Genomic DNA, 72,089 nt, shown 5'->3' on the forward strand with positions numbered 1-72,089 from the left:
ATTCAGAGTTACGTCGGCGTATCTACTGATACGCCGGCGTAAAGCTACCTGAATCTAGCTATATGTAAATATTCTTAATATCTGGAGTCAGTGGCCGGGATTCACATACATTGGTGCATATTTATGCCGGCGTAGCGTATCTTTTTTACACTACGCCGGCGCAGCGCGGAGAGGCATGGGGCCGGATTCAAATACAATGGCGTATCTGTCCGGCCGGCGTAACGTATCTTAGATACGTTACGCCGCTCTAACTTTGGGCGCAAGTTCCATATTCATAAAGAACTTGCGTCCTAAATTATGGCGGCGTAACGTATGTGGGCCGGCGTAAGCCCGCCTAATTCAAATGGGGATGTTGGGGGTGTGTTTTATCAAAATTTGGATTGACCCTGCGTATTTTATGTTTTTTTTTAACATGCGCCGTTCGTGAAAACATCCCAGTGGGCATGCTCGAAAATCCGCCGCAAAACGTCATTGCTTTCGACGTGAGCGTAAATTACGTCCAGCCGTAAATTACGTCCAGCCCGAGAACGACTTACGCAAACGACGTAAAATGTCAAAACTCGGCGCGGGAACGACGGCCATATATCAGGGGTAACTATACGCTGGAAAAAGCCGAACGCAGACGACGTAAAAAAAAAGCGCCGGGCAGTCGTTCGTTTCTGAATCTACGTAAATATTAATTTGCATATTCCTCGCGTAAAAATACGGAAACGCGACCTAGCAGCCAGCCTCAAATTGCAGCCTAAGATACGACGGTGTAAGACACTTACACCTGTCGGATCTTAGGGATATCTATGCGTAACTGATTCTCTGAATCAGGAGAATAGATACGACCGAGCGCACTCAGAGATACGACGGTGTATCAGGAGATACGCCGTCGTATCTCTTTCTGAATCTGGCCCACGCACTGTATTCAGAAAGCCATTACTCACCAAGATGCTCCAGCGTAACGTATTTTCGAAGGCGTAGGGCAGCGTAAGTGTAAGTGGGCGTGACCCCATGCAAATGATGGTCCGAGTGCATCGCAGTGGTTTACGTCGGGCGTATCTTAAACGGCGCATGCACTGTGACGTGGACGTATGTCCCGCACCCCTCTGCGCATGCTCACAACTACGCCCAGTGCATAAATACGCCCAGACATGTGCCCGCCGAGCGCAAAAGTACACCAGCGGCTTTTGGTGTAGGTACTTTTGTTTTCTGTTTTCTGAGCCATGTCTGCTCCAGTGAGTGGGAAGGAGAGGAGGAAAAAAAAACTTTACACCTGAGGAGAAGGCAATCATCATCAATGCCATCACAAGGCACGACGTGTACCTCCAGGGGGCAGAGAGTGGCACGACCAGCAAGTTCCGGAAGGAGGAGATCCTACAGGAGATAACCATGCAGGTCAATGCCCTTGGCCATAAGGTTAGGTCCTCAAGGGACATAGCCAAAAAAATTAATGACCTGCGTCGTCTGGTCAAAGACAAGCTGGCCACGATGAGGAGGCACGCCAGAGGCACGGGAGGTGGACCAGCCAGGAAGATCAGGCTCACTCCTGATGAGGAGGTCATTGCCAGGTGCCTGGAGAGGAAGCAGGTAGAGGGCCTGGAGGGCTATGACTCCATTGATCAGCCCTTGAGGACAGGTAAGTGTGTTTTATCTCCTATCCAGGGTGTAGCATGTGTGGGGGTGCAAGGGAACATGTGACAAGTGTGTGGGTCCACCTACATGTGAATGCTTTGTGTCATCCACAGATGTGCTGAAGGGAGCTGGGCCGTCGTCGGCTGCTGGGCGACCCACGCCATCCCAGGAAGAGTGTGCCCACACCTCTCCTCTAGAGGAAGTTGAGGAGCACGGTACTCTAGAGGAAGGTGTATACCTCGTGGAGGAGATCCCCATCCCTGGACACTCCCAAACCTCCTCCCCATCAGGGATAGCCCCTCAAGGGCCTCTTCCATAAGGGAAAGCCCCTCAAGGGCCTCCTCCATAAGGGAAAGCCCCCCAAGGGCCTCCTCCATCAGGGGAAGCCCCTCATCCTCCTCCTCCATCAGGGAACTCCCCTCAAGGGCCTCCCGTACAGACAGCCCCAAGCCTCTCCTGCCACCAGGAAGGCTACGAGGAAGACCAAGGGTGATCCTGATGCCTTTGAGGAGAATCTGGCGAGGGTCCAAGCCCGGCAGATACGCCATTTGGGTTCTATAGCGGGTGACATGCGCCGTGTAGCAGAGAGCCTGGCCTCCTCGGCCCAGACTCAGGCTGCCTGCACATTGGCTGTCCAGCAGGCCCTCACACAGCAGGCTGATCAGAGTACCTCCATCTCTGACAGCCTGCAGGATGTGAGTGCCAACTGCACTGCTATAGTGACCTGCCTTGGGGAGCTGCAGGCCACAACATCAGGCCTTGTGGCAGAGGTCAGGAGCCTTGCAGTGGCTGTCCAGGCGAATACAGCTGCCATTGAGGTGGATTGGAGGAGCCTGGCAGTGGCCATACAGGCGAATACAGCTGCCATCGAGGTGGAGGGGAGGCAGATTAGGCGCCACCAGCGGCTCACCACCACCCACCAGCTGCGGATGCAGGCGGAGACAAATGCGGTCCTCACCCGCATTGCCCTGGCTTTGGAGGGCAGGCAGCCAGCCAGGGAGAGACCGGGGGATGATCCTCCTCCAGATGCCACCCCCCCTACCCGAGGCTCCCCCCAGGCAACTGAGGAGCAGGAGCCTTGGCACCAGGCGTAGCCCACGACAGGGAAAATGAGTGCCAGTTTTTTTCTTTTTATTTTATGCTCAGGTTATGAGTTTTTTTCTTTTTATTTTATGCTCAGGTTATGAGTTTTTTTCTTTTTGTAGTGTATGCACACGGTGAGGAGTGCAGGCTACAGTGTGACTGGTGTGTGAATGTGGGGGTGACATACCTGCCAGCAAGGCGTGTCACCCTGGGTCGTCGGGGAGAGGTTATCCCCACGACCATGTGAATGTGGTATGAATGGACAGCGACACCATTGGGGCCTTGGCGTGGCGTTGCTGCTCCCAAGTCCTGCATGGTGGACTTGGGCTAATCCAATGTGAGGTGGATGTGGTGTGTGTGAGCTAGGGACCACAGTGTTGGACATGCGTGCATTCTCCTTGTGCCATGATGAATGTGTGTGTTTAATGTGAAAAGATGCGTTCCACGAGGCAACTCCTGACTGCTGTACCTTCAGCAGACGGGGTAGCCTCGGGCAGGGGGGGGACTGTGTGGTTGGGGGGTCAGGTCATCACATATGTCAATCTCCAGGCCCTTTCTCATGGCGTAGTTGTGTAGCACGCAACATGCACTGATGATCTGGCACACAAAGTTTGGGGAATACAACAGGGTCCCCCCGGACTTATCCAGGCATCGGAAACGGGACTTCAGGATGCCAAATGTGCGTTCCACCACTGCATGGGTACGTATTTGTGCAGCATTGTATCTTCTCTCTCCTCTGGTTTGGGGATTCCGGTATGGAGTCATGAGATGGGGCCCAAGTGCATATGCAGAGTCACCTGGAAGGGAAAAGACAGGAGGATGTTAGTCGTGCATGTGCCCCTCGTGATGTCTGCATCATGGGGTCGGACAGTCATGCCTGACACCCATGTCACTCACCAACCAGCCAGCTGTCCCTGTACACGTTCTGTTCGAATTCTGTTGGGATGTTGCTTTGACGGAATATGTAGCTGTGGTGGCTGGCCCCTGGGTGTTTGGCACGGACGTGCCATATGAGGCATTGGGCATCGGCTATCACCTGTACGTTGATGGAATGCCACTTCTTACGATTGCGGTATATGTGCTCTGTGGCACGGGGGGGGGCGTAGTGCCACATGTGTGCAATCAATGGCCCCCACGGTGCGTGGGAAGCCCGCAATTCTGTAGAAATCATGCATTGCCTTCTGCCGCAGATGCTCATGGGTGGGTTTGATGATGTGGTGGGACATGCATGTGAGGATTGCAGGGACAACCTGGTGCACACATCTGCTCATACTGGATTGTGACATCCCAGACACGACTCCACTTGTACGCTGAAAACATCCACTGGCAAGGAAATGCAGTGTTGCCAGTACTTTGACCAGTGGCTGCACTGCATGTGCGCGTTGTGTCTGGCTGGTGATTTCATCATGCAGGGCTGTGGCTAATTCCAGGATGGCATCAGGGCTGAATCTGAAGATGCGATACACCTCCGATTCCCCCATGCCAAAGATGTTCATGCGTGTTCAGTATATCCTCTCCCGTGCCCTCCTACGTGCCTGTAGACGCAGTAGTGCTATGACCATGGCTGCCCCTGGCATGTTGGCAAACAGATGTGTTGTCCTGTAAGTGTGGTTGCTCAGCTCGTTCGTAACAGTGCTGCTGCAGCTGCAGTTCAGCTGACCTGTGCACGTCTGTTGCTGAGTTACCCCTGCTTTATGAGGGGTAACTTTAGGCCGGACGTACAACTTACGCACACCACGCGTAGCCTGCGTTGGGCGCACGTACATTCGTGAATCAGCGTATCTCCCTCATTTGCATATTTGAATAGGAAATCAATGGGAGCGCAAGATGCGTCCAGCGTAAATATGCGCCCACGATACGCCGGCATAGGAAAGTTACGTCGGTTGGAAGAAGCCGATTTTCAGGAGTATCTAGTTCTGTGGGTACGGCGCACAGATACGATGACGCAAATTTACACTTATACGGCGTATATCGAGATACGTCGGCGTAAGTGATTTCTGAATCCGGGCCCTCATGTCTATGATACCAGAGAGATATGATCATCAGATTATTTAAGCATACAAGTTTAAGGGGAACATTTTTTTTTTGCTTTAGGATAATTGAATCACAATGTCCATCCTCCTTCTGAGGTCTATGGGAACTTTAAACCATCCCACATAGAAACGCCTAATGCATTGCCAGTACATCATTATTACTAAGCTATATAATAAATCCAATGGAAAATGCAAAAGTTCTATTAAACCGATATTCTATTGATGGTCTTTAGATGGCGGAAAAAAAACCCATTAGTGTTGTGCACTAATTACACTAAAAGAGCTTGTGTAAGCAGCAGTGTTAAAAGCAGCAAACCAGATTCAGCTGTCAGGTTTTAGTAGAAAATTATTAATCCTGTTGGTACTGTGGGAAAATAGCTGTATTCCTTTTCTGTAGTATTGTAGAATAGATATGTTACAGGACACTAGCTGAAAATAAATGCAACTGAAAATGTCAAAAAGGTGAACGTAGGTCCTTTATATTTGGTACACCTTGGAGGTTGAATTTTTAGGTTTGCGCTTAATTTCTCTATAGCGGTAAAAGACTTTGCAAGACTGTGTGGTTGGCCCAGCACCCAAACCTGCTCATTTCTTAGCAAAGGCTTGCAACCATGCCAGAGAAAGAGAGAACTTTTCAGCGAAACCTTATGATTGTAAACCCATATTTTTTTAAACAAAGATGTCATACTTACCTTCGTGCAATGGCTTTGCACAGAGTAGTCCCGAACCTCCTCTTCTCAGGTCCCCCACCAGTGCTCCTGGCTCCTCCCCCCTGCCAAGTTCCCCCTATAGCAAGCTGCTTGCTACCGAGCCATTGACACACAGAACACGATTCAGCCCAGCCCCCCGCTTCCTCCTCACTAGCTGTGATTGACAGCAGTACGAGCACTTGGCTTGCACTGCTGTCTCAGAGTCTATAAGGAGTCAGAGAGCAGAGAGAGATGCTGTTTTCATGCACAGAGCTGGATCGAGACCAGCCTTAGGTAAGTATAAGAGCGGGGTGCTGCATTTAGAAGTTTTTTTACCTTAATGCCGATAACGGCCAATCCTGGCCAAAGCGGCTGAATTTTAATCCATGTATTGCCAGCTTTAGTTAATTATTCGGTGCATGCTAGCAAGTACAGCATGTTTGTTGCAACAGGAGGAAACGCGTGATCGTAAAGCTCCCCAAAAATAAAAAGCTTTTGGTTGCAACAACTGGCATAGTATCACTCTGTTTTCAGTACCAGGCAAAGTATTCAGTAGCCTCCGCCTCAACCACCAACAGGTAGGCAACCTTTGGGAGGTGGAGGTCTACCTGAACAACATGGACCAGGCCATTTTTTGCGATCTGCGATTTTTATCGGGACTGCGATATTGCGGGGAGATAGATCGGACACTTTTGACACATTTTTGGGACCATTGACAATTATACATCGATCAGCGCTATAAAAATGCATTGATTACTGTATAAATGTTAAGAGAGATTGCATCGGCTCTGGGTGCACGCTACGGGTGTGCACGCCACTAATGGCCAAAAGCAAAGCGACTTAAGGTAACGTTGTTTCGCCCAGCCGTGCCATTCTGCTGCAGTAAAACTGCGGCGGCTGGTCAGCAAGTGGTTAAAGGAATTACTTTAATTGGCAAGGCCCCGATCAAAAATAAGGACAATATGAAGAAAAAAGCAAAATAGAATAAAACAAAAGTCACTTTCATTCACAATTTGTTTATGTCTAAAGGGTAATTGCCACCTCCTATAAGTCTTATGCAGGAGTCTATCATGAAGGCAGAATAAGTGGTAGTAAAGGCTGACTTGCTTGAATATTCAAGCCTGGCTGACCTCAATTCTGGCCTGGCTGCCTGCTCTGAGCTCTGGCACAACTTGCTGAGCTGAGTTCTGGCCAGTGTAAGTAGTATTTAGGGCAGTGAACAGGGGTCAGTACTATGTAGGGTAATGTTCAGGGGTCAGTACCATGTAGGGCAGTGTACAGAGGTCAGAAGTATGCAGGGCAGTGTACAGAGGTCAGGAGTATGCATGGCAGTATACAGTTGTCAGCAGTATGTAGGGCAGTATACAGAAGTCAGTAGTATGAAGGGTAGTGTATGTAGGGAAGTGTACAGAGGTCGGTAGTATGTAGAGCAGTGTGCAGAGGTTAGTAGTAATTAGGGCAGTGTACAAGGATCAGTAGTGGGTAGGGCAGTGTGGAGAGGGCAGTAGGAAGATCACCCAAAAAATCACTCAAAAACAGAGCTCATTTCATTAACGATACCTCTCTATACACTATTATATCTCATCAACAAGGTTTTGAAGCAGTGGAATTTTATCTTCAACAAGATTTATCCTTGTCCCCTTTGCAGAGAGATTTCATTATGGAACTTTTACGCTTTGCAACAAGCCACAATTACTTCAGGTTTGGTGGTGATTTATTTTTGCAAACTTGTGGTGTAGCAATGGGAGCCAAGTTTGCTCTGAGTTTGGCAAACTTATTTATGGCTTGGTGGAAGCAAGAATGTAAAGACACTGACCCCCTAGAGAGTTATTGATGACGTGATCTTTCTATGGGAGGGAGATTTACCCTCCCTAGAGGCGTTCCTTCTAAAATTAAATAAGAATGACAGAAGTATCTCTTTGCAATATGAGGTGAGCCACACTTAGTACTGAGATTTCAGATTTTTATCAACAGGCATTAGTTTTGAAACAGGTTTTTAAATAAGGGCTATCAAGGACAAGAAATTGATGAAACCATTACTAATGTTGCCACTATGAATAGGAACAACAGGCTGCGTGGAGTGAGAGAGACTAATCGGTTACCTGACAATAAATTTGGATGGTCGATGGTTACTCGATATTCCAATCAGCATTTTTCTATAAGGTAAATTCTTAACAAACATTGGGGTGTGTTGCGAAATGACAAAGTTCTCGGTCCTATTATTCCAGATCGCCAGTTTTAATATACAGGGGTGTCCCCTCCTTGAGACATAACATTGCCCCTAATGTTATCGACCCTCCAATGTCTATATCATTCTTTTAATCCATGAAGGGTTTTTTTCCATGTCCCAAATGAAATATTTGCCAGATTTATTATTTCAGAGGATGTGAGTGTGAGACCTTTCCATCTACCGTGACAAATATATTGTACGACATTGAGTCATTCATAACCTGCTCTACTCAATATGTCGTTCATATGATTTAATGTCCTTGCTCCAAACAGTACATAGGACGCAGTAAAAGAGAGTTGCATGTGCAACTAGCTGAACATGTGGGCAATATTAAGCAAGGTTTTAAAAAACATAATTTGTCCAGACACTACGATAAATATCACAATAGACAACTGAAGGGGACACTATTTATCCACCGCAATATTGCAGTCACGATAAAAATCTCAGATCGCTGCCATTACTACTAAAAAAACTTTTGCTCAAACCAATCAATAGACGCTTATTGCGATTTTTTTTTACCAAAAATATGTAGAAGAATACATATCGGCCTAAACTGAGAAAAAAAAATTGTTTAAAAAAAAAATTGGATATTTATTGTAGCAAAAAGTAAAAAATACTGTGTTTTTTTTTCAAACTCTTCTTTTGTTTATAGCGCAAGGAATAAAAACCGCAGGGGCGATCAAATACCACCAAAAGACAGCTCTATTTGTGGGGGGGTATAAAAATGTCATTTGGTTACAGCGTTGCATGACCGTGCAATTGTCATTCAAATTGTGACAGCACTAAAAAGCTGAAAAATTGCTTGGGCAGGAAGGGGGTGCCAGGTATTAAAGTGGTTAAACACAACCCTAAACTGTTCACACAGGAATGTGAAGATTTGCTCTAATATAGGCTGTGTATATGGCAAAAAATGACACCTTGCAACTACATGATCAATGCACATCGTATTTAGTTAAATATGTGCACTGCAGATAGGAAGGTTTATAATGCTTTAAAGCACTAGTGGTAATGTTATAGTTCATCCCAACCTCAGTCACTAATGCATTTGCTGTATAGGAAGTAAAATGGAGACAAATCTGTCTTTATATAATCTTCCCTCAATCCCCTGCATATAAAATATCATGATAGTGAGAAGTTAAAGCAGTATTAAACCCTAAAAAAAAAAGCATAAAATTGAAGCTCACCAATTCTTATATGTGGTGACTGCATTTGTTTTCCTTTTTTAGTCCTTTTTTCCTTTATTTTCACTTGATGACTTTCTTTGACAGACCCAGGGGCCGATCCAGAGGGGGGCAATGGGTCAATTGTGCCCTATTACATGCTGGGTGACTGTATTTATATTGTGAGTGAGTGAAAAATGTATATAGCGCTACACATGCGAACTGAAACGCCTCTGGGCACTTGTTTGACCACTTCTCCCTTGAGCTCAGAAGAGGTGGGTTTTGATCTTTCTCCTAAAGGCCAAGTGGTTCTTCTCCAACCGAATGGAGGTTGGTAAAGTGTTCCAAAGTCGAGGGCCTTGGACAGCAAATCTTCTTTCTCCTTTGGACTTGTATCTGGTTTTGGGGATTTGGAGTAAATTTTGGTTGGAGGATCGCAGAGCGCGATTGGGGTTGTAGGCTTTTATTTTTTCGCATAGGTATTGGGGGGCATTTCCCCAAATACACTTATGCGTTAGACAGAGTGCTTTGAAAGTGATTCTGTCTTTCACTGGTAGCCAGTGAAGGCTTCTGAGTGATGGGGAGATTGATTCCCATGTTTTTTTCCCAGTCACCAGACGCACGGCTGTGTTCTGAACGACCGGCAGGCGCGTGATTTGGTACTTTGGGAGTCCGAGGTAGAGGGCATTTGCATAGTCCAGCCTGGAGTTAACAATTGTTCCCACCACGACTGCTATGTCTTCTTTAGGAATAAATGGAATTAGTCTGCGTAATAAGTGTAGCAGATGGTGCGATCCGCTGACTACTGACCCTATTTGTGCATCCATTGTCATGTGGGTGTCAAAGAAGACCCCGAGACTTTTGACTTTGGTGCTAGGGCTGATGATTTTTCCTAGAATGGGCGGAGGTGTCCAGGTTGTTGCCAGTTGATTCTTCCGATTGGCGTGAAACAGGAGAAGTTCTGTTTTTGAGCCGTTGAGTTTAACTCTTTGTCATCCAGTTCTCTATCAAAGAGAGACATTTCTCTAGATTGAGATGGTGATCCTTTTTGTTGCAGATACGAAAATACAATTGTGTGTCATCCGCAAAGAAGTGGTAGAGCAGCTTTTGGCTGCTGATAATTTCAAAAAGAGGGCGAAGATACATATTAAACAGCACCGGCGACAGAGGTGATCCTTGAGGGACTCCGCATGACACCGTGCGTTTTTCAGAAGTGAACGGTCCCATTATAAGAGCAGTCCAGCCCACCTCTAAGGTAGGGTGACCAGACATCCCCGGTTTCAGGGGACAGTCCCTGGATTGAGGACACTGTCCCCGGTATCAAGTCTGTCCCCGGTTTTGTCCCCGGATTGGATTTGAAAAGGGGGCTGGGGCAGTCAGTGCAGAATTAAAAAAAAGATATTCTGAATTACACACCCCCTGCTCCACCACACCTACTAGCTTAGGGGTGTGTTTTTTTGCATTATCTGTGCCCCTTTTTGATGATCATGTGCTGGTCAGAGTGGAGGGACCATTTCTTTAGTTTAGGGCGCATGCCCATTCAGCTTTGCTTGCATGTTCTTCTGCCTTGGCTCATGTCCCGGCCAGCCGCCTGCCTGTTTTATCTCCTTGCCTTCCCTGGTGGAGTGATCTTCCTCTGCTCCCCACCCAGTAGTAGCCGGGGGCCTGGAAAGTGAGTCTTGAAAGGCTGTGAGGCGGGCAGGGGGTGGCGGCAGTGATGGGCAGAGAGAGGCAGCTGGGCTCAGCTGACAGGTGTCCAGCAGCAGGAACAGAGCGGAAGCAAATCCGAACGTGGGGCTGCCAGCACCTTCAAGGCTTCAACACAGGAGTGTCTTGGGGATGTCTGTGAATAGACAACATTGCACTGTATCTGTCTCTCTGGCATCATGGATGGTATCTTAACTCACAGGCAGCAGGAACTCTATTATGGCTCTGGCTGGCTCTGTCACAGTGTGTGACATAACGTGTCTGCTGGGTGCTGATTTTGGTTACTTATTGGTCATATATATCAGCACCCAGCAGCCATGTTAAGTGACACACTATGACAGCCAGCCAGAGCCATGGTAGAGTGCCTGCTGCCTGTGAGTTATCATAATGCTGATGATGGTAACCAGCTGCTGATCGCCTGATGGCATATTTACTACTACAGGACGGTAGGGCTGCACAGGATCACTCATATAAGTAATCCTGCATTTCTGGGTATGGGAGCCAATCAGTGGCTCGGTCGGACTCGATGTCCACCGGTACCCGCTGATCATTATGTTCAAAGACAGAACTGTGGTCTGCTTATGTAAACAAGGCAGATTGCCATTCTGTCAGCATGGAAGACATTGATCCTGTGTTCCTGCAAAGCAGGTACAGGGATCTATGCCTTCCCTTATTAGAAGCTTCTCCCCACAGTGAAAAAAACACTTGTTAGACACACATTTAACCCTTTGATTGCCCTAGATGTTATTCCCTTCCCAGTCAGTGTCAATAGTACATGACAGTGCATATTTTACTAGCACTGATCACTGTATTAGTGTCACTGGATCCCACAAAGTGTCATTAGTGTCCGATTTGTCCAACGCAATATCGCAGTCCCGCTATGAGCCGCTGATTGCCGCCATTACTAGTAACAAAAAAAAATGTCCCTGGATTTCATTTAAAAAATCTGGTCACCTTACTCTAAGTAGAGAAGTTCAGGTGGTTAGGAGGCGGCTGCCTCTCCCCAACGTGGAAGGCCATGCGGCCTCAGATTGCAGATCTGAGGGCCTGAAGCCTGCAAGCTACAACCCAGGATTCCGGTGCAAGCTGACTGAGGGGGTAAGTCTATGGATATGGCCGTGTGTCACTGGCATAGAATGTCACTTGGAAGTAGGATATCAGCTGTCCCTGGACATTTTGTGAGTACATACCCAGAAGGGATCCTTAAGACTGTGTGTCTAGAAGTCAGCATACTGGGTGTGTGAGCTAAAGGAGACACTGGCTAGTGTCTTGAAGACTTGTGTCCATTGACAAAGCCCATTGAGTCCTGACTGCTACAAAGGGACTTATTCTTCTATTCAGACCCTGTAGGGTCTAGCACATCATTGGCTTCCACAGTATTACAGAGAGAGTTGTCCTCGCTTGTGCATAGTTAACTTGGAGTACATCCTACTAATTCCATTCTCCTATCCAATTCTCCAAATAAAACCTAAAACAAATCCCCTTGACTGATCATTGGAGACAACGAGCGAAAGAGTGTGTGCACTTGGCTGTGTGATTTATCGTATAACTGGCTGCAGGGTAATCAGTGGGAAGCCCAAGGGACAAGTATTCCGGAGCAGTGCTACACAATTGTAACATTTTATTTTCTGTAACTGCTTATAAAGGGGTCAGGAGAGTATGCAAAATCTGGTGCAGTTCTGCATAGAAACCAATCAGTTTCCAGTTTTTTTTTTGTCAAAGCTGAAGTTGGAAGCTGATTGGCTACCATGCACAGCTGCAACATATTTTGCACTTTCCAGTTTTAGTAAATCAACCCCAAAGCGTTAAACAGAATTTGTTTTTTTTTTTACTTGGAAAAAAAAACTTTATTGATATAAAGCACATGTAACAAAGTCATTCAAGTACATTTGACAATGAAAGAACCTTTACAAACGCTGGTCAGTGTAATGAAATATACAAGTATGTTATAGGATGTACAGTCACATGAATATAGGTGCCCTAAATCAGCTGGCCGCTCAATCCAACATACACTTAAAAGCGTGCCACAGGACCAGAGGTATTCCTCACTAGGTATGGGCCAATTACACACAGGTTTCCCCATTTCCAACCATCTATCCCAAATTTTGGAATATTTTTGTGTTGACCCTCTATGCGTATAAATCAGCTTCTTGAAGGGCAATGTATCATTAACTGCTTTTTTCCATAACTGTACTGTGGGGGGCACATTTTGCATCCATCTCTGGGCTATCACTTTACGGGCTGGGAATAATGTCTCAAAAATGAAGACGGGCTTCTACATCTGGTAGTAGCCCCAAGATACACAACCTGGGGTCCAGCACCCCCGGCGACCCCATGTTATTGTGAAGGAAACAGACAACCTGTGTCCAATATGCCTAAACATATGGGCAGCTCCACATGAGATGGTAAAACGAGCCTGGGTCAGCTCTACATATGCGACACAACAGGTCTTGTGTGTGTTGAAATTTTGTCATTCTGATCGGTGTCAGGTAGGCTTTGTGTATAATATATAGTTGGGTCAGTCTATCTGACAACTTGGGGGACACTGTCTTGGTTCCAACCATAGTTCAGTTTTAGTTTGTTAGTCGAGTCCATCTAAATCTGTTAGTCGAAGTGCCCTTTCACACGACTTGTCCGATCACGACCCCATAGAGGAGAGCGGGACTGTGTTTTGTCCGCTCTGCACAGCGGAACAGACATGACCTGTCATTCATCTGATCAGCAGGGATCGGTGCAGAGATTCCCTGCTGAGCAAGTGGATTCCATTAGGCGGAGGCACCCCTGTGAAAGGGACCTAACACTCCACTCTCACTAGACTAAAAAAATTCTCTCCAAAGGTGTCTGCTTTTGTGCTTCTTCCAGAATGCAGACATCATAAAACAGGAAGTGGGTTACTAGCCAATCACCAGGTGCAATAAGAAAAAATCACTGAACAAAAGAACACTTATGTAGTCAACACATCTAAGGATTGGTAAGCCGCAATATATTACTTTTTTGTTTTGGCGTTTTATACCGCTTTAAGCACTGTGATGCAAATGCGGCTTGCCTGTAGTACACAGTGCTATCACAGTAACTTGGCTTCAGGCAGTAAGGACTGATTGAGTGGGTGTTCAGAAAGAAAAGGAGAGCACAGGGAGGACTTCAGTAGTGTATAAATGTTTTTTTTTATAGTCCAACGATCAAGCAGATGTTATGAGAAGCTGTGCTACTGCAATAAGCAATTAACTGAAGGATCCTGAAGATAAATAAACCAGGGCACCAAAGTGATATGTAATATGCAGGATAGCGTATGAAGAAAAGTCACCAAGAAACAATAGATGTTTGAAAAATGTAGTGTAAGTAGTGATGAAGAATATATTAGAAAGTACTTCAGACATTCTGATAGAGTAAGGCAAAGTTCTTCACAGTAAGTATGTACTACAGTAAAGATGCATTGCTGAGTGAGGCATGGAATGTGCAGCACATGGTCTTCTCTCAGCAGGCAGTCTCTCAGGTAAACCCCTCCAGCAGTGGTAATAGCAGCAGCCTCTGTACATGGTTGCACAGTACTCAGAGTGTCTCTCTGCCTGGTCTGTCATTAGCAAAATCTTTGTGCAGGCATCCCTCAGTCTTGAACCCTGCAGCAGCAGCACGTGGTATGACACACAGTTCTTTAAAGTGGAGGCTCACCCAAAATCTTAATTTTTAACATTAGATTGAGGCTCATTTTGTCTAGGGGAATCGGGTGTTTTTTTTAAAATCGAAGCAGTACATACCGTTTTAGAGAGAGATCTTCCCTGCCGCTTCCGGGTATGGGCTGCGGGACTGGGCGTTCCTATTTGATTGACAGGCTTCCGACAGGCTTCCGACGGTCGCATACATCGCGTCACGATTTTCCAAAAGTAGCCGAAGGTCGGTGCGCAGGCGCCGTATAGAGCCGCACCGACGTTCGGCTTCTTTCGGCTACTCGTGACGCGATGTATGCGACCGTCGGAAGCCTGTCGGAAGCCTGTCAATCAAATAGGAACGCCCAGTCCCGAAGACCATACCCGGAAGCGGCAGAGAAGATCTATCTCTAAAACGGTAAGTACTGCTTCGATTTAAAAAAAACACACCCGATTCCCCTTGACAAAATGAGCCTCGATCTAATATTAAAAATTGTTTTTCGGGTGAACTCCCGCTTTAAATAGTAGCCCTGTACTCAGGCTCTTAGCTGTTTGTAGGTCTCTGGAACTTCTAAACCCTTTTCCTGCCTTACTGCATGTTCTTACTCCAACTCTTACATAGTTAGTCTGGTTGAAAAAAGACACAAGTCTATTCAGTTCAACTGCACTCTTGACAACACAAGATGACACTGCCCCACACTTTAACCAGGAAGCCTGCTCTCCCATATAGGTCCCTAAACTCTCCCCTGAACCCCCCCTGGCTCCCTGCTCTTCTCCCAGGTGGTGTGCATGGCTGAAATCCAGGGCCAGCCTGTCCCTGCCAGCAAATCAGAGCCCTCTCTGCCCCAGGGTTGCCAAGAGCAGAGAAGGGAATGAAATTGGTGTTTTTTCTTCTCCTTTGTGTTTAGCTGGTCTGAGAGTCTGGGAACAGCAGTGGGGGGCAATGGCAGGAGGGAGGTCCCCTTCTATGTCTTGTAAAAGTAATCAGGCGACTGTGGTAAAAAATAATAAATGACTATTGAAACTCTAGAAAAGCCCGGAGCTAAGAGAAAGAATGCCATAGGCGGAGGGCTGGCATGACTAGGTTAAGATGGAAATGTAAGAGAGAGGGATGTGGATTGGCAGGAGCAAGGTGGGAGGGGGACAGGTCAGTTAAAAGAGTTGATCCCCCCCACCACTGTAACACATCCCCAGGGAAATTTCGAGAGATGTCCAGGATACAGGAGCTGCTAGCAGAGCTCAGGGCCGAGGCCTCAGCCGGGGGGCAGGATTGGGTTCAGCAGAACCTGGGCCCCATCATGGACCAGCCAGCGGTAGGTCCGCAAACCAGGGGGAGAGAGTCAGCGCGAGCTAGGCGCTCCAAGCCGCCTGAGCGCTTCTCCCCTGACCTCTCTCCCAGAGCCGTGCGTTCAGGGAATCCCGCCTCTCGGGCCCCTTCGGGCCCCCCGCCAAGTGGAGGAACGCTACCGCAGGGGGGGACGCCGGAAGGAATCCCCAGCCCCAACGCAGCTCTACGGGTGGCCGGTCCGGGAGCTCCGGAGCGGCCGATTCGACCGTTCGGGCGGGTGGACTCTGAGCGCGCGGGCCCCTCCTACCACGCGGGGGAACACGTGGGGGGGCCTCGGCGGTCAGAATCGAGGGTGGCGGTCCCCGGGCCTACTACCTCCGCGGCCGGGACTCAGCACCAGAAGGATGGGGAGGCCTCCAGAGCGGCAGGTAGGAGTGATGGCACCAGGGCTGGAGAGAGCCCCCCGGTCCAGGGAAGGCGACGAGGAAATCGGTCGGCGGTTCTGCGGTGAGGAGACGGAGCCAGGAGTCAGCAGGACCTTCGCCTCCCAGGGATCCATCCCCTGGGAGGTTTTCATCTGATGGCGAACGAGTCGCAGACAGGTCGGAGGGCGAGTTGTCCGAGGAGGAGCCGGTCGTCGCAGCGAGGTCGGCCGCGAAGGATTCGGGACGGTCGGCTGGGGGTTCTCTCCCTAGGCAGCCCGGTAAGTCTACACATAAGGATACTGCTGATAACATATCTGTTAGGGGCAACATTGGCTGCTTGATCGTATACTCTCATTATAAAAGAGACCATACTCACCCCTTTTTTCAATTATCAACTCCCTCAAGCAGCCAATGTTGTCCTAATTATTTGGGTCTTTTTGTTTTACATACTAATTGGCATGTAGGCACCTGTTTACCTCGTATACTCTCATTATAAAAGAGACCATACTCACCCCTTTTTTCAAATATCTGTTAGGGGGTTGCTGGTGTTAGCCAGGACAGGTCAGGGACTGAGGGGTCCAAGGGGGAGGAGGCTGGTTTTAAGGGGTTTTTGGCTGGGATAAAGGAGTTGGTCAGCCGTTTCGAGCAGGGAGGGAGCAGGGCTAGTCCGGCGGCTGCATGGGATTCCCCGCAGACGAGCGTAGTGGTGAGTGTACCTGAGGCGGGGGTGGTTTCGCCCCCTGCGCCGGGGGGTGCATTGCATTGCGGCACCCTGAGGTGGTTTCGGAGAAACTGCTGAAGGAAGTGGCTTTGGGGCGTATGGGAGGCCCCATTACCAGATTTGGTGGTTTCGCCTTTGGGGGTTGTTCCGAAGAAAGAGCCAAACAAATTTAGATTGATTCACCACCTTTCCTTTCCTAAAGGGGGGTCGGTGAATCAGTGGCGTCACTAGGGTTGGTGTCACATGGTGCGGTAAAACATGGTGTCACCCCCCCTCTGTCTAGGCTGCCCAGCACCAAGCAGGCAGCGCACGGGGCGCACCCCAAACCAGCCCCTGTAAATGATAGTATAGGGCAGTATAGTGGCAGGTTAGGGTAGTATAGATTGGTATAGTGGCAGGTTGGTGTAGTGGGGTGGTATAGGACAGGTTAAGGTGGTATAGGGCATGTTGGGGTGATATAGGGTAGTTTTGGGTGGTATAGGGAAAGTTAGGGTTGCATAGGGCATGTTGGGGTGGTATAGGGCAAGTTAGGGTGGCACAGGGCAGGTTGGGGTGGTATAGTGCAAGTTAGGGTGGCATAGGGCAAGTTGGGATGGCATGGGAAAGGTTGGGGTGGTACAGGGCAAGTTAGGGTGACATTGGGCAGGTTGGGGTGGTATAGGGCAAGTTATGGTGGCATAGGGCAGATTGGGGTGGTACAGGGCAAGTTAGGGTGGCACAGGGCAAGTTGGGGTGGCATGGGAAAGTTTGGGGTGGTACAGGGCAGGCTGGGGTTGTACAGGGCAGGTTGTGGTGGCACAGGGCAGGCTGGGTGGTACAGGGCAGGCTGGGGTGGTACAGGGCAGGCTGGGGTGGTACAGGGCTGTTTGGGGGGGTACAGGGCAGGCTGGGGTAGTATAGGGCTGTTTGGGGTGGTACAAGGCAGGCTGGGGTGGCACAGAGCAGGCTGGGGTGGTACAGGGCAGGCTGGATGATACAGGGCAGGCTGGGGTGAGAGAGGTCAGGCTGAGAGAGAGAGAGATGGGGCTGAGAGAGAGAGAGAGAGAGAGAGGTGGAGCTGAGAGAGAGAGGTGGGGCTGAGAGAGAGAGAGAAGGGTGAGGCTGAGAGAGAGAGATGAGGCTGAGAGAGAGAGAGATGAGGCTGATAGAGAGATATGAGGCCGAGAGAGGTGAGGCTGAGAGAGAGCGGTGAGGCTGAGAGAGAGGGTAGTGGACAGAGAGGGGGCTGAGAGAGAGAGGGTAGTGGACAGAGAGAGAAGCTCAGAGAGAGAGGGTAGTGGACAGAGAGGGGACTGAGAGAGAGAGGGTAGTGGACAGAGAGAGGGGCTGAGAGAGAGAGGAGCTCAGAGAGAGAGAGGGTAGTGGACAGAGAGGGGGGGCTGAGAGAGAGAGAGTTGGGGCTGAGAGAGAGAGAGAAGGGTGAGGCTGAGAGAGAGAGATGAGACAGAGAGAGAGAGAGGTGAGGCTGAGAGAGATATGAGGCTGAGAGAGAGAGAGAGATATGAGGCTGAGAGAGGTGAGGCTGAGAGAGAGGGTAGTGGACAGAGGGGGCTGAGAGAGAGAGAGAGAGAGGGGTTCAGAGAGAGGGCTGAGAGAGAGAAAGGGGTGGATGAGAGAGGGGGCTTAGAGAGAGAGGTGGGGCTGAGAGAGAGGGTAGTGGACAGAGAGGGGGCTGAGAGAAAGAGGAGCTCAGAGAGAGAGGGTAGTGGATGGAGAGAGGGGCTGAGAGAGAGAGCTGGGGCTGAGAGAGAGGGTAGTGGACAGAGAGGGGGCAGAGAGAGAGACGGTAGTTGACAGAGACGGGCTGAGAGAGAGAAGCTCAGAGTGAGAGGGTAGTGGACAGAGATGGTCCTGAGAGAGAGAGGATAGTGGACAGAGAGAGGGGCTGAGAGAGAGAGAAGCTCAGAGAGAGAGGGTAGTGGACAGAGAGGGGACTGAGATAGAGAGGGTAGTGGACAGAGAGAGGGTCTGAGAGAGAGAGGAGCTCAGAGAGAGAGAGAGGGTAGTGGACAGAGAGGGGGCTGAGAGAGAGAGGGTAGTGGACAGAGAGGGGGCTGAGAGAAAGAGGAGCTCAGAGAGAGAGGGTAGCGGACAGAGAAAGGGGCTGAGAGAGAGAGGAGCTCAGAGAGAGAGGGTAGTGGACAGAGAGAGGGGCTGAGAGAGAGAGGTGGGGCTGAGAGAGAGGGTAGTGGACAGAGAGGGGGCTGAGAGAGAGAGGGTAGTGGACAGAGAGAGGGGATGAGAGAGGTGGGGCTGAGAGAGAGAGGGAGAGAGCAGTGGGGCTGAGAGAGAAAGGTGGGGCTGAGAGAGAGAGTGGTGGGGCTGAGAGAATGAGAGAGAGGGGGTGGGGATGAGAGAGAGAGTGGTGGGGGGAGAGAGAGAGAGAGAGAGAGGGGTGGGGATGAGAGAGGGTGGGGATGAGAGAGAGAAGGGGTGGGGATGAGAGAGAGAGGTGAGGCTGAGAGAGAGAGGTGAGGGAGAGAGAGAGGTGAGGGAGAGAGAGAGAGAGGTGAGGCAGAGTGAGAGATGAGGCAGAGAGAGAGATGAAGCAGAGAGAGAAAGAGAGAGGTGAGGCTGAGAGAGAGAGTAGTGGACAGAGAGAGGGCTGAGAGAGAGAGAGAGGGGCTCAGAGAGAGGGTAGTGGACAGAGAGGGGCTCAGAGAGAGAGAGGATAGTGGACAGAGAGGGGGGCTGAGTGAGAGGGGCTCAGAGAGAGGATAGTGGACAGAGAGGGGGGCTGAGAGAGAGGTTGGGCTGAGAGAGAGGTTGGGCTGAGAGAGAGGGGGGCTGAGGGAAAGGGTAGTGGTCAGAAGGTGGATCTGAGAGAGAGGCGGGCTGAGAGAGATGTGGGGCTGAGAGAGAGGGTGGTGGACAGAGAGGGGGCTGAGAGAGAGAGGTGGGGCTGAGAGAGAGGGTAGTGGACAGAGAGTGGGGCTGAGAGAGAGAGAGAGGGGGGGCTCAGAGAGAGGGTAGTGGACAGGGAGGTGGATCTGAGAGAGAGGGGGCCTGAGAGAGATGTGGGGCTGAGAGAGAGGGTGGTGGACAGAGAGGGGGCTGAGAGAGGGGGGCCTGAGAGAGATGTGGGGCTGAGAGAGGGTGGTGGACAGAGAGGGGGGCTGAGAGAGAGGGGGGCTGGGAGAGAGGGGGGCTGAGATAGATGTGGGGCTGGGAGAAAGGGTAGTGGTCAGAAAGTGGATCTGAGAGAGATGTGGGGCTGAGAATGATATGTGGGGCTGAGAGAGAGAGGTGGGGGCTAAGAGAGAGAGGACGGCTGAGAGAGAGGACGGCTGAGAGAGAGAGAGGACGGCTGAGAGAGAGAGAGAGGACGGCTGAGAGAGAGAGAGAGAGAGAGAGAGGACGACTGAGAGAGAGAGAGGACGGCTGAGAGAGAGAGAGAGAGGATGGCTGAGAGAGAGAGAGAGGACGGCTGAGAGAGAGAGAGGACAGCTGAGAGAGAGAGAGAGAGGATGGCTGAGAGAGAGAGAGAGGACGGCTGAGAGAGAGAGAGGACGGCTGAGAGAGAGAGAGAGAGGACGGCTGAGAGAGAGAGAGAGGACTGCTGAGAGAGGACGGCTGAGAGAGAGAGAGAGGACGGCTGAGAGAGAGAGAGAGGACGGCTGAGAGAGAGAGGACGGCTGAGAGAGAGAGAGAGGATGGCTGAGAGAGAGAGAGAGAGGACGGCTGAGAGAACGGACGGCTGAGAGAGAGAGGGGACGGCTGAGAGAGAGAGAGAGAGAGGACGGCTGAAAGAGAGAGAGAGAGGACGGCTGAGAGAGAGAGAGAGAGAGGACAGCTGAGAGAGAGAGAGAGGACGGCTGAGAGAGAGAGAGAGGATGGCTGAGAGAGAGAGAGAGAGGACGGCTGAGAGAGAGAGAGGACGGCTGAGAGAGAGAGAGAGGACGGCTGAGAGAGAGAGAGAGGATGGCTGAGAGAGAGAGAGAGAGAGGACGGCTGAGAGAGGACGGCTGAGAGAGAGAGAGCGGCTGAGAGAGAGAGAGCGGCTGAGAAAGAGAGAACGGCTGAGAGAGAGAGAGAGAGAGAGAGAGAGGATGGTATCTGAATTGCCAAGAATTAGAGGCCAGTGTCAGTACATTAACCCCTTCATGCTACACATTGCTAGCTAATGGCAGTGTTAGTTCATTGAAACCCACTGACAAAACCCACTGACAAAACCCACCACAGTTCTCAAGACAGTAACCAGTCCAGTCAGTGCACTGAGAAAGTGCTGAGTCACTGCAACATTACACATACAACATACATTCTGCACTGTATGTCACTGCTCACTTACCTAATAACAGCAACATGCAGCTCCCTCGCGGTGCCTCTCTCTTCCTGTCCCAGCCTCTGAATGACATCATGGCAGAGGCGGGGACTAGAAATGCTCTGTCCAGTGGAGTTCACTCCTTATAGAGAAGTAATAGATGAGGCACACAGGGAGCGTTCCTGCACTCGGCACTCTGCTGCAGCTCTGCAAGTGCTCTTCAGTGTCTGACTTGGGCAGTGATTTGTGTACCAATGTAATGATGTTAAACTGCCATCGGGCAGACATAAGCCGGCACTGCCCGCACACTCTCATCTCTTCACGCCCCTCCTGTCCTGCTCTTGGTGTCACCCTCTGGTGGGTGTGTTCTTTAAATTTTTTTTTTTTTTTAGCTGTGCTGGGCATGTCAGCTAAAAAAAAAAAAAAAAAAAACGGGATGGTGTCACCCCTCTAGCGGGTGTCACCCGGGTGCGGACCGCACCCCCCGCACCCCCCTAGCAACGCCTCTGCGGTGAATGATGCCATAGACCCTGACACTTGCGCGGTTAGCTACACGTCATTTGATGCAGCCGTGTCTTGGGTGCGGCACTACGGGCAAGGTGCGTTGATGGCCAAGGCCGACGTGGAAGCCGCTTTTAGGCTCTTGTCGGTGCACCCTGAAAGCTTTCGCCTGTTGGGGTGCACTTGGGATGATGAATTTTTTGTGGATCGATGCTTGCCAATGGGGTGCTCAGTGTCGTGCGCACTGTTTGAGCAGTTTAGTTCGTTCTTGGAATGGTTGGTTAGGGACGTGTCAGGGGTCAATTCCATTATCCATTTTTTGGATGACTTCCTCTGCGTAGGCCTGGCGGAGTCCAGGATGTGTGCAATACTGTTGGGTACGTTGGAACACGTGGCGGACAGGTTCAGGGTTGGCTCCGGATAAGACGGAGGGTCCTAGGACGGTTCTCACATTTTTGGGGATCACAATAGACTCGGCGGCCATGGAGTGCAGGTTGCCCGAGGGCAAGGTGGACGCATTGAAGGACGAGATACGAGGTATGTTGTCAGTACAAAAAGTGACACTTCGAGCACTGCAATCATTGTTGGGCAAGCTCAACTTTGCATGCCGCATTGTACCCATGGGCAGGGCGTTTTGTCGACGGCTGTCGGCTAGCACGGCAGGGGTGCGGTCACCACACCACTTTGTCCGTTTGGTAAAGGAACATAGGCAAGACTTGCAGGTGTGGCACACATTCTTGGAGTCCTTTAACGGAAGGGCGTTGTGGATGTCTGGGCCCGTCAGCAACTTTGATATGGAGCTGTTCACGGACGCAGCGGGTTCCACGGGCTTTGGAGCTTTCTTCCAGGGCAAATGGAGCGCTGGTTCTTGGCCTCAGTGTTGGGTGCAGGCGGGTTTTATGAAAAATTTGGTACTGTTGGAGTTATTCCCAGTAGTGTTGGCAGTTGAACTATGGGGCGAGTCTTTTCAGGATCGAAAAGTTTGTTTTCATGGGGACAAGTTATCAACAAAGCATCGGCATCGTCACCGCCTGTGGTGCGCATGCTGCAGAGGTTGGTTTTGCGTTGCATGCAACTGAACATTTTCATATATGCAGTGCATCTCCCTGGGGTAGAAAACGTCATCGCTGACGCACTATCTCGTTTTCAGTGGGACAGGTTTTCGGGAGTTGGCGCCAGAAGCGGAGCAACAAGAAATCACCTGTCCCGACTGGCTGTGGAGGATTGCCTTGGAGTAACACACGGATGGATTCGGAGGTCGGTGAGTGAGACGACGTGGGCCGCTTACAGCAAGGTGTGGGAGGAGTGGGCTGAGGTAGGCCGCGAAACAGGTGTGGAGATCATGGGTCCAGAGGCGAAGTTACTGGTGCTTTATTTCATTTCACGGGCAATGGAAGCCGGGGTGTCGATATCCATGTTGGGTAAGAAAGTGGCTGCGCTGGCCTTTTTATTTAAATGGCAGGGGTTACCGGATCTCACGAAAGAATTTTGGGTGAGACAGGCGCTAAAAGGTTGCCAAGCCCAGCAGGGATGCCAGACGGCCAGTTTCGTTTGGATTGCTGCAGGGTTTGTTCGGCAGTTTGTCGGAGGTCTGCACCTCGACGTTCGAAGTCGTGTTATTTCACCCGGCATTTGCACTAGCCTTTTTTGGAGCATTCAGGATAGGGGAGTTGGTCAGCCCTTCCAAGAAAGTGCAGGGCGGGATCTGGAGGAACGAGGTGAGTTGTTACAGCGATAGGGTGGCAATTTGGTTAAGAAAATCTAAGACGGATCAAAGCGGGAAGGGAAAAGGGGGTAATCGTTTTTGCTGTGCCAGAATCGCCCTTATGTCCGGTGGTAGCTGTCCGGGGATTCTTAGAGAAACGGCCGGAAAAAGGTGGGTCCTTGCTGATACACGCAGATGGGTTGCCGCTATCCAGGTTTCAATTTACGGCGGTCTTTCGTGCATGTCTGAGGTCATTGGGTTTGGCAGACAGGGAATATTCTTCCCACTCATTTCGGATAGGGGCAGCAACGGAGGCAGCCAGGAGTGGTTTAGATGAGGAATCAGTGAAGCGGATAGGGAGATGGGAGTCTAATAGGTTTCGTATTTATGTGCGCCCCCATTTGTTGGTCAATTTGTAAAAAAAAAAAAAAAAGGGAAATGGGGGGGTAGCATTGCTGGGCAGACGTTATCGCTGCTGGGGATATGCATATGTGTCTGTGGTCAGGGCTGCTAGGTTATGGCGGAGCTATTTCTTTCTTGTCTTTCAGGTGCGGCGCCGGCCCTGGTTTGGATACTGGGGCACTCCTATGTGTTTTGGGGGGCTAAGAGGGCTGAGACTAGACCAGAAGGCCGGCAATTGGGGTTTCCCAGGGAGGAGGGCAGGATTCACTGGCTGGGAGTGCCGGGCATGTTGTGGAGTAGGATGGTTCCGGAGGTGCATGAGTATGCGCGTCTGGACCGCCCGCCCGACGTTCTTATCCTGCACGTGGGTGAGAATGATCTCGGCCTTAGGTCAATGCTGGACCTAACCAAGGACATAAAATTTGATGTCCTTCGCCTACGCATGGCTTTCCCGGACATGATTATAGTCTGGTCTGACATGGTGTCTCGCACATCGTGGCGCCTTGCCAGATCTTGGGGAGGCATTAATAGAGCCAGGAGGAAAGTGAACCGAGATGTGGGGAGGTTCATGGGGAAGAATGGAGGTTTGGTGATTCGCCACATGAAGCTGGAAGAGGAGACGTGGAGGTACTTACGTAGAGACAGGGTGCACTTAACGGATGTTGGGATTGACATGTGGGTGTTGGGCATACAGGATGGCATTCAGAGGCCCCTTAGGGTGTGGAGGGTCGCACAACTGTAAAGGCTTTTACAGTGGTGCGCTGTGGCGGGTGTCTGGTCGTTTTGCAGGAGGAGGAAATACCTGGTAAAAGATGGGTCAGGACTTGTCGGTGGTATGGGTCCTGATATTTTGGCTTTCAGCAAGCAGAGGCTTAGCTAGAAGCACTGGGAATGGGGCACTGCGGTCAGGATTGTCTTTGAGTCAACAGGTCAGCTTGAGGCCTATTATCGGATGGGAGAAGACCACAGTGCAGAAACCAAAGGAAGTGTTTCATAAAAGGTTTTTCCCTGCAAAATTTGATTGACACCTTTGTGGTTATAGAAAAGTTTGAGTTAAATGTTAAAGTTATTATATTTTAAAATAAAGGAGGCTGCTACGGCCATGTTTACTCCACACCCTTGGTATTGGTCTAAGTTACTAAAAGGGAGGTATAGATATGGTCAGAGCTTTTTTTCTCAGAAAATAGGTGCAGGAACTCAACCACGACCCGTTCAGATTTCACAAACAGTAGAAGGGTCTTAAAGGGGCATTAAATACCAGAATTGCATTACATACAGAGTGCATAGTTCAGGGGGTTACAAAGCTGTCACATGTAAACACAGAAACCAGACTTCTGTGTTTACAAGTGATTGTGGTGAGCAGGCACCAAAGGGTCTGGGCCAGAGGTGGTGGAACTGAGTTCCCCCAAGTTCCCCCTGAAAAAAAGCCCTGGATATGGTAACATGGGTGGTGAAGTACTGAAGTGACATAGATTATACAGTAGTCAAGAAAAGTCCGGAGCTAAGAGAAAGAATGCCATAGGCGGAGGGCTGGCATGACTAGGTTAAGATGGGAATGTAAGAGAGAGGGATGTGGATTGGCAGGAGCAAGGTGGGAGGGGGAGGGGGACAGGTCAGTTAAAAGAGTTGATCCCTCCCACCACTGTAACACATCCCCAGGGAAATTTCCCGCCCACCCTCCCCTAGTGATAAGGTGTAAGGATATGTGTGTTTGTTTGTTCCTTTTTGTCTCCTTTGCTGTGCAGATTATGACGTGTGCCTATGTCGTGGCAGTGGCGGGTGTCTGGTCGTTTTGCAGGAGGAGGAAATACCTGGTAAAAGATGGGTCAGGACTTGTCGGTGGTATGGGTCCTGATATTTTGGCTTTCAGCAAGCGGAGGCTTAGCTGGAAGCACTGGGAATGGGGCACTGCGGTCAGGATTGTCTTTGAGTCAGCAGGTCAGCTTGAGGCCTATTATCGGATGGGAGAAGACCGCAGTGCAGAAACCAAAGGAATAGGTAGATTCACAAAGAGTTAGGCCGGCTTATCAGTAGATAAGCCGACCTAACTCTGAATCTACGCCAGCGTTTGTTTAAGTGTATTCTCAAACAGAGATACACTTAAACAAAGCTAAGATAGGCCGGCTTGCACCGTTCTATCTTAGCTTGCAATGTTTCTGTTGGCCGCTAGATGGCGCTTCCATTGCGGCCCGGCGTAGATTATGTAAATGAGGGGATACGCCGATTCACGAACATACGCCAGGCCTACACCGTCGCATTACGTCGTTTCCGTAAGGGATAGGCCGCCTAAAGTTATTCCACCTATGAGGTGGAATAACAATGTTAAGTATGGCCGCCGTTCCCGCCGCGAGCTTCAAATTTTTTACATCGTTTGCGCAAGTCGTCCACGAATCGGGATTTACGTCGTTTACGTACACGTCGAAATCAATAGGCCCGTACGGCGTACTTAGCCGCAATGCGCACTGGGAATTGTTGTCGCCCGGCGCATGCGCAGTGTCCAAAAACGTCAAAAAACGTGAGGTCAAGCCTCATTTCAGTACAACACGCCCCCCTCCTAGTCATTTGAATTAGGCGCCCTTACGCCCGCTCGTTTGAGGCTACGCCGCCGTAGATTAGCAGGTAAGTGGTTTGAAAATCACTACTAGCCTAACTAATTTACGGCGGTGTAGCCTAAATAGGCTAGGCTGCGCCGTCCTAAATTTAATCCTATGTACGTGAATCTACCTAGAAGTGTTTAATAAAAGGTTTTTCCCTGCAAAATTTGATTGACACCTTTGTGGTTATGGAAATGTTTGAGTTAAATGTTAAAGTTATTATATTTTAAAATAAAGGAGGCTGCTACAGCCATGTTTACTCCACACCCTTGGTATTGGTCTAAGTTACTAAAAGGGAGGTATAGATATGGTAACATGGGTGGTGAAGTACTGAAGTGACATAGATTATACAGTAGTCAAGCCCTTATCACAGGGCCTGGATACTGTGCTATATTGCTGGGTGTGAACCAGCCCACTTTGGACTCTAATAAGCTGATTCAGATACTTACCCAGGAAGCCGTGAGACTTATTTTTATTTATGTATGAACTAGTGCTGTTTATTACTGACTGTAACGTATGCCTCTATAATCAGCACTGGCTATGAACTTACCCTGTGGCCCTTGTGTTGCTGAGTTATCTTTAAATTCAAATTGAACTGCGCTGTGACTAGAGGTTTTACTGGTGCTTTCTGGATGATGCATGGTGCCTGACATTACAATAAGACTCTAGTTTGGATTCCATCTAGTGATTCCATCTGCATTATTTTTAATGGTTGACATAAATTCTGTATAGACCACTAGGAAACGTATGTATAGAAGGGGCTCCTGCGCTATCGGGAATGGTAGCTAGGGGGCACTGCCTGCAAACACCTTATAGTCTGTCCTACCAGAAAAAAATGAGAAATGTGAAAAAAGGGGGGTGGTGTCTGCTCTGTGAATGAATGCAAATGGGAATGGTGACAGAAAACTCACAAACGTGAGTAACTGAACCAGGGGGTGTGGATGGATATGTGTATAAAAACAGGTGCAAAACAGACCATATGAACTGTGATTGAAAAAGAAATAATCAAACAGGCAGGTGGGTACAGGTACAATGTGAACCTCAAATGCAATAAAATAATGGCAACTAGTGTCATATGACCATAAAAGACAAAACTGTGAAGTGCTAACCAAAACAAAAATAAGTGAAAGTCCATATACAATGTATTATTTAGATGTTTATATAAATGTGTATGAATAAAGTCTCTAGACAGTGCTCGCAAAAAAATGAAATCCCAAAAATCTGTGCTGGAAAAGGAAACTTCAGTGCAAACACCTCTGGTGGTTCCTAACTGCTCACCTCCCGGCTATAGCACGGATAGCTAAATGGACTCCAAAGTTGTAGACACAGATGGATGCAGCAACACTTAGAGATGGCTGAAGGACTCAGCAGTGGATGGACATGTAAGAGACGTCAAAAGAATCATGGCACAGTTCACTGGTGAGGACACTAGGGAAAACGAAAAATGGATCACTATTACATGCACTCACAAGGAGGCTATGATAGTGGGCCTATCTCCGACGAACACCGAGTTCGTGAGTGTTCCTAGACGGTTTCAGTAAATCCTCCTTGCTGTTCCTGCTTCACCCAGTGGACAGACACTAGGGCCGGATATGTCCCTCAGAGGATGCAGGTATAGGGGGAAGAAGGCAAAAACATAGCACAATACCGCAGCAGAACGTGTGTTTATTATATAAAAATCAGGATAAAAAACTCACATTTAAAAAAGGATGTCACCGGGCACATAAACCATACGAGCAGCGAGCTCGTCTCCCTGCGTCAGGCGTGTACGCTCTAGTGCTCCTGGGACCCTACGCGTGTCGTCACACCACATGACTTTTTCAGGGGATAGCACTAGACTGAAGGTACTGTATGAAGAAGTCACGTGGTGTGACGACACGCGTAGGGACCCAGGAGCACTAGAGCGTACACGCCTGACGCAGGGAGACGAGCTCACAGCAATATGACCTTAGGGTCATTCCTTCCAGATATTACAGCAGGGCCACTTCAATATTATATTTTATATGTTTGTATTCATTTACGTCCTACGCCATGAGTGTTCCCTTTAGAGCTTCTACGAGTATAACTTTTGGTGCTCTGCACCGGATTTTGTATATGCTCCTTTTTATATATATATTTTTTTTAAATCTTGTTTTTTCATTTTATGTAATTATTTCTGTTACTCCATGTATATCTGCTACAGGCCATTAGGGCTGCATGGTATTTTATATTCCCACACATTCCCGTCTCTGATCCCAAGGCCCATCTTCAAGGCTCAGCTCGCGCTGCATGTAGGGGTCCCTTTTGCAGCTGTGCTAGATGCCCGGTGCGAGTCACCCATTCTTATCCCCCTGTTTTATATATCATTTTATGGCAAACAGGAGGCTCATATTATGCTATAATCTTTCTTTACTGTCATCCAGCAGCAAGAGAGTTAATGACAAGAAAAAACGTTACACAGATAGGTATGCAAATGAACATAGGTGGACTGTCCAATCAGGTAACAGGAGTATGTTATAAAGGTGAGGTACAGGTGATATTCTGCCTCTTTCTTGCTGCTCCAGCCAGATAAGTACATTGAAATTTTTTCCTCAGGTGCTTCTACTATATTATATTATATATTGTGACAAGGTCGCACGGAATAGCGATAATGTAATGCAGCAAAGTCGCTGAACTTAAGCAATAATAGGGCTTTATTGCACCATATAAATAATACAAAAAACAAAACGGCCTACTCCAGCTAGGAGGCTAACTAACAGTACGGTCCCCTGACTACTGTGTACTGGAGGGGCTATTTCCAGCCTCCAGTATAAAACAAATAAACAAATAATAGTCCAAATAAGTGTTTGTCTGTGACAGACCTTGTTTCTCCAAAGAAGACAGTCCTCCAACCTGTCTGTTCAGCTCAGCATGCCTCTCAGACTGAGCTCTCCCTCCTCCAGGTCTCTATCAGATGTTGCTAATTAATAGGGAGAGAGAGAGGTTTTCCTGTTAGGCCAGGCTAACCCTTTCTAAGACAGGGAAAGCTGATCTTTCCAGACCTCTCACTGACATACATGGAATCATGTACCCTGTCACAATATAGAACTCATTACATATACATATACATATATATATTTATATTCATTTTCTGCAGAGTTTCCCTGCAACCCTGCGCGTGTCACAGTTGCAGGGCGTACTTTTTTTCCTTAACGGCAGTCCCCAGCATTGCCCACACCCCCTTCTATTCATTATCTTCCCAGGTGGGTCTCCTCACCATTCCAATACCCCCGCTTACAGCACACTCACTTGTTCTCTGACAGCCCGCGTCCCCTCACGCGGCCCGTTCGGCGGTATCCCAGCAGTCAGGGATATCGTTTCCTCAGCCAGCTGTGGCGCGGTCCCACGGGATTCGTGGCCCGACACGCAGTGTGTCTCCTCACTGCGCTGCAGCGCTGCTATACTACCGCCGTTCCCTGACAGAAAGTTTCTGTCAGAGACACAGGCAGGAATTCTGTTCTCCTTGTGGGTGGTGTGCCTTGCCACATACCAACCCTGAACCCTGTTTTAGGTTCAGGGGTGTATGTTTGGCACACACACACACATAGTAACACATTTACACAAACAAATTTAAATAAACATATGTTTGTTCATATGGATATATGCATATGGATATATGTATATATACTTTTTATATCTATATATATATATAGATATGTATATATTTATATATATATATATATATATATATATATATATATATATAACTTACACACTTTGAACTGCAGTCAGAATATTAGTAATAAATATATATATATATATGTTTGGGTATACGCTCATAATATATGTGCCCTCTTGCTGACATATATATTGTCTGCTGATACAAAAAATATATATAGTTCTGCTGCATATATATTAAAGCGGGAGTTCACCCATTTCTAAAATTTTTTTTTTTCTTCCCCTAGATTCCTGCTCGTTCGGTCTAGGGGAATCGGCTATTTGTATTAAAATAGGTGCAGTACTTACCCGTTTTCGAGCTGCATCTTCTTCCGTCGCTTCCGGGTATGGTCTTCGGGAGCGGGCGTTCCTTCTTGATTAACATTCTTCCGAGAGGCTTCCGACGGTCGCATCCATCGCGTCACTCGTAGCCGAAAGAAGCCAAACGTCGGTGCGGCTCTATACTGCGCCTGCGCACCGACGTTCGGCTTCTTTCGGAAAATCGTGACGCGATGGATGCGACCGTCGGAAGCCTCTCGGAAACCTGTCAATCAAGAAGGAACGCCCATTCCCGAAGCCCATACCCGGAAGCGACGGAGAGGATGCGTCTCGTAAACGGGTAAGTACTGCACATATTTTAAAATAAATAGCCGATTCCCCTAGTAATAACGAGCAGGAATCTAAGGGGGAAAAGTGCCCTCTAAGGGTGAACCCCCGCTTTAATTAGTTGTTCTATTATATGTTCTCTTTCAGAATAATTTTTCTTCAGTCAATCACATTTACTCACACCTCACTATGTCTAATAAAGATTCCACTACTGTTACCCCCTCAGATATCCCTGAGGAAAACCAGAAAATCCAATCCATAGTAGATAAATCTATCCAATCTGCTATGCAGACGGCCATATCTTCCATGCATGATTCCATTGCACAATCGGTAGCCATGGCCCTGTCTCAAAGTAAACCTCAGGTTACCCCTCAACCTTTACCTATTACCTCATCTGACATTTATTGGTCAGCGGAGGACTCTACATCCCACATGATTCAGGGATTGAAAAAAGTGGGTAAAGTGTCTCAAAAACGACATCATATATCTCATACCGGTCCCTCCCATTCTAAAAGAATGGTCCTGATGGAGAACCAGGGTGAATCTTCTAAGCCTCCTAGTAAAGGAAAGGCTATTGTCAGTGACAAGAGGTCACACGTTATACCCTCTGCCCGGAGGAGTTGATCTTACAACGGGTAAAAATGTCCTCAAAGAGGCAAAAACCAGACTCTTACCGTACCTCTTCCAGCAATTCTTCTTCTGATGAGGAATCTTTATCAGAAGAAGGAAGAGACTCTGAATATGAGAATGTCTCTGATGCGGAAGAAGGAATACCCCTTGAAAAGGAGGAATCCGAGGATGCTATTATAGACGGCTCTGGTGATCCGTATTTCGACCCAGGTCAAATTAAACATCCCCGTTCAGGGGAATGGGTTACCCATTCCCTAGTTACTAAATGTTTAAGCCTCTGGATCCAGAAACCATTAGATAAGAACGACGCTAGTAAGTTAAGAGCAGAGTGCCCGAGACCGTCCCTCCCAAAGAATTTAGCCAATACACCCTAATTAGACCCCGCATTAGTTAAATTCCTTCTAAAATCAGGAAAACACCAAAAAAAAGGGGGTGGACAGATCATATCGTTTCTGTCAAGATAAATTATTAGACATGTTAGGCCCCTTAGCTAAGATTCTAGATTTAATAGAAGAAGCAGTTTCATCTAACACCCCAATAGATCTAAATGTCCTGAAAGGTTGGGCTCAGCAAGCCATTGTACTATTTGGCAACGCCAATGCGGCCATCTCTAGCGAAAGGAGAAGATCGATTCTGATGAAGCTGGATCCACAGCTTATGCATCTCGCTTCATCTCAACCATCTTCCATCACCGAGGGTCTACTTTTTGGTGACTCTTTTATTAAAGAGATCAACAAATACGTAGCTCTCTTTACTTTTTTAGACAAGGCCCAATCATCACTCAAAAAGGTTTCCAAACCAAAAGTTTTTCCCAAAGCTGGGAAACGCAAGGGCCGATTTCCCAACAGATCTTCTACCGAAGGTCATTTCCCCAGAGGCCCTCTGAACACCGTGTTAGGTTACCAGATAGATTTCACCTCTTTACCGACTCAAAGTCAGGATCCTATTCCAATAAGGTTCTCAGAAGAGGACAAAAAGCTCATCTCACTGGAGATAATAGAGCTTTACTCCAAAGGGGCCGTAGTTCAAGTTCCCTTGCAAACTCCAGGTTTTGTGAGCAACCTGTTCCTGGTCAAAAAGAAGGATGGAGGTTTCAGACCAGTAATAAATCTGAAATATCTAAACAATTTCGTCCATTACCGCCATTTCAAAATGGAAGGTATTCACCTGTTAAAAGACCTTTTATTACAAGGAGACTGGTTGTCAAAAATAGATCTGAATGATGCTTATCTTTCAGTGCACATGCACGAGAATTCCCAACCATTTCTTTAATTCCTGTGGCAAAACAAGAAATGGCAATTCACCAGTCTCCCATTCGGTCTGTCATCTGCCCCCCTGGTGCTTTATGAAACTACTGAAACCAGTAGTAGCAGCTCTAAGGAGCAGGGATGTTCTTCTAATAATATATTTAAACAACATTTTGATCATGGCACAATCACTTCAGACTATTCATTTACACATTCAATGGACGATATCCCTTCTGAACATGCTGGGATTCATAATCAATTACAAGAAATCCATCCTAACCCCTTCAAAGGAGGTAGAATTTCTGGGTTTTCTTGTCAATACCCAACTATCCCTTCTGAGTCTTCCAAACAGGAAATTGAAGACGATCAGAAGAGAGATTCGCTCAGTCCTGAACCAAAGTCAAATATCTCTTCGGACAATTGCGAGGATTGTCGGTCTATTATCAGCTTCCATTCAATATTTCCGGGAACCTCTACACTACAGAGCACTACAGAGACTAAAAGCCCAACATCTAAGAGACGGCTTTGCATATTCCGACGAGATATCACTAACTCCGGACACCAAAGAAGAATTACTTTGGTGGCTGACTCACATCCAGATGTGGAATGGGAAGACTATCTTCCATCCACATCCGGATTTAATAATAGAATCAGACGCAAGCAACTCAGGTTGGGGTGCTCGCTGCGGCCCTCTTACAACAGGATGGAAATGGTCTCCAGACGAAGCTCTGTTACATATCAATTGTCTCGAACTCTTAGCGGTATCATTTGCTCTCAAAAGAGTTTTGCGAGAGACAGATCCGATTGTTGTATTGTACTGTGCATGGACAACATATCCGCAGTACAATACATCACTCGCTTAGGAGGTACAAAATCCAAACCTTTGGCGAACATTGCAAAAGATTTTTGGCATTTTTGCCTGGACAAGAACATTATATTGAAGGCGGAATACATCCCAGGCCTATCCAATTCCATTGCAGACTGGAATTCCCGTTATCTAACAGATTCCAGCGATTGGATGTTGAACTAGACAATTTTTCAACATCTAAACTCCCAGTGGGGTCCTTTCCAGATAGATCTGTTTGCATCACGCCTGAACAGACAGATTCCAACATATTTCAGTTGGCGTCCAGACCCAGAAGCATTGGGGACAGATGCCCTTCTACAAATTTGACCGAAAGGAACATCTTACGCTTTCCCTCCCTTTGCTCTAATATCAAGGGCTCTCCTTCTGACACGTTACCTAGAATCGAACATAGTTCTGATAACCCCTTACTGGCCATCCCAAACATGGTTCCCTCAGGCTCTGGAGATGAGCATAGACTTCCCACGATTACTCCCAGTATTCCCTTCTATTCTACTAGACCCATTTTAGAATCCTCATCCTCTTAAATTTTCTTAACTCCTGGGGTGATAATGAGAATCTGTCTTTAAAACATCTATCTTTCAAACTTACAGTACTACTTTGTCTCATCTCCCTTAAAAGAGTAGCGGATGTAAAAGCCCTAGATATATCCTGTAGACAATTCTCTCCCCAGGGTGTTCAATTTTCCATTTTCAGACGCACAAAGACCAACTTACATTCGGTCTTCTATCCGGCCTTTCCATTCAATCCAAACCTTTGTGTAGTCCAATGTCTAAAAACCTATGAAACCAAATCTCAACCTTTTAGAGACCCTGACTCATCTCAATTACTAATTTCCTACTGCAAACCCTTCCATCCAGTTTCCTCACCCACCTTGGCTAGATGGGTGAGACAAACCATGGATTTGGCAGGCATTGACATTTCCATATTTGGCGCCCACTCCACCAGAGGTGCAATGGCCACTAAGGTATTTCAATCAGGTGGTTCTCTATCAGATTTAATGCGAACCGCAAACCGGTCTTCAGAATCCACTTTTAAGAATTACTATTTTAGACCTGAATCTCATGTGTCTATGGATGTATTATAACTATAGGTTGTACGTTTATTTAATGCTCTAGAGTATACAGCTTTGAACAAGCATAATATGAGCCTCCTGTTTGCCATAAAATTGGAGATTTTCCTACCCTCGGGGATTGAAAATATAGATTTTATTAAAAACAGGAGGCGAGTATTATCCCACCCTAATACCCTACCCTTCAAGATTTATTTTGCTCTTACATAATGTATTCTTTTTCAGCTTAATGCGCCTATTCTACTGTGGACTTCATGACATATTGAAGAATGAGTTCCAGTTCAAGTTGTTCCAATTAGTTTCCAGTTCAAGTTATTTCCAGTCTAGTTTTATCATCAAGAAAGAGGAAGAATATCACCTGTACCTCACCTTTATAACATACTCCTGTTACCTGATTGGACAGTCTACCTATGTTCATTTGCATACCTATCTGTGTAACGTTTTTTCTTTTCATTAACTCTCTTGCTGCTGGATGACAGTAAAGAAAGATTATAGCATAATACTCGCCTCCTGTTTTTAATAAAATCTATATTTTCCGTCCCCAAGGGTAGGAAAATCTCCAATTTTTATATATAAAAATTGTTTTCATTTTTTATATGTCCTGTCCCCCCCCCCTCCTGTTGGGGATTCATTCCCATTTGTTGTGTAAATAGATTTTTTAGAGCCTCGCTTATGTGTCCATGCATGCACTTCATGTTCGGCCAGCCATCCCGCTACATCTCCGCTCAGCTGGTCCCATTCTCTAATAGTAGAGACTCAGGCAACATGAAGACAGCTGTAGCCTCTATGAGATGCTTAACCACTTACCCCCCGGACCATATTGCTGCCCAAAGACCAGAGTACTTTTTGCGATTCGGGACTCTGTCGCTTTAACAGACAATTGCGCGGTCGTGCGACGTGGCTCCCAAACAAAATTGGCGTCCTTTTTTTCCCACAAATAGAGCTTTCTTTTGGTGGTATTTGATCACCTCTGCGGTTTTTAGTTTTTGCGCTATAAACAAAAATAGAGCGACAATTTTGAAAAAAATGAATATTTTTTACATTTTGCTATGATAAATATCCAAAAATATATAAAAAAAATATTTTTTCCTCAGTTTAGGCCAATACGTTTTCTTCTACATAGTTTTCGTAAAAAAAAAATCGCAATAAGCGTTTATTGATTGGTTTGCGCAAAAGTTATAGCGTTTACAAAATAGGGGGTAGTTTTATGTCATTTTTATTATATTTTTTTTACTAGTAATGGCGGCGATCAGCGATTTTTTTTTCGGTACTGCGACATTATGGCGGACACTTCGGACACTTTTGACACATTTTTGGGACCATTGGCATTTTTATAGCGATCAGTGCTATAAAAATGCATTGGATTACTATAAAAATGCCACTGGCAGTGAAGGGGTTAACACTAGGGGGGGGGAAGGGGTTAAGTATGCCTGGGTGTGTTCTTACTGTGGGGGGGGTGGCCTCACTAGGGGAAACACTGATCCTCGGTTCATACATTGTATGAACCGAAGAAAAGCATTTCCCCTGCTGACAGGAACGAGAGCTGTGTGTTTACACACACAGCTCCCGGTCCCCGCTCTGTACCGAGCGATCGCGTGTGCCCGGCGGCGATCGCGCCCGCCAGGCACACGCACGGGAGTCGGGGGCGAGCGGGGGGCGCGCGCGCGCCCCTAGTGGCGGCTGGGAGAGAGGACGTCATATTACGTGCTCTCGCCCAGCAGAGCCACCTTGTGGACGTATTTTGACGGTGCGGCGACGGCAAGTGGTTAATGATTATAGCGGGCTACGGGAAAATGGCCAAATGCAGCGGACATTCGTGCGGCCTATTTAAGATCATACCTTCAGTCTAGTGCTATCCCCTGAAGAAGTCACGTGGTGTGACGACACCCTTCGGGACCCAGGAGCACTAGAGCGTACACGCCTGATGCAGGGAGACAAGCTCGCTGCTCGTATGGTTTATGTGCCCGGTGACATCCGTTTTTTAAATGTGAGTTTTTTATCCTGATTTTTATATAATAAACACACGTTCTACTGCGGTATTGTGCTATGTTTTTGCCTTCTTCCCCCTTCCGGCCCTAGTGTCTGTCCACTGGGTGAAGCAGGAACAGCAAGCAGGATTTACTGAAACCGTCTAGGACCACTCACAAACTCGGTGTTCATCGGAGATAGGCCCACTATTTATAGCCATCTCTAAGTGTTGCTGCATCCATCTGTGTCTACAACTTTGGAGTCCATTTGGCTATCCGTGCTATAACCGGGAGGTGAGCAGTTAGGAACCACCAGAGGTGTTTGCACTGAAGTTTTCATTTTCCAGCACAGATTTTTTGGATTCACGTGTTTTGTTGTTTATGGTGATATGACACTATTTGCCATTATTTTATTGCATTTGAAGTTCACATTGTACTTGTACCCACCTGCCTGTTTTGAGTATTTCTTTTTCAGCACAGTTCATATTGGTGTGTTTTGCACCTGTTTTTATACACATATCCATCCACGCCCCCTGGTTCAGTTACTCATGTTCGTGAGTTTTCTGCACCATTTGCATTCATTCACAGCGCAGACACCACACCACTTTTTTCACTAGGAAACGTATACAATGGAATTTGTTGTTTGGCGCTACAAGGACAGAATTAAACTTTTTGAACCTACATGACATATGTAATTTGTAAACATTTTTCCTCTGATACAAGTGCATGGTGTACATGTCACATGGACCAGGAAGAAGATTGTACAGCATCCCAAAGTTTCTTACCTGAAAGTCCTGAAGGTATCAGCACTTCCTGTTGCAAGCTGACCACTTTAAGCTACTGACTTGCAATTAACGGCAACTTTGTCAACCTGCCATTTGTGATCCTTCTAGTGGCTGTCATGCTTCCTGACTGCTAGTCCTCATAGCCAGTCCAATGGCCAACTGCCCAAGGCAGGCTGACAAAGCTGCTGCTAATTGCAAGGCAGTGGTTTAGTGCTTCTAGCCTGCAACAGCATGTGCTATTAGTGCTATGGGTTATTCTTCGGAGTGCGGCACCTACATTTAGGGTGACTGCGCATCACGGCGCCCTGCTGTAATAGCTTTCCAGGCTGGGGTGCACGTGCCACGCGGTGTTCCTGGTCCTGGGACCATGTTGGTCCGGAACATTTGAGCTGTGGCAGGGAGCCCAGTGGCCGACTGGGTTTCCTATCCTGAAGATAGGAAACCCAGTTGATGGTGGCTTCACATGTGGCTTCACATGTGGACTCTCTGATCAGAAGTGCATTCTTTGATCAAAAGTGCGAGTTAAAAACCAGGATTTGGCTATCATTTGCTTCTGCTTGCAGATTTTTTTCCCCTCTTTTTCTCAGACACTTTTTAAACAGCTTTTTTTTCTTTTTCCTTTCTGCTAATTAAGGGGAGGGTTTAATTGTTCACAGGTGTGTGTTTGTTCACAGGTCTTCACAGGTGAGTATAAAGTGGCTGTACAAGCTCCCAGAGGAGCTGGCTCCCAGTTGATGGTGGCTTCACATGTGGACTCTCTGATCAGAAGTGCATTCTTTGATCAAAAGTGCGAGTTAAAAACCAGGAGTTTGAAACAGGAGGTAAGACAGGATTCTTCATTATTTTTTTCAATCACTGATCCAGAACAAGCTTGCAGCTAATAAAGTTGGAACTCTTGCTATATAGATTCAGCGGTGCAGCAGACGCTCTCATCTTAGTCTGCTCACCCCAGGGATAGTGAGAGCAGGACGCTCTCAAACGAGTCGGCTCTCCCCAGGGATAGTGCAGCCAGGCAGGGTCCACCACACCCCCCTAGCCAATTGATCCAGGGTTGCACCGATCGCCGTTAAGGGGTCAGGAAGGAATTTTTTCCCCCGATCGCTGCAGATTGGCACAGCACGCCTGGGGTTTTTCGCCTTCCTCTGGACCAATCGGGGAGAGAAGACTCAACGAGTGACGGCTCACTTGGACAGTCTTCCACCCATCACGTCCGGCGTCTCGCGGCTCTTCCCGCATCCGCGCCAGACCAGGCCTCATTCGCGGCCGCCGCAATTGGGAAAGACTGACGACAATGTGACTGGCGACAATGGCTAATCTGCGATACTCTGCGGACTCTATTCGGGGTCTGAGACAATTCGCAACAGCATTACCAGCCGTCATCAAAAAGGCCTTAAAAATAGAGCAACTTTTGAGATTCGATCGACGATCGACCATCAAAAATTTTAACTATTTAACCCAGCTCGAGCACATATCATGTGCTTTGGTCAACACAAGATCGGCAGTAAAACACCGATTAGAAATCCACGATTTCTTACTACAAAACGATCTAGACTGCCTCTTTATTACAGAAAGCTGGCTCTCAGACGACTGCAACACCATTCTCGGAGAATTGGTGCCAGAAAACTATCGCATTATAACGGAAAACAGAATAGGGCAAAGAGGAGGAGGCCTGGCGGTGATCCACAAGAATCGCATTACAATCACTAAGCCAGCCCTTCAAAATCCTCTTCCATTCATGGAAACCCTTACTCTTCAACTTCAAACTTCCCCCAGGAGACTGTTCACATTCTCCTCTGCTATAGGCCACCTGGGCCAAAATCGCAGTTTTTGCCATCTTTAACGGAGTTTATATCCACTTATACCCTTAACAGCAAACACCTTTTGCTGCTCGGGGACTTTAATCTGTGGGCCAACTCCGCACAGGATCCCATTGCGGACGCCTGCATTGATCACCTGGAGGGATTAGGGTTACAGCAACTTATATGCGGGCCAACACATGCTTCAGGTCACACACTCGACCTAATTTTCAGACAAAATCTGAAAATAAGCATTTTAGAAAATGAACCATTGCCATGGACAGACCACCATGCAATTAATTTCATAATCTCCAAAATTCCCCCAGTGATAAAAGCACCCAAGCCGGTGACAATACACTGGGCTAGATCTCAGAAGAAGCTCCATTCGGAACTCTTCAAATCTACCTTGGGAAACAGAATCAAAACAATCCATCCACATCAAACAGCCGCAGATACACTGGATGCCATAAACGCAGCCCTGCTACAGTCAGCCGATTTAGTAGCACCGAAACGCAAAGCCTGCATCCGAAAAAGAAAGTCCGGCTGGTTCAACAACCAGCTGTCGCTTCTGAAGCAAGAGCGCAAAAGGGCGGAAGCCGCCTGGAAAAGAAGTCCTGCAGAGGATAACCTCATCATCTACAAGGCAATAACAACACGATATCATAAAGAAATCTTCAAAGCCAAGAAACATCATTTTTCTATGGCGATTAACAGCGCCCTAAACCGCCCCCGCGAACTCTTCAAGATGGTCACCCAGACCATGAATCCAGGATGTCTTGAAGTCCCCAACTCAGACACCCAAGAGTTCTGCAATGAACTATCGGATTTCTTCATCAACAAAATTGAAAGAATCCGGGAAAGCATCATGCAAAACAATACCCCCTCAACCCCACCGTCAATCAACCACAAAACACCCACAGAAACGCTCTACAATCAACAAAGTTCACTCTGGAACCGATCTCCATCGATACCACAAAAAATATCATTGGTGCTTTGCGGAACAGCACATCGCCCAATGATATCCCCACCAAACTGCTGAAGGAATGTGCCGACATCCTGGCACCACCCATCACACAGCTTATAAACCAGTCATTTAAGGAAGGCACAGTGCCATCCCTGTTGAAAGAGGGCACAATCCAGCCCATCTTGAAAAAACCTAACCTGGATCCCAAGGACCCAACTCACCGCCGTCCCATAACAGGCCTAAATGTTCTCTCCAAGATAATGGAGAAAGTAGTGGTACAACAGCTGCAACAGCATCTAGATACCCACAATCTACTGGATCCATTACAATCAGGCTTCCGTCCCGGACACGGGACAGAAACGGCCTTACTCAAAATATGGGACGATGCCCTCGAGGCCGCAGACGAAGGAGAATCTTGTCTCCTGGTTCTGCTGGACCTAAGCGCAGCCTTTGACACGGTAGACCACAAACTGTTACTGATGCGACTAGCCAAGGTAGCAGAAGTCGCAGAAGGTGATTTACCATGGTTTTCTTCCTTTCTTGAAAACCGATCACAAACAGTTAAATTGGGTTGTTTCACGTCGGAAAAGCGCACAGTGTCATGTGGAGTCCCCCAAGGATCCCCCCTGTCACCAGTGCTTTTCAACATCTATCTTCGCCCTCTCTTTGATATTATCAGTAGCCAAGAACTACTCTATCACTCTTATGCAGACGATACGCAACTGTATTTTCGCATCTGCAACAAAAAGGATCATCATCTCAGTTTAGAGAAATGTCTCTCTTTGATAGAAAACTGGATGACTTAGGCCCCGTACACACGATAGAATCCATCCGCAGATAAATCCCAGCAAATGGGTTTCTGCGGATAGATCCTATGGTGTGTACACGCCAGCGGATCTGTTTCCGCGGAGAAATCTCCTCTGGGATGGATTCCAGCAGATCGGATATTTGCTGTGCTGCACAACAAATCCATCTGCTGGAATCCATTCCAACGGATGGATCCGCTCGTCTGTACAGACTTACCGGATCCATTCGTCCAAAGGGATTCCCCGCACGCGTCGTAATGATTTGACGCATGCGTGGAATTCCTTATATGACAGCGTCGCGCCCGTCGCCGCGTCATAATCGCGGCGACGGCGCGACACGTCATCGGCAGAGGATTTCCGCGCGGATTTCAATGCGATGGTGTGTACACTCCATCCCATCGAAATCAGCGGAAATCTTTGAGAGGATTTATCCGCAGATACGGTCCAGCGGACCGTTTCCACGGATAAATCCTCTCGTGTGTATGGGGCCTAAGAGTTATCTTAAACTCAACAGTTCAAAAACAGAACTCCTTATGTTTCACGCCAGCCGAAAGAGTCAACTGGCAACAACCTGGACACCCCCGCCCATTCTGGGCCAAATCATCACCCCTAGCTCCAAAGTCAAAAGTCTCGGGGTCATCTTCGACACCTTCATGACAATGGACGCACAAATAGGGTCAGTAGTCAGCGGAGCGCACCATCTGTTGCGCCTACTACGCAGACTTATTCCATTTATCCCCAAAGAAGACGTAGCAGTCGTGGTGGGAACAATCGTGAATTCCAGACTGGACTATGCTAACGCCCTGTACCTCGGACTCCCAAAGTACCAAATCTCCCGTCTGCAAGTCGTTCAGAATACGGCCGCCAGACTGGTGACTGGGAAAAAAAAATGGGAATCAATCTCACCTTCGTTGAGAACCCTTCACTGGCTGCCAGTAAAAGACAGAATTGCATTTAAAGCACTCTGCCTGACACATAAGTGCATCCATGGGAAGGCTCCGCAATATCTTTGCGACAAAATAGAACCTCACAATTCGAATCGCGTTCTGCGATCCACCGACCAAAATCTGGTCAGGGTACCAAAAACCAAATACAAGTCCAAAGGAGAAAGAAGGTTTGCTTTCCAGGGTCCTAGACTATGGAACGCTTTACCAACCAGCATTCGGTTGGAGGAAAACCACCTGACTTTCAGAAGACGAATCAAAACTCTGCTCTTTCTGCTCTTTTGATGTCATGAGACACGAACAACTAGCGCCCAGAAGCGATTCAGTTCGCATGCGCCGCGCTTTATAAGTTTTTCATTCATTCATTCAAGATCCCAAGCGGCCAATGAGAGGCCAATGAGAGGCTGGTGATCCAATAGGGTCTCAACAAACCACCAGGGATCAAGGTAGCCGGACACTGAGACTGGTCACCTCTCAGTCGGTACCTAAAAATTATCTGAAGGAGTTCCAGACGCAATTCTATCAAGGAAGATCATCTCCGTAATCACAATCACAGAGAGGGCCTGTGGCAGAGGCTTTTCCCTGAGTCCATTTCAGGAGGGTCTGTGGCAGAGACTTTTCCTTTAAGTTCGAGCGGTACTCTGGCTGTCAGGTCAGTGAGAGTAGGCCTGTCCATGTACGCTATACCCACTCTGGCTAGAGTGGCGGAGAATACAAAGCATTGTTGGAAGCAGGACTGTTTCCCTATTGTTGCGCCTGAGTCTACTATTTCTTCTTCTACTTCACCTCTACTCTTCTTCACAAGTTTTATTGTTTTTACGCGGCTGGGTAATAAAGAGCACAGCAAAAGACACCTGTCGTGGACATTCCGTTACTGCTATATGCACCATACACCCCTAGGCCGGCGGAAGAGACATGAGGTAACATGCCACCCAAAACAAACCAGCAGCTCCTTCGGGGGTAGTGCTACACGTGGGGGCTCGTCCAGGATTGGCTGTTGCCTCGAACAACCGAATTGAGAAATTTTATTCCGCCATTGCTACAAGGAATTGTCGTGGTGTTGGACTGTGCTGGTGAAGAAAGAGTTAAGTCCAGAGAGTAAAGTCTTGGGTGCATGTGCAGCGGAGTGACGTAAGTCTGCAGCGTGCAAGAAAAATAACTCAGAGTGGGAGGAGTTACCCACTCCTGCGTGAGACGAAGGGTGAGTTTGGCACCAAAGGACAGAGTGATTGCCCGCCCACGAGAGAGAGATGTGTGCAACCATGTCTGTGCTGCTGACGCCGTTTGAAAGGCTAAGACCCCCGATGTCTGTACCGGGAGCCAATCTGATGCCTGCTGTCGCGGTGAGTCCCCCTGACTGATACCGAAATCCGAATGCGGACCCAGGGGAAGTTCGTCTTGTTTTCTAGTGGTGGCGTAGAGGCCCTTGGACTGTCTTGCCCCTGCTGTTCAGAGCTGGCCGTCCGGATCCTGCCATTTGTTCGGTGCAAAAGATGCTGGGACTACTTGTTTCATATGGAGCCAACAACTGAGTCTCGGGTAGACTGGGTCGCCGGAACGGTGACTGCGGAGGAAGAGGTTCCATGGCTTGAACCCCCTTCAACTACTTTGACCACGGATCCTGAGGTTGTGACTGTGTCCTCTACTCTGACCCTGCTATCGGCTGCTACCCCGATTGTGTCGTCGGAATTGAGTGACAAAGAAAATGTGCCTGTTACAGAGGTGAATGTCGCTGCCGAGACAGCGTGTATGGCGGTGTTTCCCGATTGGCTCAAAACTGGAAAAATGGACTACGTCAAGGTCTCCCACGACTGTGGTGGAGGCCTACCCCTATCCGGACACGACAAGGTCAGTACACTTGTGAAAGGGCGTGTCTGTTTGCCTGATGAAGAGTATGATACCTCTGACATTGACTCTTCATTCGATGTGGGTGACGAACGGTGGATGGAGCCGGGTCTGCCCGAGTTACAGTGGGGCAGAACCTCCCATGCTTCCAAGCCCCACAAGCACCAGAAATGTTCCAGGAACGCCGCGCCACAGGTGGATGTTCAGCAACTGACTTGGGGAATTATGGTGCCAAGTGCCAGTGCTGCTAAAGAGACTGTTCCTGTACTAGCCGCATTGCCCGTAGTGAGAAGAGCAACTGACGTCATAGTCATGACAGGACTTAGACACCCAGTACCCTACCCAAACTGGCTCGCCTTCAGCGCATAGTTATAAAGAAGGTGGCCCAGGACTACGGGTGGGAATTCCCCTACGTGCCGCCAGCTCTCATGGCACAAATCGAGGAAATGAGAGAGGAATGGTGCAAGGATGCCATCTGGGACTATCTGGAAGTACCAAAGGCTGATCGCGGCACTGAGTATGCCTTCATCTGTACGGGCCACCGGTTTGAAGGTTGCTTAAAAAGGAATGGAGCCCTGGTCGGTATATCTACAGCGATCGAGTGGTTCTCAAGAGTCCTGGAAAAGTGGATCAAGTTTATTCAATCACCACCAGAAATACTCAGGGTGATATGATTACTTTGCCAGATCCCAGATTCTACAAGTAGGCCCAATGCCTATATTGTCACTTTTGTTTGCTGCTTTCTGAAGAAGTCATGGACGGGAGGTATTGCCCCTTTTCAGTTTTGTTTTCATCTTTTCTTTTTCCTCCAGATCCACATTTTTGGCTGTAATGTGAAGAACTTTGGGGGAAGGGGACATTTTAATAAGTTAATAAGATTAGGGTCTCGCCGACTTCATCACATCAAGAAAAGAAAGAAGAGCAGGATAGCAACTTATAGCAGGATAGCAACAGGAGATCACAATCAGCGCACGATCCTAGCAGTAGGACGTGTGGCTTATAGCTCCAGGCAGGCAGTTTTTTTTCAGCATTTCCAGCCAGTGCTCCAGCATCCAGCTTCCTGGCATCCAGAACCTTAAACAAACCTGGGACTCTGTACCCAGCATCCAGCCTATGGTCTCGTGTCTCTTGTTTTCCTTCCCCCAGCCCCTCAGCCCCCCAGGCTTCTCTTCTCAACAGGAGCTCCCAATAGGAGCCGACCGCAGCCACAAAGACTTCCCAGGCACTGACCCCTCATACCAGGCAGCCAGGACAGTCCGTGGCTGCGGCCTGCAGGTTCACATATCCTGCCCCCTCCTTCTCATTTCTTCCACTGCCTACCGTCCACCTACCTTCCCCCCACAGGTACAGCCAGGCATCACTGCCATCAGAGGACGTAAGGTAAGCCCCCGCCTAGCTCCCGCATCCACATCCACAAACGCTCTCAGTCCACGGCGTCCGCGGCGGCCACTTTAGGAAAGTCCACGGCTGCAGCTTAGCGGCACGCCGCACTTCCAAGGCCACATTCCAATCCAACCCACTCATAGCCACAAATCCTCTGATCCCAGACCCCCCTCGCCTCAGGTGGAACTCCAGCCTCACCCTCCTGCACCCCGGAGCCGCCCTGCTGGGCCTAGTCCCGTCCGGCGGCCATCTTGCTACACCTAAGAAACAGGGACCTCCTTGTTCCTCACCCCCCCATCATCCAGAACCATACGATCCACAGGTAGGATCTACTTGTGACCCCTCATTTTCAAACCTCCAAATACATTGGAGAGCTTACCCTCCTCCCTGATCACTCCTTTCTGTCCCTCCATCCGCATCCCAGCATCATTGTACCTGCCGTGACTACACCACAAGATGGTAAGCTGCACAACATAGGACAAGCAGACCCCACGACTATCAACATTAACAGGTAAGAACCCTTGTCCCACTGCCATAGTAGTTGATCCAGGGTTCACCCGATCGCCCCCGAGGGATCAGGAAGGAATTTTCCCCCCATTTTTGCCTTCCTCTGGATCAATGGGGGGGATAGTTGGGGGTCCAGCCATCGCCGCTCATCAGGGCCACCTGAATTTTGTACTGCTCATCAACTTCCATCGCAATTAACACCCAACCACTGTCACCGTCCTCGGCACATCCGCTATTATGATTAACTTCAAATACTCTGCAAAAACCATTTGGGGTCTAAGGACATCCTCCTCAACATTACCATTCATCCCCAAAAAAGTACTAAGGAAAGAGCAACTGTCAAGAACCGATCGACGATCGACAGGCAAAAATTGCACGCCAACAATTCAGCTAAAACATATATCATGCGCCCTGATCAACACAAGATCGGCAGTAAAGCACCAACAGGAAATCCACGATTTCATCGTTCAACATGACATTGACTGCCTCTTCATCACAGCAATTCTAGGAGAATTGGTGCCAGAGAATTATGGCATTCTAACAGAAAACAGAGTGGGGCAAACAGGTGGAGGCCTGGCGGTGATCTACAAGGCTCACGAAACCAGACCCACAGAACTCACTACCATTCATGGAAACCCTAACTCTGCAACTTCAAACAAATCCCCTGGACACCGTTCATATACTACTCTGCTATAGATCACCTGGACCAAAAACCCAGCTCCTCACATCCTTGACAGAATTCATCTGCACATGTACCTTAAACATCAAACATCTCCTGCTACTCGGGGACTTCAACCTCTGGGCCAACTCCTCACAGGACCCCGTTGCTGACGCCTGCATTGACCACTTGGAAGGTTTAGGTCTGCAGCAACTGGTATGCAGGCCCACACATGTTTCAGGTCACACGCTCAACCTTATCTTCAAACAAGATTTGAATATTAACACACTGGGAAATGAGCCCCTTCCCTGGACAGATCACCATGCAATAAAATTCAAAATTACTACAAACGCGCTTTTAAAGAAACCAAAAATCCTGTTAACAACACACTGGACAAGATCACAGAAGAAGCTCCACTCAGAACTCTTCAAAACTACATTATGGAACAAAATAAAAACAATTGAACAATGTCAAACAGCAACGGAAACACTCAACTCCATCATGAAGGCTCTACTACAGACAGCAGACATAGTAGCTCCGAAACGCAGAACGCTCATCCGGAAAAACAACTCCAGTTGGTTTAAGGACAAGCTCATGTAGTTGAAGCAAGAACGCAGAGAAGCAGAAGCAGCCTGAAGAAGAAGCTCAACAGAGGAAAACCACACAACCTACAAACTAATCACCAAGAAATATCATAAAGAAATTTTTAAAGCAAAAAAAGATAATTTTTCTATTATCCTCTCAAAAGCCCTGAACCGCCCCTGCAAACTCTTTAATTTAGTCGCTCAGTCAATGAACCCAGCCTGCCTAGAGGCTTCGAATTTTGAATCACAAGAGTTTCGCAACAAATTATCGGATTATTTCATTAACAAAATTGAAAAAATATGTGAAATTATTCAGCAAAAGAGAACCTTCACCGACTCCCCTGTAAATCAAAAAGGTAATATTCACACAAATATGCCACAATCAACTAAATTCACATTAAACCCTATCTCCATCGACACCACCAAAAATATCATCGGTACTCTGCGAGACAGCACTGAAATCATTCCGACTAAACTATTAAAAGAATATGCCGATATTGTGGCACCGGCTATCACGCACCTCATAAACCAATTATTCAAGGAAGGCATGGTGCCGACCCTGCTGAAACAAGGTATAATCAAACCAATTAAAAAAAAAAACTACCCTTGACCCCAAAGATCCAAACCATCGTCGACCCATAAAAGGCCTAAACATTTTCTCCAAGGTAATGGAGAAAGTAGTTGTACAACAGCTACAACATCATTTATACACCCACAAACTACTGGATCCACTTCAATCGGGTTTCCACCCTGGTCACAAGACAGAAACAGCGCTTCTCAAAATATGGGATGACGCTCTTGAGACATCAGACGAAGGAGAATCTTGTCTTCTAGTACTGTTGGACCTAAGCGCAGCTTTTGATACAGTAGACCATAAATTACTGCTGACGAGCCTAGCTGAAGTAGCTAGAGTCGCAGACTCGGATTTACCCTGATTCTCCTCATTTTTGGAAAACCGATCTCAAATAGTGAAACTAGGTCCTTTCACTTCTGAAAAACACACAGTGTCATGCGGAGCCCCTCAGGGATCCCCCTTGTCGCCCGTACTATTCAATATCTATCTCCGCCCTCTCCTCGAAATCATCAGTAACCAGAAGTTACTCTACCTTTCCTACGCGGATAATACCCAACTGATCATTATCTCGGACTAGAGAAATGCCTTACTTTGATAGAAAATTGGATGACGGAGAGTTACCTCAATGGCTCAAAAACTGAACTTCTTCTGTTCCACGCCAACCGTAACACACTTCCCACAACAACATGGACACCCCAGCCCATTCTGGGACAAACCATCGTCCCAAGCACCAAAGTCAAAAGTCTTGGAGTCCCTTTTGACTCCAACATGACAATGGATCCACATCTAAGTTCAGTAGTCAGCAATCCCACCATCTGCTGCGCATGCTACGTAGACTCATTCCCTTTATCCCAAAAGAGGACACAGCAGTCGTGGTGGGAACGTTAATCAACTCTAGACTCGACTATGCAAACGCCCTTTACATCGGACTCCCAAAAACGACTTGTGACTGGAAAAAAAACCTGGGAATCAATCTCGCCCTCCCTGAGATCCCTTCACTGGATGCCAGTAAAAGACAGAATTACGTTTAAGACACTTTGTCTGACGCATATGTGTGTTCAAGGAAGTGCCCCCAATATCTACGTGAAAAATTAAAATGTCACAATCCCAATCGCGTTCTCCGCTCCACTAACCAAAAACTACTCCAGATACCCAAGGCCAGATACAAATCCAAAGGAGAACGAAGATTTGCAGTCCAAGGACCTAGGCTGTGGAACGCTCTACCAACCAACATCCAAACAGAAGTGAATCACCAGGACTTCAGGAAAAAACTCAAAACCCATCTATTCTGAGGGCGAAATACAGTAGGGAATGGATACCGAGCGCCCTGAGGCGATTCAGTTCGCATGTGTTGCGCTATATAAGTTTTTCACTCACACTCACTCAGAATTTTTTTTTCTTTCTCCTGATGGCTCTAATTTGAGCATGGACTGCCTTATGTTGGTATTACCAGCACACTGACCACTAGGGGCAATGTTCTGCAACTTCTACCACTGCAGAGACTTATGCCCCGTACACAGGATCACTTTTTCTCATGAAAGAAAACTATGTTTTTCATCATGAAAAAAAATTACGTTTTCCAACTTCATTCGTTTGCCCACACACCATCATTTTGGAAAAATGATGAACAAAGCGCTGTTACGTACAACACGTACGACGGAACTCAAAAGGGGAAGTTCTATTTGCCTTTGGGCTGCTTTTAGCTGATTCCTTGTTAGCAAAAGACAATTTGCGCTTTTTTGTCTGTTACAGCGTGATGAATGTGCTTACTCCATTCTGAACGGTAGTTTTACCAGAACGAGCGCTCCCATCTCATAACTTGCTTCTGAGCATGCGCGGGTTTAAAACGTCGTTTTAGCCCACACATGATCATTTTTTACAACACAAAAAAAGACATTTTCAAAAACGACATAAACAATTGAAGCATATTCGAATTTTTTTTTGTCGTTTTTCAGAAGACGGAAAACGATGTGAAGCCCACACACGATCATTTTAAATGACGTTTTTAAAAATGTAATTTTATTTCATGCCAAAAAACGACCAGGTGTACGCGGCATAACTTGTATATATATTTCTCCTAAGCCTTGCAAGTTGAGAAATTCTCAGCTCTCAGTTTTTTTTATATGATGTGTTTTTTTGGGAGGAAAGGAGGTTTCGCCTTTACTGGAGAAGGTGCAGCTTCAGTTCTACCCTTAGTGACCTAAAATGTGTATTAATGTATATTTGCATATGTTCTTCCATTTTTATATTTTGCAGGTCATTGATCTACTATCAAAACTGTCGGAGAATGGGACAGAATAGATAGTCAGGGAAGTTTGATGTCATAATGTGTCACTGTAAAGATTGTACAAAGAATGTTTTATATTGTTTTTTATTGTTACATCTTTCTATTTCTCCTCTGTTCTGTAAAAGCAGATCAGGACAGGCATTCAGGACTGATCACCTTCTTGTTGAGACACTGAGGACAGTGTCAATTTAGGTGGGGGGAGTGTGTAGCACCTGGTTACTTAAAAGGTACCGGTGCTAGTCAAATTTAGAGAAGGATCAGAGTGTTAACTGACTCTGATCCAATTTTTATGTTCTAAACTGGTCTCTGTCTCAGCTTGGCTGTGCTGTGGGCTGTCTATTGTTATTGGGGTGTAGTTCCTACCCCAGGGCGATGGGTGGCAGCAGGAGTCGAGGTTTGGATGCTCTTCCCCAGCGGCCAATCAGGAGGGAGTTTCCTTGCTGTGCATGCTGGGGGAGGGTCTTTATGGGGCAGACGCCATTGTTCTGGGTTCTTCTTCGGAGTGCGGCACCCACCTTTAGGGTGACTGCGCTTCACAGTTCCCCGGCGTAATGGCCTTCCAGGCCGGGGTGCACATGCCACGCAGTGTTTCTGGTTCCGGGACCATGTTGGTCCAGAACATTTGAGCTGTGGCAGGGAGCCCAGTGGTCGACTGGGTTCCCAATCCTGAAAATCCCAATAGCTGTTCGGTGGGGAGTCCATCTGAGGAGAGCCAATGAGAGGCTGGCGATAAAATAGGGTCTTGACAAACCCCCGGGGATCAAGGTAGCCAGACACTGAGAGACTGGTCACCTCTCAGTCGGTACCTGAAAATTATCTGAAGGAGTTCCAGACGCAATTCTATCAAGAAGGATCATCTCCGTAATCACAATCACAGAGAGGGCCTGTGGCAGAGGCTTTTCCCTGAGTCCATTTGAGGAGGGTCTGTGGTAGAGACTTTTCCTTCAAGTTCAAGCGGTACTCTGGCTGCCTGGTCAGTGAGAGTAGACCTGTCCAGGTACGCTATGCCCACTCTGGCTAGAGTGGTGGAGAATACAAAGCATTGTTGGAAGCAGGACTGTTTCCCTATTGTTGCGCCTGAGTCTGCTATTTCTTCTTCTACTTCAGCTCTACTCTTCATCACAAGTTTTAATGTTTTTACCCGGCTGGGTAATGAAGAGCACAGCAAAAGACACCTGTCGTTGACATTCCGTTACTGCTATATGCACCATACACCCCTAGGCCAGCGGAAGAGCCATGAGGTAACATGCCACCCAAAACAAACCAGCAGCTCCTTCGGGAGTAGTGCTACACATGCTTGAATTTTTTTATATCCCTATACTATGTTTTCAGGAAACACATCTGAAACCCTGCGGTGAAGCAGTTCTCATTCTTTTCAAAGTCTTATGGATCCCTCTTTAGGATTGACATGGTGGTGGGCAACTCGGCTATGCTCCCTTTCCTATAAATCCAGATGTGTTATGACCACTCCTATATGGTGGTATACCTCACAGTAGCGCCGGTATCCACACTACCTAAAGCCCCTTGGAAATGTAATGCCTTCTGGCTCATTTTATTTACCTTTCATGAGGAACTGGAACAGAGCATCCAAGAGTTTTTCACTGACCAATACAGCCCGGAATCTATCCTTAGTGAATGGGGGGCATTTAAGGTATATCTAAGGGGTCTTCTTATTGCCAAGGTTACGAAAGTTAAAAAGCATTCTGAGGGACTAAGAGGAGAATTGGAATCCTGGGTGCACTTACTCGGGGTGAAATATGTACAGGACCCTACTGACTCCACTAAGGAGGCCTGGCAGTCGGCTCAATCTGCTTATGAGCACCTGCTGGCCTCATCGACAGAAAAAAAGAGGTTCTTCTCAAAATTTTAAAATTTTGAGGAGGTGGAGACAATGGGTCACCTCCTGGGTAGAATTGCCAATTCAGAACAGCATTCCTCGGCCATTGGAGCGATAAAAAATGACATGTCCATTCCCCGAATCTGATACTGCAGGCATTGGCGGAATTCTATGGGAGGTTATATCTCACTGCCTCGGAGTATGATCCTGAGGAATTGACAAACTACTTATCTGGGATAACATTTCCATTGTCTCTCTGAATCTCAATGTAAGGAACTTGACTCTCCATTTATGCTAGAGGAATTACAGGTAGCGGTAGTGGCCTTTCCTAACTGTAAAGCCCTGGGGGAAGATGGTCTCCCCATGGAAATTTATAAACAATATTCAGAAATATTGCTACCCCAACTGCGAAGGGTGTTTAATGCAGATAGGGACAACTTTTACCAGCCTCTATGTCCAATATGGGCCAATATAGTATTTATACTAAAACCTGATAAGGACCCAGCCTCATATAGGCCTATATCTCTTCTACAGACGGACATTAAGGTATTGGCCAAGGTGTTGGTACTTAGGCTAAATAAGGTCATTACATCTGTCACACATCCTGATCAGGCTGGCTTTATGCCTAATAAGTCCACGGTGGTCAATTTGAGAAGGCTTTTTCTTAATATGCAGTCACAAGCTGATAATATTGGTCACAGAGCCCTGCTTTCTCTCGATGCCATGAAAGCCTTTGATAGCATTGAGTGGACTTACCTTTGGGAGGTGCTGAGATGCTTTGGCTTTGGAAAGGTATATATTTCTTGGGTGCGCTTGCTATACTATCACGCTCAGGCAGCTATAAGAGAGGCGGGTAGTCACTTCCTTTTGCCTTTTGGAGGGGCACCAGACACCTTTGTCACCCCTGCTGTTTGCCCTGGCCATAGAACCACTGGCAATTAAAATTGGAGACAACTCGGGTATCACCGGCTTCTGCTACAGAGGTAGGCAGGAGAAGGTGATGCTTTATGCAGATGATACGATGATTCTGTTGGGCGATATGGAACAGTCACTAAAGGAGTTTTCTGGTCTCAAAATCAACTGGACCAAATCTGCACTAATGCCAATAGACAGAGATCAATTGCAGCATGGGGACTTAGTGGGTGATATCCCAATAGCTACCTATTTTAAATATCTGGGGATCTGGGTGACTCCATGAATTAAGGAGCACAGTCAGCTCAACATTTCCCCCCTCCTGTTGCGATTTAGGACGCATATAAAAACCTGGAAATCTTTGTGTATGATGATTCTTATTCCCCAACTTTATAAATGCTTTATAATTCTCCTGTGGTGATCCCGCTAAAAACTTTTAGGATAGTAAATACTATATTCTGTACATTAATCTGGAAAAAATGGCCCCCTAGAATAAAGTTAGAACACCTACAATGACCTAAGGACGATGGAGGTCTTGCATTGCCAAATCCGTGGTTGTATTATCTAACGTCACAATTGCAACACCTAATAGGCACCATGTTTGCAGAAGAACAGCCCTATAGGACCCCTAGTGCCTCCAAGAGCATTATGATTCATATGGTGGGTGGAGGTTCCATTCCGACTGCCCTTGAGGCTCTGGCCTTTGGAAAGCCTCAAAAGACTTTCCCAACGTACAACTTAATGCAGAGAATATGGAACAAAATAAGATATCTTCAAGGTGCGGCAGGAATTACTGAGTTTAGCCCCATTTGGTCAAATGATAATTATCTTGAGTTGGCCAAGCTGCAGGAGCCAGGTGGAACAAATATGGTATCATTTACATGAGGCAACTTTTTCATAATGGTGAATTACTTACCTTTGAGGCATTGCGGGAGGCGTTTAACTTGCTAATATCTATGCATTTGTATTACATGCAGCTGAGACATGCAATTTTAACCTAGAGTAGCACTGCTGACTGGTCTACGGAGGACTTGATTATGGACAGACTCTTGGGATTGAATACGGGATAATGTTATAATTCTAATGTACAGAGGGTGGAATGTGGGTAGGAGGTGATGCTATTCGCACTTTTGCTGCACTGTATGGTCATATATGGACTTAAGATATGTGTTTCATAATCACTGTTGCTGATATGAAAATGTGATGCTCGCTATGGGTAATGGATTATATGTGTGGCTAAAAGTGTTGTTGCTGTCTTTTGGACTGAATGTATCTAAATAAAGACCTTTTTTATAGATTAAAAAAAAAAGAAAGAAAATTGTAGAGTTATGCATAATGCCAAATATACAGAAAAATGTATTTTGTGTTTACGTACACATTAATATGGTCCTGTTGACCACATTTTCCTAAGCCATTGGTTGCTCAATGTAACATGGGAAATAATCAGTCTCAAAAAAATGAAAAATCAACAGAAATAATATTTTTTTTTCTTAGTGTATGACATTTTCAAGCATTTTATTAGACAATGTAAAAATTGTATCCCTACATACAGCCTTTTTTGTTCTAAAGATTAGTCCTAAAGCTTGTATATAGATGCCATCTGTTCTCTCAGTCAATATATAATTCGCTACACCTTTGCATTAGTCAGATTTTCATGTTTGTTTGCCATGGTTATTAGCAATGGTACTCATTTAGAAAGATCATCGGACTGCCAGCTTGTGCAGAGCCTGTCCATCTGGATCCCTTTGTTTTTCATATCAAGGTGTGAAGTGGAGGTACTGGGCCTTTTGTTTACCTGCTGCTGCGTCCGGATGGAAAAATAAAACTGGCAACTAAACCAGTGAAAATGTCAACCTCAGTCACAAAAACTAATGTCAATGGAGAGGTGTGAATTTATTGTGAACAGATAAACAGACGAGAAAACTGCACAAGGAACAGCAACAAAGAAATGTTTGAAATGTTACATTATCTTAATTATGACATTAAGGCAGAGTGATACGTAATGGATGATTGTGGAGAAGAATGTGCTGAGAAGTGCCCTGAAAAAGGGGGTGGGAGGGAGGGTATCGCACACAGGGCCGGTGCTAGGCAATTTGGCGCCCTAGGCAAGACCAGTTATGTGCGCCCCCCCCAAAAAAAAGAACGTCCCTCCTTGGTGTCGCTGAAATAAAAAAAAGTCCCTTCATTTGTGGTTTCACTGGAAGGACGAATGTCCTTCTGTCTGTGTTGTGAAAAGAAAAATTGTCCCTGGTGGGTGGTAGGAAACTGACAGGGGTGCATGGTAGGGAGGTGACAGGGAGGATGGAGATGACAGGGGTGGGTGGTAGGAAGGTGACAGGAAGGATGGAGATGATAGGGTGGGTGGTAGGGAGGTGACAGGGAGGATGGAGATGACAGGGGAGGGTGGTAGGGAGGCGACAGGGAGGATGGAGATGACAGGGGTGGGTGGTAGGGAGGTGACAGGGGATGGAGATGACAGGGGTGGGTGGTAGGAGGTGACAGGGAGGATGGAGATGACAGGGGTGGGGGTAGGAGGGTGACAGGGAGGATGGAGATGACAGGGGTGGGTGGTAGGGAGGTGACAGGGAGGATGGAGATGACAGGGGAGGGTGGTAGGGAGGTGACAGGAGGATGGAGATGACAGGGGTGGGTGGTAGGGAGGTGACAGGGAGGATGGAGATGACAGGGGTGGGTGGTAGGGAGGTGACAGGGAGGATGGAGATGACAGGGGTGGGTGGTAGGAAGGTGACAGGGAGGATGGAGATGACATGGGTGGGTGGTAGGAGGTGACAGGGAGATGGAGATGACAGGGGTGGGTGGTAGGGAGGTGACAGGGAGGATGCGAACGCCAGGGGTGGGTGGTAGGGAGGTGACAGGGAGGATGGAGATGACAGGGGTGGGTGGTAGGGAGGTGACAGGGAGGATGGAGATGACAGGGGTGGGTGGTAGGAAGGTGACAGGGAGGATGGAGATGACTGGGGTGGGTGGTAGGAAGGTGACAGGGAGGATGGAGATGACAGGGGTGGGTGGTAGGGAGGTGACAGGGAGGATGGAGATGACAGGGAGGTGACAGGGAGGATGGAGATGACAGGGGTGGGTGGTAGGAGACAGGGAGGATGGAGATGACAGGGGTGGGTGGTAGGGAGGTGACAGGGAGGATGGAGATGACAGGGGTGGGTGGTAGGGAGGTGACAGGGAGGATGGAGATGACAGGGGGGGGTGACAGGGAGGATGGAGATGACAGGGGTGGGTGGTAGGAGGGACAGGAGGATGGAGATGACAGGGGTGGGTGGTAGGGAGGTGACAGGGAGGATGGAGATGACAGGGGTGGGTGGTAGGGAGGGGACAGGGAGGATGGAGATGACAGGGGTGGGTGGTAGGGAGGTGACAGGGAGGATGGAGATGACAGGGAGGTGACAGGGAGGATGGAGATGACAGGGGTGGGTGGTAGGAGGTGACAGAGGATGGAGATGACAGGGGTGGGTGGTAGGGAGGTGACAGGGAGGATGGAGATGACAGGGGTGGGTGGTAGGAAGGTGACAGGGAGGATGGAGATGACAGGGGTGGGTGGTAGGGAGGACAGGGAGGATGGAGATGACAGGGGTGGGTGGTAGGGAGGTGACAGGGAGGATGGAGATGACAGGGGTGGGTGGTAGGAGGTGACAGGAGGATGGAGATGACAGGGGTGGGTGGGAGGAAGCTGACAGGGGTGGGTGGTAGGGAGGTGACAGGAGGATGGAGATGACAGGGGTGTGGTAGGGAGGTGACAGGGAGGATGGAGATGACAGGGTGGGTGGTAGGAGGTGACAGGAGGATGGAGATGACAGGGGTGGGTGGTAGGGAGGTGACAGGGAGGATGGAGATGACAGGGTGGGTGGTAGGGAGGTGACAGGGAGGATGGAGATGACAGGGGTGGGTGGTAGGGAGGTGAAGGGAGGATGGAGATGACAGGGGTGGGTGGTAGGAGGTGACAGGGAGGATGGATGCTGACAGGGGGGGTGGTAGGGAGGTGACAGGGAGGATGGAGATGACATGGGTGGGCGGTAGGAAGTGACAGGGAGGTGACAGGAAGGATGGGAGATGACAGGGAGGTGACAGGAAGGATGGAGATGACAGGGAGGTGACAGGAAGGATGGAGATGACAGGGAAGGTGACAGGGAGGATGGAGATGACAGGGGTGGGTGGGCGGGTAGGAAGTGACAGGGAGGTGATAAAATGTATGACAGGCCTTGGAGGTGGGATGGTGGGAATGCCAGGAACAGGGGGGGATGACGAGGAGCATGATGATGACAGGAGGTCTGTGTGTGTGGTCAGCAGGGATGTTCGGGGCACCCCTCGATCAGGCAGTGACGTCACAGGATGTCAGGCAGCGCCGCGGACTGTCATCACACTACCTCTCTGATGATCGCTGTTCTGGCACTCCACACTACGGCCGTCCCGGTCCATCCAGGAGGAGAGTAAGGTCAAGGAGCTGCTCAGCGGCGGTGGCGGCAGTCATTATCCGCGCTCTGCACAGCACATGGTAGGAGATCCGCAGAGCGGGGAGAAGGGGAGCCTGGGAGGAGCCGGGGGAGGGGGAGCACATGGATCCACCCACTGACTGGATGTTGAGGTTGTGACAAGCTCACAGCGCCTCCTCTCCATCCCACAGGACTGCGCATCGGTAACGACTACTACTGTGGGGGAACCAGTGGCCGTGGCTGCGCTCTAGGCGGCAGTGCGCTCCAAGCGGCTGCCTGATTCGCCTAGTGGTAGCGCCGACCCTGATCGCACACTGGAACTGACAAAGAGCATTGGCGAGTGTGTCTGCTTAAATACCCTCGGGCTCCTCCCATAAATTCAGGACACCATACTGGCCTTCTTATTTATGGGCGTGGCTCTATGACCGAGACAAATAGGGATCACATACACACAAGACTTACAAACATAACATAGACTGAGATGTGCCTTGGTCGTCTGGTCAGTACGGACAAGAAAAGGGGGCAAAAAATCCAGATAGGGAAGTAATTCTTTATTGATACTGTCATCATTAAGCAAGCTTGGTAAAGGCTTATGTCATTTCTACCTGAGGATTTGGAATGTATCTAGCGAAGCAGGTCGGATTTCCATCTGCCTATTTTTTTGATCACTTGGTCTGGCACTCTGTGCTGAGATGCAGCTGAGGTTGCACCAATCCAGAAGGAATGTCTGGAGTACAGAGGAATCCGATGTTTGAGTCGAACGTTAGTTTGACTCGAACATCCAGGTGTTCGCCTGTTCGGTGAATTAAGAACTTATGGTGCGTTCGTGGCAAATTCCTGCACCACAGAACATCCCATAATGCACTGCATAATCGCAGTGCATTGATGTCTGATGATTGGCCAATGCATTCACCTGACCTCCAATCATGGCTCAGGGGTCCGCGCCCACACTATATAAGGCTGTTTACGCAGCGGCCGTATATAGTATTTATTGAATGAGAGAAGTTTGCTAGAGGCAGGTTAGTTAGTGACGTGCAGACAGTCTAATATATACATATATATATATATACAGTGTAGCCAGTGCAGTGTAGACTATATATACAGTGCAGGCAGTGTATTAATATATGTATATACAGTATATATACAATGTAGTGTAGTGTGTGTGTGTTATTTTGATTGGACAGTAAATTTACACTGTTATACAAGCTGTACACTCACACTTTGCTACAATGTAAAGTAGTAATTTCCATATAATATAGTGCAGTTAGTGTAGAATATATATATATATATATATATATATACAGTGCAGTCAGTGCACCGTTATATAATACAGTGTATTGAAGGTGGTTAAGGGGAACCCTATGATAGAATAAAAAAAAAACAGCATGGGTCCCCCCCCTCCAATCCTTACCAGGCCCCTTTTTGCCGGGTATAGATTTTAAGGGGCCTCCACACCAAAATTAAATAAAAAAATGGCATGAGGTCCCCATTACATCCATACCAGACCCTTAATTCGAGCAAGCAGCCCTGGCCGGCAAGATAGAAAGTGGGCGAGCGAGCGCCCCCCCCCCTCCTGAACCATACCAGGCCGCTTGCCCTCAACATGGGGTTGGTGCTTTGGGGTACCCCCCAAAGCACCTTGTCCCCATGTTGATGGGGACAAGGGCCTCATCCCCCACAACCCTGGCCTGGTGATTGTGAGGGTCTGCGGGTCGGGGGCTTATCAGGAATCTGGAAGCCCCCCTTTAAACATGGAGGCCCCGAGATCTCACCCCCCTATTGTGAATGGGTAGGGGTTACATTGTACCCTAACCATTCACCAAAAAGTGTCAAAAGCGTAAAAAACCCACAATACACAGTTTTTTTTTTTATTTCAAATAGTTTTTATTGAGGTTTCAAAGTACAACGTTACATGTACGATAACAAAGCATATATACAGCAATAGAAATGGCAACCGTACCTACAATGAGCATTAGATGGGTACTGAACGCGCACCCAAGATGAGTCAGGTTTGATTCGGTACAACAAAAGTAGCATATGAAAGAACAAAACCAAAGAGGGTCTTGGTGTTAACATAGTGTGCGTTGTGTTAAGAGCATAAACCAGAGGGGGGGCAAGGGAGACAAGGAGTGGGAGAGAACAGGGCAAGAGAGGTGGGGAGGAAAAAAAGGGGGGGGGGGTGAGAAAGGGGGGGAAGGGAGGGGGGACGAGAGCACCAGTAAGGGTCTCATCATGGATCAAAGGTGTATCACAATACACAGTTTTTAACAATTCCTTTATTAAAAAAGAAAAAATAAGTGTCCCAAGATGTCAATCCATCTTCAATCACGGTGTCATTGGACCCAAAAAATAGAACAAAAAACAAAATCACTCCGCCTCCATGGGACGCGTTCTGCTGTGACAGCTGTTATATAGGCAAGGGCGGGGCAACCTGGTGAAAGTAACCAAGTGACCCTGCACCTGCTGATGTCATGTGCCCTCAGAGGGGGCGGGGTCATTCTGTTACGTTGGCGCCGTGGTTGAAGATGGATATACATCATGTGACTTTTGTTTACTAATTTGTTCTTCTTCCCACCTATTCATAAATATATTCCCCACGCTGGGCGCATATTTGGCTTCCATTGCCACTCCTTTTGTTTTTACATAATGGTTACCCTTATACACAAAAATAGTTGTTGCTCATAGCCATCTCCAGACCCTCAGTATGTAGTTTATTTGTTCTTGTTTCATATTGGTATGTTTCTGTAGTGCCGCGCCGTCGCCGCGATGATGACACGGCGACGTGCGCGACGCTGGAAGGTAAGTACTTCCACGCATGCGTCGAATCATTACGACGCACGCGAGGGAGGGGAGCGGACGGATTGATCCGGTGAGTCTGTACAGACCACCGGATCAATCCGCTGGACCCGATTCAAGCGGATAGATTTCTTAGCATGCTAAGAAATTTATATCCGCTTGAAATCGATCGGCCCGAGAAATCTCCGCAGATAAAATATCCGCTAGGCCCGTACAGACGACCGGATTTGTCCGCTGGAACTGATCGCGGATCAATCCCAGCGGATAGATCCGGTCGTGTGTACGGGGCCTTAATCTCCAGATAATGCCAAGCCAATTAGTAGGAACTTGTCCCTGGAATAGTTAATTAATTTCTCCTATTTTAGGTTATTTTGACACGCTATATCGAGCAAACGCTATCGTCTTAATTTTTCGATATAACTAAATATTATCTTTTATATTCTCCTATCTTCATTATATATAATTGTTATTGATGATAGGTAGAATAACAACACTAAATTGTTAAGATAACTGAAATGTTATACTAAGGAATACTTCTTACATTTGGTTCTATATACTTCATGAGAGAAGCATAGTTATAAATGCTTTTTTGCATTTTATTCTTTTCATTGTATTGTACTATATGAATGGTACTATTCTTATGACCTTTGTTAAAGTGGAGTTCAACCCAAAAATGGAACTTCCACTTTTTGGATACCCCCCCCCTTCCCCTCCGGTGTCACATTTGGCACCTTTCAGGGGGAGCAGATACCTGTGTAATACAGGTATTTGCTCCTACTTCCTGACAAAGATCACTGCAGTGATTGCAGTGACCTACGTCATGTCCGGCGCCTACACTGTCCTCTCCTGCTGTCTTCTGGGAAAACACACAGGTCCCAGAAGATAGCGGGGACCAGTGAGGAGCCGCAGCGCGACTCGCGCATGCGCAGTAGGGAACCGGGAAGTGAAGCCGCAAGGTTTTAATTTCCTGATTCCCTCACCGAGGATGGCGACGGGGGGCAGCCGATCAGCTTTGCAGGGAGTGACATTTTTGCTCATTTTTCTTTGCAAAATAGTTTAACCACTAGCCGACCAGCCACCGTCATTATACGGCGGCAGGTCGGCTCTCCTGGGCGAAAGCCCGTAGCTATACGTCCTATCGTATAGCCGCCACTAGGGCCCCCCGCTCGCCCCCGACTCCTGTGCGTGTGACCGGCGGGCGCGATCGCCGCCGGGCACACGCGATCGCTCGTTACAGAGCGGGGACGGGAGCTGTGTGTGTAAACACACAGCTCTCAGTCCTGTCAGCGGGGGAAATGCTGATTTTCTGTTCATACAATGTATGAACAGAGGATCAGTGTTTCCCCTAGTGAGGCCACCCCCCCCCCACAGTAAGAACACACAAGGGACATACTTAACCCCTTCCCCGCCCCCTAGTGTTAACCCCTTCACTGCCAGTGGCATTTTTATAGTAATCTAATGCATTTTTTATAGCACTGATCGCTATAAAAATGCCAATGGTCCAAAAATTTGTCAAAAGTGTCCGAAGTGTCCGCCATAATGTCGCAGTAACGAAAAAAAATCGCTGATCACCGCCCATTACTAGTAAAAAAAATATATTAATAAAAATGCCATAAAAATACCCCCTATTTTGTAAACGCTATAACTTTTGCGCAAACCAATCAATAAACGCTTATTGCGATTTTTTTTACGAAAAATATGTAGAAGAATACGTATCGGCCTAAACTAAGGAAAAAAACATTTTTTTAATATATTTTTGGGGGATATTTATTACAGCAAAATGTAAAAAATATTATTTTTTTTCAAAATTGTCGCTCTATTTTTGTTTATGGCGCAAAAAATAAAAACCCGCAGAGGTGATCAAATACCACCAAAAGAAAGCTCTATTTGTGGGAAAAAAAGGACGCCAATTTTGTTTGGGAGCCACGTCGCACGACCGCTGCAATTGTCAGTTAAAGCGTCGCAGTCCCGAATCGCAAAAAGTGCTCTGGTCTTTGACCAGCAATATGGTCCGGGGGTTAAGTAGTTAAGCTCTGTCAGATTGGATGGAGAGCGTCTGTGAACAGCAATTTTCAAGTCTTGCCACAGATTTTCAATTGGATTTAGGTCTGGACTTTGGGTTATTCGAAACATATGAATATGCTTTGATCTAAACCATTCCATTTTAGCTCTGGCTGTATGTTTAGGGTAGTTGTCTAAGGTCGATGAAAGCTGACTGATGGTCTGATGTGCCTATACTACCATCAGTTAAAAAAAACTATCGAGTCCAACGCGGTGACGTAAAACACAACAACGTGCTGAGAAAAATGAAGTTCAATGCTTCCAAGCATGCGTCGACTTGATTCTGAGCATGCGCGGGTTTTTAACCAATGCTTTTGCATACTAACCGTCGGTTTTGACCTATCGGTTAGGCGTCCATCGGTTCAATTTTAAAGCAAGTTCTAAAATTTTTGACCGAAGCATAACTGACTGATGGGGCCCACACACCATCGGTTTGGACCGATGAAACGGTCCCTTCAGTCCGTTTCCATCTGTTTTGACCGACCGTGTGTAGGCGGCCTAAGAAATGTAGCTTCAGTCAGCTATAATCAATAGGGAGAAAACTTTTAAGGCAATAATTGCATTTTGTTGAAGATGGAATGGCTTCAGTGTTATATTTCATAGGTCAAAACCCAATATAGGAGTTTTTTTTAATAATAAAAAAATTTGATGTATGTGCCACTGTTTATTCCATCCTTTCCCACACAGGAACATATGTTAAAATGTAGGAAAATCTGCTGACAAAAAGCTCACATCCTTCAAGAGTTAATAAGCCTTCATGCTGCGTGAACAAAATACAAGTCATTGTAAATGGCAAAACACCCACTTAAAGTCTACAAAGGAGTTGCACAACAAATAATTGAAATACAAAGGGAGGATGAAAATAGACAGACATTAACATGTCAAGAGACAGCAATCAGAGGCATCGCATAAACTATTAAGTAACAATAACTTCCATGACGGGCCCACCAGTCTTTGAAATGTATCACTGTATCATTGTAATCATGGCTTCTGGGGACAGCTACAATGCTGATGTGATTGTGTTGACAGAAAACTGCAATGTGAAATTGTTGTACTTACTACTGGATTGACAATAAAATGTTTCATCTCCGCTACTCTGTAGCCAATGACATATTTGCAAAAATACAAAGTATGAAATACTTTTTTGCAGTCAAAAGAACAGGTCAATATGTTGTTTTAGATGAATGGATTTTTTTTCTAAAGCTTCTTTTGTATATTGTTCTCGTCCCTTTCAAGCTTTCATTAAATCTTAAAATATGATTATTACAATATAGACATACCAGGTAAACTCAGAATGAAGCAACGTGATATTTAAAATGTTTGACTTGGTTTCCAGCTCATTTTGAATGCTGAGAAGTTTAACTGTATGATGCAAACCAGAACATTTATACAAAGGTTAAAATTCGAAAGGCATATCACGGATGGTGTTCTGAGGTAAAAGGAATGAGAGAGACTGATTGATAGCCCAGTTATTCGTGTCCATTGTGCTTGCTTTGGAAATCAAGAGACCAAAGTTCCCAAACCGGAACACAGGTAACAGCTGTAAAACAAAACTCTCATCCTAAACTCGCTAGCTTAAACTGTATTTCCACTTTTGGAGTCAAATTTTAGAAAACCCCTTTATGTCTAGATTTAACGTTCAAATGCATAAGTTAAAGTACCCCTTTCTCTCTCTCAATCCTGCATTTGTGAGACACCGCTGCACATGGAAAAAATGTGATATGTAACTGCATTCTTGTGTTAAAGTTGTATACTGATTTGTTTGGACTTTACTAAATGAGCAATTATAAATGTCTTATAAAGACACAGTGTCTTTGTAGAAGACTCATTCATTGCTGTGTGTATACATCAATGTCTACTCAATACCATTTTCAGAATGTTACTAACCTTATGTATTTTTATGATATCTCTAATATTTACATGTTGTTGTTTTATGTGCTTTTTTAAAGGCCCCCGGCAAACACCAGGACCCTGCACACCCTGGATTCAAGAAACAGTAGACTGTACTTTTTTCTTAAATTGCAATATATTTTAAAATTACCATCCATGGATGGCAAATAAAACGTCTTTATATTTTTTTTAAAACTGTGGTATAAAATTATTACTTATACCCCACTAAGGTACATTTAATAATCCCACCTCACTCTACTTTGAATTCCCCATATGTTTGTTATGTGTTCCCATTCACACATCATACCTAAAAAAACATTATAAACATATTTCCTACTTTTTACATGTTTTCTCCGGGGAGAAGGTGTCAGTGTTGACTACAAAGATGTTTGAACAGTGTTAAGCCCCGTACACACGGTCGGACTTTTGCCCAACCAACTTCAAATCCGGCACTTTTCGTATTTGTCCGACCGTGTGTACGTTCCATCGGACCAACTTTTTTGGCTTCAATCGGACAAAAAGTTGGGTCTGTGAACGGACCAACTTTCTGTTCCGAAAAGTCCGATTGTGCAAAGTGCGACCGTGTGTACAGCAAACCATCGGACTTTTTGAACAAAGTACAAATGCGCATGCTCAGAACCAATGTTAAACTCAACCAACAATAGCAGAAGTTAACCAAAGGGTGGCGGTAAAGAGCAAGTAAAACCACGTGATGTTGGGAAAGTGTTAGAAAAGTTTGCAGAAAAGTCCGAGCGTGTGTATGCTATGGGTGTGATCGGACAAATCAATTAAGTCAAAAATCCAAGGGAAATTTTGTTGGATGTCCGACCATGTGTACGAGCCTTAGAGTGAGTCTATCCTTGTAACAGCACTGGTGAACGAAGTGAACCACAACTGCGGTAGCAAGGACTTCAATGCGATTCTCTATGCGACAACTCAGTATTAGGCCCCAGGTGTCACGCCCTAATACTGAGTTGTCGCATAGAGAATCGCATTGAAGTCCTTGCTACCGCAGTTGTGGTTCACTCTGTCCACCAGTGCTGTTACAATCCTCATTAACATGAAATTGAAGAAGCCTAGCCCCTAATCCTTTAAATATATGTTAGGACAGACAGCACCAGATTCAGAAAGATTAGCGTATCTTTCTGCGGGCGTAGCGCATCTCATATGCGCTACGCCGCCATCAGGCGAGTAGTGTATTCTGAAAGATTTATGCCCGAAGTTACGGCGGCGTAGCGTATATGGGCTAATTTAAATGTGGATGATGTGGGCGTGTTTTATTTAAATTACTTGTGACCCCACGTAATTGACGTTTCTTATGAACGGCGCATGCGCCGACCGTAAACGTTTCCAAGTGCGCATGCTTCAAATTATGCCGCAAACTGTCAATGCTTTCGACGTGAACGTAACTTACGTACAGCCCTATTCGCGAACGACTTACACAAACGACGTAAAATACGATGCTGTTCGTACGTTTCCGACGTCCATACCTAATATCACTTACCCCTGCTTTATGAGGGGTAACTTTATGCCAGAAAAAGCCTTACGTAAACTACGTAAAAAAATGCGCCGGGCGTACGTACGGTTTGTGAATCGGCGTATCTACCTAATTTGCATATTCCTCACGTAAATCTACAGAAGCGCCACCTAGCGGCCAGCGTAAATATGCAACTAAGATACGACGGCGTAAGAGGCTTACGTCAGTCAGATCTTAGCAAAATTTCGGCGTATCTTGTTTTTTGAATACAGAAAAAAGATACGCCGGCGCATCCTAGAAGTTACGCGGCGTATCAATAGACACGTAACTTCTTTCTGAATCTGGCCCACAGTGTTTAAATCTAGTCACATCTGTGAATGAGATCTGCCTGCAAAGTACAGACAGGGTTAATAGCAAACACAGTTGCACAGCCCCCTCATAAACAAAGAGAACTATGTAGGATTTACGGTGCTGGATGATCCAGAATATAGCATCTAAAATGCTGCATTTTTATTAAGTTATGCTATGTGGATGAGAACATCTAACAAATAGAAAGCAGATGCTATCCCAATTAGGCTGCAAAAGTGGGAGCTAGTTTGTGACATCATTGTGCATGTCGCTGGCTGGGCAGTGATGCAGATTTATGCTGATTCATACCGATGTGTATGAGATCCTTGGTATTTGAATTTGCTGTTTTTGGAGATATTGGACTATGGCTTTGTGATTTATTTTTAGGTGATACAAGTGGTTCCCAAGGATCTCAGTGATAGTATGCTATACGTGGTGGTGCCTGAGAAAAATCCTATAGTGGGGAGGTAGATTGCTGCTGTGGAGCTTTAACTTATAATCTGGAGGTTTATGTACTGTATGTGGTGGTGATGACACACAGCTCTGAAATTGAAGTGATGGTCCACAGCACTGGACTACTCTGTGATCTTAGGATATATGATGGACTTTTACACATATTGATTGTGATATGTATTTTGATGTACAATAGCACTTCTTGTTATATACATGCACTTTTATGGTTTTCATTCATTGCCCAGTGATGCACAAGAGCACTTTGCACAATTTGCTATGTGCTGTATGAATGTATCCGATTAATTTCTTATTTTGTATTGTATATTTATTACATTTTTACAAAAGTACAAAAAAAAATGCTAAACATATAGTACATCGTAGTAAATACAATCATCGAAAAGGCACATAACATATGTTGAATCCATAGAAGTAATGTCACAATGCCACCAATCTTACAAAATCACAATATTTCAACTGTATAGACCAAGAAGGGGGGACAGGGAAGGGGGAGAGGGACCCAGGGAGTGAGCGACATAAACATAACTCAAAATAAATTGTTGCTCACTGGGTCAGTATCAGTGGAGTCCCCAGGGCGCATGAACAGAGGGACCAAGGCACCCCGTGGGGATCACACCTAGGAGGGAAGGAGGATGGGGGAGGGGAGGCACCATGGGATCATGAAAAGGACAGGCTAACAGGACTGAAGAACCACAAAATTTAGCGCATATGCTTAAGAGGGTACTGCACAACTGGATGATAATGAAACGGCACCTGGATTGAGCTCTGAGTGATCCCACAAGTCCCAAAGTTTCGAAAATTGAGGAAGTGTATCATGGACTGTAGCAGTCAGGTGTTCCATTATACAGATCTGTTCCGATATTTGCAGAACCTGTGCAAGGATGGGTGGAGAGGGAGATAAACATCTCAAGGGTATAGCCCTGTTTGCTGCCAAAAAATAAAGGCAGCTAGTTTTTGTGTGTGTCTGGGGATGCCAGGGAACGGCAGGTCTTAAAGAAACTGGATCGAGTCCAGAGGGAGAGTAGTTTCAAAGAGCTCTTGTAAATGAGTATGGATAGAGGACCAAAAGGGTTGAATAATGGGACATTCCCCAAAAATTTGAAAGTGGGAGCCAATGTTGTCCCGGCACCTTCAACACACCCGGGGAGCCTTGGGGTCATATATATGTAGGATCTCTGGGGTTCTATACCAAAAAAACTGTATCTTATAGGTCATCTCTCTCTGCTCCATGCACCTTGAAGACTTGGAAGCAGCCTCCCAAATAATCTGGGATTATGTAAGAGTGATATGTGTTGGTGAGTGAGGAAGTTAAATGTAGATATCTATAAATATCTGAAATAAGATGGGCTTGGTATGGACTTTGAGAACATAAGAGTTCAAATGGGGTAGGCTTATCCAAGGTTAAGGTAAAAGACTGAGAGGTAAAATAGTGTTTGAATTGGAGGTAAGACTAGAATAATTGTTTTAGGATCTGGTATTTTTGTTGCAGTTCATTAAAAGGTAAAAACGTAGGTGAGTGGGTGCACAAGGTTTCGAAGCTGAAATGATTGCACTAAAGCACTTTGTATACTTAAAGAGACAATGCACTTTTATGACATCCTTTATGTTATGTACACAGGGCTCGACAAATCACGGTCGCCAGGTCGCCATGGCGACTAGAAATAGTGTCCTGGCGACTTGGCTTGGAAGGTGGGCTTTTTTTGTGAGCTGGCGCCATCTGGTGGTGAGCCTTTGGTATTACAAGTTATTACCACCAGATGTGAGCTGGCGCCATCTGGTGGTGGTCGTTGGTATTACAAGTTAAGCATTACAAGTTAAACAGCAATTCTAATGTAATTTTTCACTATTTTCACTGCCATCTTCTTCCCTTTAATTAGAACCCCCAAACATTATATATATTTTTTTATCATAACACCCTAGAGAATAAAATGGGGATCGTTGCAATACTTTCTGTCACGCTGATTTGCGCAGCGGTCTTACAAGCGCACTTTTTTGGGAAGAAATTAAACTTTTTTTAATTAAAAAATAAGACAACAATAAAGTTATCCCCATTTTTTTTAATATTATGAAAGATAATGTTACGCCAAGTAAATTCATACCCAACATGTCACGCTTCAAAATTGTGTCCGCTCCTGGAATGCCGACAAACTTTTACCCTTTAAAATCTTCATAGGCGACGTTTAAAAAAATCTACAGGTTGCATGTTTTGAGCCACTTTGCGCTATAAACAAAAATAGAGCGGCAATTTTGAAAAAAAAATCTATATTTTTTACTTTTTGCTATAATAAATATCCCCAAAATATATATACAAAAACATTTTTTTTCCTCAGTTTAGGCCGATACGTATTCTTCTACCTATTTTTCGTTAAAAAAAAATCGCAATAAGCGTTTATTGATTGGTTTGCACAAAAGTTATAGCGTTTACAAAATAGGGGGTATTTTTATGGCATTTTTATTAATATTTTTTTTTTACTAGTAATGGCGGCGATCAGCGTTTTTTTTCGGTACTGCAACATTATGGCAGACACTTCGGACACTTTTGACACATTTTTGGGACCATTGGCATTTTTATAGCGATCAGTGCTATAAAAATGCATTGGATTACTATAAAAATGCCACTGGCAGTGAAGGGGTTAACACTAGGGGGCGGGGAAGGGGTTAAGTATGTTCCCTGGGTGTGTTCTAACTGTAGGGGGGTGGACTGACATGGGGAAATGACTGATCTTCTGTTCATACATTGTATGAACAGAAGATCAGCATTTCTCTCCCTGACAGGACCGGGAGCTGTGTGTTTACACACACAGCTCCCGATCCTCGCTCTATAAGGAGCAATCGCGTGTGCCCGCGTGGGAGTCGGGGTCGAGTGGCTAGTGGCCTGCGCGAGAGCCGACATATAGCTACGGGCTCTCGTGCAGGGGAGCCGACCTGCCGCCGTAAAAAAACGACGGCGGCTGGTCGGCAACCAGTTAAAGTGATTGTAAGGGATAATTTTTTTTTTAAATAAAAAACATTCCATACTTACTGTACCTCCATTGTGCAGCTCGTTTTGCACAGAGTGGCCCTAAACATCGTCTTCTGTGATCCCTTGGTGGCTCCCCCCCCCGCATCAGATAACCCCCCTAGGAGAAGCGCTCTTCTGAAGGGGTTACCCTGCGGTTGCATTCTGGAGTCCAGCATTTGCATCCATAGACACGAATTGCAGACTAGGCCCTGCCTCCTGGAGCCCGAGTCATTGGATTTGATTGACAGCAGCGGAAGCAAATGGCTGCGCTGCTATCAATCTATCCAATCAAGTGCCTGGACCCCATGGAGAGAGGGACAGTGCGTCCCCGCCGAGGGAAATACGAGCCTCAGGTAAGTAAAATGGGGGGCTGTCGCTGCCAGGTGTTTTTTCACCTTAATGCATAGGATACATTAAGGTGAAAAAACACAAGAGTTTACAACCCCTTTCATTTTTAACTCCAGCTATGAGTAAATGATCAACGGATTCATGCAATATTAAAATAAATACAATGTTATCTGAAAATTAGATAAAAACTTAATATTTTGCAGCTTTTCATTCCTTAGATGTGGTGGCAATGTTGGCTTTATTTCTACTTTTTCAGGCAAAGTACATTTTCAGCAAATACAAAAAAAAAAAATACCTGTTGAACACACCAAAAATCTTCTGCCCTTGTAATTACCTGTGGACTGAACTGAAATCCCAAACAATGATATCAGATTTTCCATCTATTTTCTGTGAACTACAAACCCTTTACATAATGGGTCTAAGGAGCGGCTGCCCCTCCATAGATACAGTGCAATGCGCAAGTGCTGTAACCCCAGGACATGAAGTGTGTTATTGCGTGTAGCACTACCCCCAAAGGAGCTACTGGAAATTGCCCAGATTTATCCCCAGTGTTTGCTCCACAGCCAGGCACATGGTCTCTGTCAATCTTTGGCTCAAAAACTAGTCTTGGGGTGTTCTTTTTTGGTGTCTTTTCTTATTGGGGTAACTGGCATACAGTTGGGGAAATTGAGTGGGATGCTCCAAAACTATCTATATACAATATGAGGACAGTAAACTTACTTCTCTAGAACTGAAGTCCTTGCAAAAGCAAACTGTGGGCTTGGCTTTGTAGTAGAAGCAGTTAAAAGCACAAAAGCTTCTTTGTTTGAGCAATCAGAACAGAGTCCCTTCTCAAAGAGGTAGCTAGACCAAGCTTTTCACGACGCCAGCCAATGTCCCCGTTACACAAACACACAGCTCTAGTACCAGAGGGATGGTAGCAGCCCAAAAGTCTTTAAGATCTCTCACAGCAGTCTGTACTCACAAGAGTTCTTGGAAAACGGTTGCCTCTATCCAACATTTATGCAACACCTTTCCCCTGTAATACCAGACTTGATTTTCAGATGGCAGCCCCTCAGTCAGCTCTCCACAACTTTAGCAGGTCATGCCTTCGGGTCCTGCCCGAGGCCTCAGCACCTAACAAGCACATGGCAAGATAGCCTAAGGGGCAGACTGCTCCAAACCCATGTTCCAGAGCTATCCACAGTTCTCTGGAAAATAGAGAGAGCAATCAAACATGCAGCAAGTGAAACACCAACCAAACCAAACTAATTATGTGCAGCTGCATTGATTACAGTGAGCTAGAGCTACAGTGGATATAAAAAGTCAAAGATAAATCATTTCAGAACTTTTTCCTCCTTTAATGTGACCCTTAGTGGTCACTGTACAACCCAATTGAAAAAAAAAACTGAAATCTTTTAGGGCGGAAGTAAAAATAAAAAAAACAAATAATGTGGTTGCATAAGTGTGCACACCCTCTTATAAATGGGAATGTAGCTGTAGTGTTCAGAATTAAGCAATCACATTTAAACTCATGTTAAATAGGACTCAGTACACACCTGCCATCATTTAGAGTGCCTCTGATTAACTCCAAATAAAGTTCAGCTGTTCTAGTAGGTCTTTCCTGACATGTTCTTAGTTGCATTCTAACGCAAACATTTTCTACATTGTTGTGATATATTTTTCAAATTAATAAAGCTTTTTTGTATCTATCATCCACAAGTGTTCTAATTTGACCCTCTTGAGAGAACTTTATTCTCTTTTTTTCTACTACATATGCCTATAGGGTTATTGCAACTGCACCCCATGAGACATCATGTGGATGAGGATTGATTAAAAATAGCTAAACTAACATTTTATTTATTTAATTAAATAATACAGTAGATCCAGGCAAACCAAATATATTTTTTTCTACAGTAAAAGCCATGGTCCGCAGTGAGCTTCCAAAGCATCAGAGGGATCGCATTGTTAAAAGGTATCAGTCAGGAGAAGGGCACAAAAGAATTTCGGAGGCATTAGATATACCATGGAACACAGTGAAGACAGTCCTCATCAAGTGGAGAAAATATGGCACAACGGTGACATTACCAAGAACTGGACTTCACCCCAAAATTGTTGAAAAGACAAGAAGAAAACTGGTCAGGGAGGCTGCCAAGAGGCCTACAGCAACATTAAAGGACCAGCAGGAATATCTGGCAAGTACTGGCTGTGTGGTACATGTGACAAAAATCTCCCGTATTCTTCATATGTCTGGGCTATGGGGTAAAGTGGCAAGACAGAAGCCCTTTCTTAAGCCCCATACACACTATCAGTTTTCCTGCAGGTTTTTCTCTTCAGGTTTACCAAAACCATGTAGTGCAAGGGTCTGCCTGATTGTATACAAATTGAAATTCTTAAGGTTTGACCTCATATTAGATGGTTTTGGTAAACCTGAAGAGAAAAACCTGCAGGAAAACTGATAGTGTGTATGGGGCTTTACAAAGAAAATCATCCAAGCCTGGCTAAATTTTGCAAAAACACATTTGAAGTCTCCCAAAAGCATGTGATAAAATGTGTTATGGTCTGATAAAACCAAGGTTGAACTTTTTGGCCGTAATTCCAAAAGATATGTTTGGCGCAAAAACAACACTGCCCATCAGCAAAAGAACACCATACCCACCGTGAAGCATGGTGGTGCCACTATCTTGTTTTGGGGCTGTTTTTCTTTAGCTGGAACAGAGGCCTTAGTTAAGGTAAAGGGGATTATGATCAGTTCCAAATACCAATCAATATTGGCACAAAAACTTCAGGCCTCTGCTAGAAAGCTGAACATGAAGAGGAACGTTCTCTTTCAGCATGACGACTCAAAGCAATACATCCAAATCAACAAGGGAATGGCTTCACCAGAAGGAAATTAAAGTTTTGGAATGGCCCAGCAAGAGCCCAGACCTGAATCTGCACAGGAGATGCCCTCAAAATCTGACAGATTTGGAGTGTTTTTGAAAGAAGAGTGGCCAAATATTGCCAAGTCAAGATGTGCCATGCTGATAGACTCATGCCCAAAAAGTTCTGTAATAAAATCAAAAGGTGCTTCAACAAAGTGTTAGTTTAAGGGAGTGCACACTTATGCAACCATATTATTTTCGTTGTTTTTTTTTTTTTTACCTCCCTCCACCTAAAAAATTTCAGTTTGTTTTTCAATTGAGTTGTACATTTTATAGGTCACATTAAAGGTGGAAAAAGTTCTGAAATGATTTATCTTTGTTTCATTT

The 72,089-nt window shown here is 46.6% G+C and overlaps 1 long non-coding RNA gene across 1 annotated transcript; it reads left to right on the plus strand.

Annotated features, from left to right (window-relative positions):
* The first annotated feature begins 27,230 nt into the window (after window positions 1-27,230).
* LOC120943990 lies at window positions 27,231-40,491 on the plus strand. Its single transcript, XR_005750346.1, has 3 exons — window positions 27,231-27,445; window positions 28,565-28,569; window positions 40,477-40,491. It is a non-coding gene; the product is annotated as an uncharacterized LOC120943990 (long non-coding RNA).
* Window positions 40,492-72,089: the final 31,598 nt, after the last annotated feature.

The sequence above is a fragment of the Rana temporaria genome, chromosome 1 (assembly GCF_905171775.1).
Source record: "Rana temporaria chromosome 1, aRanTem1.1, whole genome shotgun sequence".
In the NCBI taxonomy this organism is placed as follows: domain Eukaryota; kingdom Metazoa; phylum Chordata; class Amphibia; order Anura; family Ranidae; genus Rana; species Rana temporaria.